This window comes from Rattus norvegicus, chromosome 13 (genome assembly GCF_036323735.1).
Source record: "Rattus norvegicus strain BN/NHsdMcwi chromosome 13, GRCr8, whole genome shotgun sequence".
Classification (NCBI taxonomy): domain Eukaryota; kingdom Metazoa; phylum Chordata; class Mammalia; order Rodentia; family Muridae; genus Rattus; species Rattus norvegicus.
In genome coordinates, this window is record NC_086031.1 from 95,377,984 (window position 1) to 95,438,931 (window position 60,948).

A 60,948-nucleotide genomic window follows, 5' to 3' on the forward strand; every position below is an offset into this window, starting at 1 on the left:
GCTCCCTAGGTGGGGCAGTCTCTGGATGGTCTTTTCTTCAGTCTCTGCTCCACACTCTGTTCCCCTATTCCCTTTAGATAGGAGTGATTCTGGGTTAAAAATTTGGAGATGAGTGGGTGGCCCCATCCTCTAACCCAGGGCCTTGCCTAACCTCTGGATATGGTCTCTATAGGTTCTCTCTCCCTTTGATTGGGCATTTCAGCTCATCGCATCCCTGTTGGGCTTGCGAGCCTCTTCTTGCTTTCCTTTATGTATACATTTTAATTGTTTTATCTGGTTTAATCTTTGATAGTATTTGTCTTGATTAGGGTTTCTATTGTTTCAATTAAAGTCCATGGCCTAAAGCAAGTTGAGGAGGACGTGGCTTATTTGGCTTACACTTCCACAGCACTGTTCATCATCGAAGGAAGCTAGGACGGGAACTCAAGGCTGAAACCTAGAGGAAGGAGCTGATGCAGAGGCCATGGATATGGCTTACTGGCTTGTTCCTCATGAATTGCTCAGTTTGCTTTCCTATAGAACTTGGGACCAGCAGCAAAGGAATGGTAGCATCTATGATGGGCTGAGCCCTTCCCCATCAATCACTAAGAAAATGCCTTACACACAGACCTTATGGAGACAGTTTCTCAGTTGAGGTTCCCTCCTTTCAGGTAACTTGTCTGTGTGTCAAGTTAACATCAGACTAGCCAGCACACTATACAAGTCCTATAATCAGGGCTGGGGATGTGATTCAGATGGTAGGGTGAGTGAACCCCTGGATCCAATCTATAGTACCACCTGAAAACAAGCATGGTAGGGGAGGAAGATAAGGAATTGAAGGTCATCCTCTACTACACAGAAAGTTAGAGGCCGGCATGAACAACCTGAGACCTTTCTCTCAAGAAAATGTCCTAGTCACAGAAGAGAATGCTGAGAGAAAAAAAATAGGGAAGAAGTCATAGTAAAGATAAAAACAAATATATTAGTTAAAAAAGTAAGAGGGGCATGGTAGGCCACACCTTTAATTCCAATACTTGGGAGGCAGAGGTAGACAGATCTCTTGGAGTCTGAAGACAGTCTGGTCTATATCAGGACAATCAGGCTTACATAAAGAGACTCTGTCTAAAATAAAAACAAAACAAAACAAAAAACTAAAAACAAACAAAAACAAAACCCCACAGCAACAGAAGCAAAAACAAATTTTAAAGTATGTGGTTCTCTGTTGCCTATAGATAATGCTTGCCTATGGTAGCACAGTCTTTATTTTGTGTTTCCCTTCTCTGATTATTTTGAGTTGGTGTCGTCTCATGAGAATGAATCCTTTACAGCACTTAAAACTATAGGGTGTAGCTCATGGGCCAGGCAGTGTGCTCTTCCCAGCTCTGGGGACCTTAAAGGACTATTGCCCCAAGGGCACATAGCACCTTTAAGCTTCCTGGCTGCGGCAGAGCACAATAGCTCTAACACTTCACTCCGGGGGCTTCTATTGTTGCTGTTTCTTCTTCCTCCACAGGAACTCTGGTAGTTAGCTTCTCTATTTGGCCCCAAGATGGGGTCATGAGCTCTACTACAGCTTATGGGGAAGACAGGGCTAAACTGTGGAGCTCTCCGTGGTGCTGACTCATATCTTTTCTTAAGGCCAACTCTTCGCGCTTAATCACCTGACACCTGTGCGGGGTTTCCAAAGTAGGTACTGCCAGGAAGGAATCTTTCTTCCTTCCTTCCTTTCTTTTTTCTTCCTTCCTTCCTTCCTTCCTTCCTTCCTTCCTTCCTTCCTTTTTTCTTCCTTCCTTCCTTTCTTTTTCCTTCCTTCCTTCCTTCCTTCCTTCCTTCCTTCCTTCCTTCCTTCCTTTCTTTTTAGATTTATTTACCTATTTTGTATAGGAGTACACTGTAGCTGTCTTCAGACACACCAGAACAGGGCATCAGATCCCATTACAGATGGTTGTGAGCCACCATGTGGTTGCTGGGATTTGAATTCAGGACCTCTGGAAGAACAATCGGCACTCTTTTTTTTTTTTTTTTTTTCCGGAGCTGGGGACCGAACCCAGGGCCTTGTGCTTGCTAGGCAAGCGCTCTACCACTGAGCCAAATCCCCAACCCCACAGTCGGCACTCTTAACCACTGAGCCATCTCTCCAGTCCAGGAAGGCATCTTTCTTAATTAGTGGAACTGCAAGGTGCAGACTCAACAAGGGTTTTTCAAACCGGCTTCCTGAAGCACACTGACCCAGTGCAGAGATAATTTCTCAAATACAAATATATTTGGTTTATAGATTTGATTAGTTTTCTTAGACATGGTCCCATTCCACATCTGAGACTGAGTTGGCACTCAATGTATACATACACCAGGTTAACCTTAAACCCAAGTGTGGGGATTACAGGCATGAATCACTATGCCCAGTCAGCACCTATGTTTTATAAACCCCAGGATCTCTGTCTAGGTTACAGCAAATCTGCTCAGTGAGAAGACCTGTTAGGTTTTCTGGATCTGTTATGAAATTTGGGGGAATGTATAGGCTTCAAAACCCACTTCAATAAGGGTTCTCAAATGCTTTGACCCTCTTTCTAGCCCACTATCCAAAGGTAGGGGAGACAAGATGATAAATAGGACAAGGGAACCTGTTTAGAAATAGTTCTTTGGGGCTATTCCAATCTCCATTTGTCAGGATACCAGCAGTCCAGTTCAATAGTATCAGGATACCAATAGTCAGTCCAGTTCAAAAGTGTCACCAAACACCAATCAGCAATGGTGGCATAATACAGCAGAAACTATCAGGCCTCTGCCAAATTAGCACGAGTCACCCAGTCAGTGGAATGACCAGGACCAGCTGGAATGCCACAAGTTCTCTGTTGTGCTTCTCAAGAAGTGATCAGCTAAGTTGTGAGACCAATGAAGAGTTGCATAGCTAGCTTATGCAAGTGCCCCATCATGCTGAGTCCTACTTATACTCTCCAAACATTACGTGCCCTCTCATGGGTCTTTCTTCAACAAAACACCTGAGTCTGCACCACCTGACACAAAACAGAAAATTTCACTCCTGGAGTTGTTTGTTTGCCAATCCTTTCTGTGTCATGTGGCTTTTGTCCTTTGTACCACCTCTCTTCAGTGCCCTTATTCTCTTAATTTCTGATACTGAAGTACTCATATTTTCTGAGGCTTTCTCCTTGCCTTTTAGTGGTTCTCTCTGCTCTCCTCATCTGGAGTTGAGCATGCCACACGTGGGGTGGAGACTTCAAGAATGAATGTCCTGGGGGTTGGGGATTTAGCTCAGCGGTAGAGCACTTGCCTAGCAAGCGCAAGGCCCTGGGTTTGGTCCCCAGCTCCAAAAAAAAAAAAAAAAAAAAAAAAAAAAAGAATGAATGTCCTTTTCCTACTGTTCTGCTTCCTAAAGCTTTCAGGCCTTCTTCACAGCTATTTCAGTGTCTCCCCATCTCAGGTGACTCACTTATTCTCTTGAGATTCCTGTGCCTTGTGCCTGGGTGTCTTCACCCATCTTTTTAATTCAGAAAAGCTTCTTTTAAAGTTGTGAAACTTCAATGAACTAACTGCACATGGAGCAATGCCTTGCCCCAACTAGTGATGCTGTCTGTGATGGCTATTCCTGGTTGTCAACTTGGCTACATTTGGAATGAACTACAATCCAGAAATGGAAGGCACACCTGTGACCCAGATCTTGCGGCTGAAAGAAACAGGCTTCTGACTGGGATCTTGACATAGGATGACACAGGCTTGTGACCCAGAGGCAGAGTGGCCAGGAAAAGCTTAGGCCCAGGCAAGGTGGTACATGCCTTCAATCCCAGGTGACTGAGGCAAGCAGATCTCTTGAGTTCAAGGCCAGCCTGGGACAGAGCAAGTTCTAAATCCAGGCAAGGTGGTACACACCTTTAATCTGGGCCATACCTTCTGTTGGAGGCCTACTAGATTCTTGGACTTCCTGTAAGTCATTACAATAATTTCATTTATATAGAGAGACATTCCTTAAGTTCTATAACTCTATAGGACTCTAATACATTGTCTAAATCATGTCAGGCTGGGCACACAGTAAGTATGAAAGTGAGTATGTGGACAGTCTTTGCGTAAGATCCTTAGATTCTTAACTACAAGGTGTGCCCTGAGTGGGCAAATCATCAAAATGGCAGTTTCTTAATTGGTTTGGAGGTTAGGCACTCGTAACACAGGATCACATCACTCAAGAACTAAGTTGTTTATTCAAAAGGAACACAGGGCCTCTTTAGCTCCCTTTGTGTATACAGTGGATCAGGTTCTGTGCAGCGAAGACCTTTGCCATGCTACGTTTTTTTCAGCTCTAAGGCCATTTCTTTGGAAAAAATTAAAACCCTCTGTCTTTTCATTCTGCTTTATATCTTTGGGTTTTACTTTTCCTTGTTTTGGGGCAGTCTGTGCAGCCCATGAAGAACCGGAACCCCCTGTAATTCAAGCTAACATTGGACAAATAGATGCTCCAGCCCCAGCCTCACAAGGGCTAGGATGCAGGCCTAGCTAGGTACCACTCTAGACCACCACATGTTTCCTTACCTCATAACCTATAACCCAAACCTTAGGGAGGTTAAGGCTTGTTACCTGGGACTCCCATTACCTTACAATCCCTACATGGTTAAACTCTTTAGGAAATTTTTATTGACTGTGGCGTTCTGCAGGTCAGGTTCCGTGAGATGAATCAGTCTGCAATGGTAACTAGAGCCCTGAATACCCCAACCTGTGTGTTCTGGTGCTCTGGGCTTCTAGCAGCGCAGAGTATGTTATAGTCCAAGCAAGAAAGTTCCAGACCACTGGTATATAAGGCCAAGCAAGCAGTCTTTATTTAAGATAGAGAGCAGGCTCTTGTCACAAAGAAGTTTTGACCCAAAGCTCACAGATGCAGCATTTATAAAGGCGAAAGCTATAAGGATGTCAGTCACAGAAAACCCTGAATGTGCTGCCACACTCAGCGGGCCGGCTTAGGGCCGGCTAAGGACCCTGACAAGATAGTCAGGTAAGTTCACTGGCAGACAGCAGAGCAACCTGAAATTGAGTCTAAGGTGCTATCTTTCCCCATCAGGGCAGTACTTCTGGGCACTCCCACACAGGCACTTTTTTTAAAGATGTTATTTGTGTACGTGAGCACACTATAGCTGTCTTTATGTACAACAAACACCAGGAAGAGGGCACCAGACCCCATGACAGATGGTTGTGAGCCACCATGTTTGCTGGGAACTGAACTCTTAACTGCTGTGCTCTTTCTCCAACCCCTAAGTAAGCTTCTTATCCTTAAGTTGGAAGAACAGGTCCTCAAGGGTTCTTGTACAAAAGGGCACAGGTGAGCCAGTCATGAAAAAATTGGTAAAGAAACATCCCCAACCAAGACGTTAACAGCACTTCCGAGTGCCAATTTATGAAGCCACCAGCCTCCACTCCTCTTGTATTAGCAAACTCTCCATCTTCATTTCTATAAAGTGTGTATGTGAAAAGAGCCTACTGAGCTGGGAACACCACATAAGACACACGAGTGTCAAGCACTCCACAGAGTATGTTCAAAAGGTGCTATTTGAAGAAATGTTGTAATCCATTTTCTGCTCAGTAACTGACTTCTGTTCCACTTGTACCACAGCAGACACAACCTGCATTTTATGTCCAGGTCACCAGGAATACATGCACTTAGACCCAGCATTCAGTTGTCGAGAAGATCCGACATGGCAGACAGCGTTTTCATTTGGCATACAGCAAGTGTGGCATCAGGCTCAACAGCTCAGGCTCACTATTAAAGGTTTTTCTGGCACTTATTTCTAACTCTCCAATCGCCCTCATTCTGGGATCCAGTTGTTTCCTTTACGTTCTTCATTGAACAGTGTCATTCTGTACCTATAAACCTCTGCCAAGTCCCCATGATAAAGGTCATGTTGACCTTTGCAACCATAACTCTAATTTTATTTCAGTTGTATTTTTCCAATTTAATGTGTGTGTTTGCGTGTGTGTGTGTGTGTGTGTGTGTGTGTGTGTGTGTGTGAGAGAGAGAGAGAGAGAGAGAGAGAGAGAGAGAGAGAGAGATCTCGACTGAGATCCACAGGGTCAGAGTACAGCTTTTAGGAGTTAGTTCTTCCCACCACGTGACTCCCCAGGATCAAGATCAGGTTGTAACGCTTGGTAGCAAGTGTTTTTACCTGCTGAATCATTTCACCAACCCATTATCAATTTCATTGGTTTTATAAAAATGTTTAATTTCTAAAAAGTGTTGGGGGTGTGTGTGGGGGGAGGGTGTTATACACATGTGAGCACAGGTAATGTGGAAGCCAGAAATGCAGGACCTCCTGTAGCTAGGAGTACAGGCAGTTTTGAGCTGCCTATGTAGGTGCTGGGAATCAAACTTGGTCCTCTGAAAGAGCAGTATGTACTCTTAATTACTAAGCCATTTCTTCAGCTCCATCATTCTTAAATTCTTAAAAGGAACCTCAAAGACTTTGCAGAAAGAGATAGAATAAAAATTTAGGAAGAGGGGGCTGGGGATTTAGCTCAGTGGTAGAGCGCTTACCTAGGAAGCACAAGGCCCTGGGTTCGGTCCCCAGCTCCGAAAAAAAGAACCAAAAAAAAAAAAAAATTTAGGAAGAGAATGAAATAAGCAGACCTGTTTGTACAGCAACAGCAATGCTTGAATGGCTGGTTGAAATAACCATGACACAGCATAAACTTCCTCATAAAACATTAGCTTAGAGATTCACTAAAGACACAATTCGAGACAATCTGAACATCCAACATGACGATGAATAAAACACTGAAAAACACTCTCCCCTGGATCTGGCGAGGGTGGAACACATGTATGAGAAGGGAAATTATCTTCCCAACACAGGAGTGAATTAAAAAGGAAAAGCAGTGACTGCAGTGTAGGAGCCTCCTAGACCACGTGAATCAAGTGACTGCAGGGACAGTTTGAAGGACCAGAGAGCTGTATTAGCGCCTGAGAGGATGCCGAGACTGGCTTTACTATGTATCTTCAAGGAGATAAAATTAAGCCAATCCAATCACTGACCTAAGAACGGGAGAAAAGCTGGATATGGGGCACACACCTTTAATCGCAGCACTCAGGAAGCAGAGGCACACAGAACTCTGGGAGTCTGAGGCCAGCCTACTCTATACAGTAAGTTCCAGGCCAGACAGGGGTACATACAAACTATCCCCAAACAAAACGCAAAATCCAGCAACAACAAAAACTTGTGGAAACTCTAAGGAAGACTTAACACACTGGAATAGGTAACTTAGACCAGATCCCTCTACTATAAATGACATCAGAAGAGCTGAGTAAGACTGATTGGAGTGAAACTGTAGCAATGTGTCAATGTACTGATGGTTGGTAATGCAGAAAAATGTTCTGATATGAATGTGTAACTGAGATGATGGGATGTAAGGTGATCAATTCTCAAGGAAACTGTTTATGCGTGATCAAGATAGTTCAAAATAAAATTTTATTTGAATAAGGTTTTATCATTTCTTTTTTTCTCTTTCTTAAAAAGGAGGTAGAGAGTTTTTCCACAAAGCTGGTCAGATAGGAAACACCATTTTCTTCGATTTGGCCTCATTAACTTGAAAATGAAATGCTTACAAGAAGACCACCTGTGTCAAGTTGAAAGCAGACCCGTCAGGTGAGTGTGGTTCGTGGTGAGTCCCACGCACTGGGCGTGGACGTCACTGACTGAGGGACCTCTGTAGAGCTTCGTACATCCTTTGATCCTGTGAAGATTAAAAAGCCACACTGTGCTGTGGATCAGTTATGGGATGGAGGCGTGACCTGCAAATTCCTACACTGAAGCCCCAACCCCCAGGACCTCTGAGTGTGGCTGCCTTGGAAACAGGGCTTCTGCAGAGGTGAGAGGTGAAAGTGGGCCTCAGTCCCAAATGACTGGGGTTCAAGAGGAAGCTTGGACACAGTGCATGACTAGAAGGACATGTGAAGACAGAACAGGGAGGGCACCCGCAGGGACAGAGACCACAGAACTCTGACAAGACCACATCTCTATCTTAGACGTCATCTCTGTTGTTTAAGGTGCCCATCTATGGGCCTTGGCTACAGCAGCCCTAACTGCGGGACCCCGAGATTCTGCCCTGCCCTGCACCCTAAGTCTGTGCATGTTCCTGTCTGGGATATGCCATGATTTCCATCAGTGTCCAGGTTAGTCTGCACACAGGTCAAGGGGTGTGTACACCTGTAAGCTACCCTGAGTCCTGATGGAAACAGAAGGCTAAGGAAAAACTCTCAAAGTGTCTTAACATTCCAAGAAACTGCCAAGATGGCTCCCACTCGACTGTTTCACTCTGTACAGCACAATGCATGAAACTTCAAGCATCTCACTCCTCACCTCCCTTGCTGTGGTCAGTCTTTCAGAGTTCTGTCAGTGTAGCAGGTATACAGTGGGAGCTCACTGACACCACATGAACCTTTTCAGTGTCACATGGCAATCCCACCCTTACCTATTTATCCCAAAAGAAAACTTACAATGTGTTTCCACTAGAATCTATCTTAGGGCCAACAGTTCAACCCTTACCCTCTACACAATACAGAGAACTCTCACACGTTACCCTCGGACTTATGCTTACATACTGTGGTACAAGTGTGCTCCCTACCATATACAAACAAACTAAAAATAAAAGTGAATTTATAATTAAAAGCCAATCGTGCTAGGCCTGGTGGCTCAAGCTTACAATCTAACACATTTCCTACGCTGTTTATTTAATAATATATTTGAGAGATACTTATTGTCTTCCATTACGTGAGCATTTCACATTTTGGCCTACTATGATACATGCCGGTGAAGAGGGGTATTGCGGCACATATCTGAAATCCTGAAACGTAGACTGCTGAGGCAGGCGTCTCATGAGTTTGACGCTAGCTTAGGCTGGACAAAGAGACTATCCTTCAATAAAAATAAACAAAGAAAATAAAATGATAAAATTTCCGAGTTCTTATGAATGGGTGTCATTTCATTCTCTTCTCTAGACCCTGAGGAGTGTTTCTCACCTTTACTGATATGGATGGTTTCACTTTCCTGAAAGCTTCTTCAAAGTGCTTATGACTGACCGTCAGCTCAGCTGTGGAGGAAATACACATCTCAGTATGTACATATTTTTTTTCACAAGAAAACGGAGGGGGGTGATCAGATGGAACTTATTCAAGCACATGACCATATGCCCCTCTCCAGATCTGCCTCACTGAGAATCTCTCCATTTCACTCTCCAGCAGGAAACAGGACTGCTGGCAGTCAGTCTGTCTCTCAGCAATGTGGGGATGGAGGAAAACCAGTTGAAGTCGAGCTGTGCAATGTGGTCTCAGGTAGAAATAACTTAAGAGAGTACAGGGAGAGATGATCAACAGAACTAGAATTAACAGAGAACCAGTATTACCACCCAAGGGTGTGTTCTTGAATACACATTTCCACTACTGAGTAACAACGGCTACACACACACACACACACACACACACACACACACACACACACAGAGCTGAGTGAAGACACAAACACATACCAAGTCCTCAAAGACAAAACCACTAAGGGACATACATATGCTTAGCATAGAACTGGTTTTGGAGGGGTATAATTTTTATAAGGCTAGTTGGTAAAATAGCTAAATGCTAAAATATAACTTGGTTTACAATTTAATGTGAGAACTTAAGTGATGACAACTTATACTCAAAATAGTAAACAGATATTAGGATAATATATTTACCTAAAATAAAATAATACATGCTACTGAGCATGTCAGTGAGAAACTGGACAGCTGAGTGGCCTATGATCTGGGTAAGGTATTAGCTGGTGCAAAGTCTCTAAAGGCCAGAGAGCTAAAAATGAAAGCCACAGCCAAGCAGAGATAGCAGCATTTATTATGTGTGTACATAAAAAATAACCAGGAAAGCAAGTAGCAACTCCAACACATGGGAAAGGCCTGTTAACTTTTAGTCACCAAACTTACTCTAAGACAGTGGTCAGATTCAGCTTACAACGTGGCATACATGACTGTGAATTTGACTGTCATGGAGGTGAGGGCAAGAAGGATATGACACACTCATGATGTGACTCAACAACTAAAGACCCTTTTGGTTTCTTAAGCATAAGATTTCAAGTACAGTTTTGTTAGTAAAATGTTCTAAGTTTGCTTATTGTCATTAATGTCCAAAAGGAACAGAACACAGTTTATAATATATATGCATATGTATAAATGTCTGTGTGTGTGTATATATATTTCTGAATCTTAACATTATCCAGAAAAACAAAAAAAAAAGCCCTTTCTAATAAATGTATGCATAGGTGCCAATAAATCTATGCTAATCAGATGTTGGAATAATATTTAGCTTTGAGATCCACAGAAGAGCTGTAGAGATAACTCGGTGTTAAGAGTGCATCCTGCTCTTGCAGAGGATCTGAATTCAGGTCCCAGGATCCATGTCAGCTGGTTCACAACCAGCCCCAGAGGATCTTAATGTCCTCGTGGTCTCTGAAGGCAACTGCATTCGTGTGCACATTTCTCCTCCAACCAACCTACCACAAACACACCCACATGCACATAATTAGTGCACAAGGAGACCAGTGTGCAAGGATTTTTGTCTTTGTCTTTCTGGCTTTGTGGTGCTGGGGAAAGAATCCTGAGCCTTGCACATGCTAAGAAAATGCTCCACCAGTGACCAGTACATATTGCCACCTAATTTTATATTTCAAAAGAACAAAATCTTGATTATAGAAAACTGTGTATTTCTTTAATCTTCTAAAGGGTCTCATCAAAACAAAGTCATCCTCATTGTATACTGCTCTAAAAAAGGCTAGAGAAACACTACTTTAAAGCAGTATTTTTAAATATACAGAATAATAAACTAGAATGGAGAAATCCTAGAGAACCTCATACCTGTTCCAATGCCATTCTTCTGTCCTGTTATTTCTTGTCTCAGGGCACAGAGAGAAGCTTCTCGGACCAAAGCAGAAAGGTCTGCACCCCTATAATAAAAGAAACGTTCTTATGTATTCCTAGGCATTCTAAAAGCCAAGAAGATATTTAATTATAATATACTTAACAATGAAGACAAAGCAATGAGAGAAGGTGGGACCAGGAGCAGTGAGGAACAGCTTTTAGCTTTCACTTAAACCTTTCATTATCAACCTTTAGAAGAAAGGAACTTGAGGAAGGTGCAATACAATGAAAAACAAAATGTCCTTCCTTTTAGCCACAGATACTACTGTTGCTCTAAAACATCCAGTCAGATGCTAGAGTATAACGACTGAATTCAATTCCTAGAAACCACATTAAAAGAGGAGAAGGAGCAGGGGGAGGAGGAGGAAGAGTAAGAGGAGGAAAGGGGGAAAAAAGAATAACCCAGTTCAAGTTATAGGCAGGCAGATCCCTGGAGTTTACTAACAGAGAGTCAGCCTAGTCTAATAGACACGAGCTTCATGATTTAAAAGAACAAAACAAAATATGCAAAACTATTGTCTCAAAACACAAGTAGCTTCTGAGAAACAATACCTTAGCACCTAAGGTAGTATATCCTGACATCTTCAGGGACCTGCACACACACACACACACACACACACACACACACACACACACACACACACACACACAGAGAGAGCTGAGTGAAGACACAAACACATACCAAGCTTAGTCTGTGTGGCTACTTCAAGTAACAGCAGCAGCTGGGTCAGCACAACCCTAAGAGGTTAATGAGGCGTCTGTGCTGACTGGGCTTCCCTATACTGCAGCTTTAACAGGAGCCACACAGACTAAGAAAGTTGAATGGAACTAAAGCCCCATTTTCAGGTATCAGATAATCAAGAGCCCATGTTACTATTCAAGGAGCTTACAGTGCTGAGCTACAGCTCTAAAGCCCTTGATTAAAACCCCTCACTCAGTCATCTCACTGTCTTGTGGATGCCCTGTATTATTGGCCTTGGTCTATAAGCATCCACCAAGCACCAGGGGTATTAGGGACGAACTATGGGGCTTTTAAAATTATAGAGGCTGGGGCATCTCAGCTAAACTACAACAAGAACAAACATTAAAACCCAAGGCAGATGGGGTTGGGGATTTAGCTCAGTGGTAGAGCGCTTGCCTAGCAAGCGCAAGGCCCCGGGTTCAGTCCCCAGCTCCGAAAAAAAACAAAACAAAACAAAACAAACAAAACAAAAAAAACAAAACAAAACAAAAAAAACCCACAAAAACCCAAGGCAGAAATATCAGGTGTCCGGCTGCCCTTGCAGGCTGTCAAGGGCACGTGAACGCAGGGAGCACCCAGCCTTGCAGATTAACCTCTGTTTTGCAGACATAACTAAGAAATCTGACACTTTACAAATTCTAAAAGTGGAACTTAACAGTGCAGTGTAACAACCTGGTTAGGGAAACTTGAGGGACAAAAGGGACAATCTATGCCAGGCAAGCTGTCTGAGAAGAAAGCAGCAACAACCAGCTAGGCACTGGGTAAGGTGCCACATAGGAAACAAATTTAGCCTTTCCAACAATATGAGAAATGGGCTTCTTTTCCTTTCTAGTGACGAAGAAACTGTACTCCAGAGGTTTAAGGGAACAGACTTAAATACTCACGTATAGCAATCACAACGATGGTCATTAGCAATTGCTTCCAAATCTACATCTTCATCCAGGGGAGGTTTGGTGCCATTCTGAATAAGAGGGAAATATGAGATCTGTTTGAGGCTTTAAAGACTTATATGTATCTGTGTTCTTAATGAAAAAGAAAGGCTGACGACTAAGGTATTAGAACCAACTCCAAAAGCAATGTAGAATGCCGGGGTTTCAATCTGGAGAATCAGGGTAAGACCCAGATTTAAGCTGTAAAGGCAAACTCCTGACACTCATGAAGTTGGGGGGATCTGTGTCGTGAAACGGACTGAGGTCTTAAACTCAGCTTGTTGAGCATGAGAGGAGGCTGGCTACTCTGCACAGGACCCAAAATGTTGTTCTCAATCTCTCATCTAAAACCCAACACTGACACTGGAACCAATTCCTCGCAGCTCATAATTACAGACGCTAAAAACGGCAGGGCTCAGAAAAGCCTCAGAATTTCGACACTGAACAAGCACTATGTACAGGAACCATGCTTAGTAATAGTCTAAGTAGATTACATGGCAGAAGCAAACACTACACAGTTTTTTTAAAAATGATTTTACAGAGGCTGCTTAGTGGTTAAGAGCCTCAGCTACTTTTCTAAGAGAACTCAGTTCAGAGTTCTAGTACCCACATGGTGGTTCGCAACCATCTATAACTAATTCTGGGAGGTCTGACACTCTCTTCTGGCCTCCATAGTACAGCATATGTAGTTAATGCATACGCATGAGTATTTAAGACCCCAAAAATAAAATTTTACAGTTAAAGACTACTTATGTGCATATATGGGTATACATATGCCAGACTATGCAAGAGAGGCTGGGGAGAATTTCCAGTTGATTCTTTCCTTCCATCATGAAAGTGTGAGGACTGAACTCAAGGACTTCAGGCTTAGAGGCAGGTGCCTCTATCCTCTGAGCCATCTTACCCGTTTCCAGTATAGCTTTTCATGACTTAAATGTTAGGACGGTTGGATGGTAGGTTCAAGAATATTACTGTCCCAATGCAGGACTTACACATGCATTGTCCTCTTTTCTCTGAAGTATATGCATATACCACATTACGAAATAACTATTCACACGTGAATAAACATGCCAATTAGTTAATCTTAGCATCAAATAGCAACACTGCAGGGTGCTGTCAATATGGGATTAAGCAGACAGCCACTTTGTGCAATTATCTATCACTTTACCCAGATCCATAAAGAAATTCTGCATGTGTCCCAGCAAGGCCTATTCAAAACATGCAGAGACTGTGGACTCTAAGAGCCACTGTCACGATAAATATCAAACCCATGTAACACAGGGCCAAGGAATCAGTTCTGGTGCCTATTTAATACACCTTTATCCAGGGACTAAGTTCTGCATATAGCAGAAACAATCATAAAGCCAGACCTCATGATCATCAAACACCTCTCAGTGCAGCTTGCACAGCTACTAACCCTGGACTGCTGCAGTGGTGAGAAGTCACTGGAAGGGAGTAGGACGGTGACTACTGCAGACATGTATATATTTGTGTGCAGGAGCTGCCAGGAAGGGTTCAACCTCAATGTTAAACAGCACACAGAACCTGCCACATATATTCTATACACTATTAGACTTTTACCTTAAACCTTCTAGTTTCTATATCAAAAGCTCAATCATAAGGAACAAACGCACCGGGGATTACCTGAGGACTCCTGTATAGCACTCAATACCTACATTCTATTCTTGTCAAGCTGGTATTCGCAAGGCCAGGATCTGCCCAGAATGCACTTCTCTGACCTTTCCTAACACTGGGCTTAAGGAACTGAGCTTGAGTTCTGTCCTGCAGCTGACATGAGACAATCTGACTTGCTCTGGCTCATTCCAAGGGGCTTTTTACTGTGATGTTAGTGGGATATTGGTTAAGGCATCATTCAATACATCCTTTGTGTGAAGCAACTATCAATTTTCTATACCTGTCATATCTATAATCTAAGAACGTGTGAGGATGGGGGCAGGAGGACCAGGATTCATAGACACTGGACTACACAGTAAACTATGACACTACAGGCTACATGAGATTGCCAAAAAACCAAACAACAAGTCACACTGCAATTTCTACAAAGACAAGTGGAGAGGCTGCACAACATAGGAAGAATCAGTCCCAGGGAACCTATCATCGAACTATAAAGACAATAAGCAGTAACTCTTAAATTGAAAATAACTCAGGAATAGAGTTGAATAAACTACCAAGGAATAAAATAAACCCAATAATGACATAGATCAACCAAAATAATGAATCTAGAAAATGTATCTGGGAAAAAAAACCCGGCAAAGGTGCTACTTGAGTACTGTATCTACTGAAACACTCTGAACACTGACTATTGAGCAGAGTGCCAGTGTGATAAAACTGGACAAAAATATACAAGGAACAAACAGTGGGCAGAGGAAGGAGACGTACCAAATACTGATTGCTTCATTAATTAAATATGTGTCCAAAATGAAGTATGGCTGGTGTGATGGCTCACATGTGTAATTCCTGCACTTAGAAAGCAGAGGCAGGGGTGTGACAACTTCAAAGACAGCCTGGATTACACTGTGACACCTTTTCAGGCTGGCTTTAAGAAGTCATTACTTCCAGTTGGGCAGTAATGGTGGCACAAGCCTTTATCCCAGCACTCTGGAAGCAGAGGCAGCAGATCTCTGAGTTTGAGGCCAGCCTGGTCTACAGTTTGAGTTCCAGGATAGCTAGGGCTACACAGAAAAACCCTTTCTAGGAAAAAAACAAAACAACAAAAAAATTAGCTGGGAAGTCCAGGCATGGTAGCACATGCCTTTAACCCTAGCACGTAGGAGACAAAGGCAGGCAGATCTCTGTGTGTTCAAGGTAGTCTGAGCTATGTAGCTAGCCCCAGCCAGAACAGGCTACAGTGAAACTTTATCTTAATAATGGTAACAACAACAACAAAGCTAACTGTGGTAACTGAGAAACAGAATTTATTATGAAGACATCAAATCTCAATGTGTTCCTGAATGTTCCTGATGAATCTGTATTGACTTTCTTTACATCCTGTCCTCGATCAGACAGGATGATCTGATGAGCAACATTTAAAGACATAGGGAACATGATTACAAGGAACTCCAATCCTTCGTTTAGTTTACCTTATTGTGAGTAAGAAGAAAGGAGAATGGACCAAGGTTTGGTGCCCATTTTGGAAGACAGAGGCCTGGTAAGCATTTAAGCTCTAGAAGAATAATTAGCTGACGTAAATTACTACCTGGCATAACTTTAAAATGGTGGAGCAGGGCTGGGAGGGCTCGGTGGTGGAGCAGGGCTGGGAGGGCTCGGTGGCTCTTGCAGAGAACCGGGTTAGGCTCCAAGCACCCACAAGAGAAGGCTCACATCCTCGAGTCACTCCAGGATAGAGGATCTGATTGCTTCTCACCTACTGGGCAACTGCATCCATGTAGTGTACATAATTCTTACAGGTGTGCGCGCACACACACACACACACGGACATAGAATAAAGACATTTTTAAACAATATAAACATACACAAAGTCATTTCTCTTACTCACTTTTGTAATAGTCTTTAATATGGCAACACGGTCTGCTGGGGGTGGCAAACCCACAAAGAGTGTTTTGTCCAGCCGGCCGGGGCGCAGAATAGCAGGGTCAATGATATCTAGAGAAGAGAGAAAAACAGATATAAATTAAATTGAATGGCCTTTTTTCTTTAAAAAATGTAAATTAGTAAAAGACAGGAAAAATTCTTTTTGAAAAAACAAAACAAAACAACAACAACAACAAAAACAAACTAAAAACAAAACAAAAAAACAAACTAAAAATTGTGGTCAATTGGGTATTACTGAAGTAAAATGCTCTGGGGCTGGGAATTGGTTTAGGTGGTAAAGTGTTTACAATGCAGCCACTGGGACAAAGTTCAAATCCCCAGAAGTCCCATGAAAAGCAAAGTATGGCAGCAAGTGCCTATGAGACAGATCAGGGCTGCGAGGGCAGAGGTAAGATCCCTAGGGCTTGCTGGTCAGCCAGTCTAGCCAGAGTGAGTTCCTGGTTCAGTGAGGGATCCTGTGTCAAAAAACAAGGTGAAGATTGAGGAAGATGATGCCTGTTGACCTTCACATCCAACACGCACACCCACATGCAGGTCTCACACACACACCCCTCCTACACAAATCAAAGCTACGCTTAGCAAATACATCCGTGTACCGACAACAAAACTCTCATCCCGCCTGTGCTCCGCAGCTGCTCTCCTTCCAGGACCCTCCATCTGAGGTACTACGTCTGCCCCAATAGTGCTTCTCTCAGTGGTGCCTTCCCTGCCCTTTATCCATGAATCTGTTGGAATTTCCCAAGAGCACCTAAGCCCCCCTGAATCTTCTCACAGAAACTATCTTGTGTTCGTTCCTCTGTGTCCCTGGCTTAGGAGCGAGGGCCCCGTGCTGAGCGTCATACTGCCTTAACACCGAGGCTCACTATAAAACTTTCTGACTTCACCAAGAACCCGTTGTAAGCCACACTTTTTCAACAGTTTTTATACCAAGACAGAGATGTGAGAAGTACCAATGACTAACACTGCCATTTACACAGGCAAAGCGTGAAGCACACGTATGCACACACCATTCACATGCACATAAACATACACATTGTGTCCACTTACATTTAAGTCTTTGTTACGGGGCCCTCATGCATGTGCTCTACTACTAAGTAAATATCCCGGCCTTCCTTTAGCTTCCATTCACAGCCCGGCTCATGGCAGGTTTTCTCAGTTCCTCACCTGAGAATATTCTGAAATGCATGTCTGATGGAGAGTCTTTTCAGCTTTTGAGAAGTATTATACCATTTCTCTCTGGCCTTTATTGTCTTTTGATAAAAATCTGCTATCATTTCACTTTCTTAGTGCAGATATATACATACAGGTAAAAACTAACACATTAAAACCACACGTGTGTGTGTGTGTGTGTGTGTGTGTGTGTGTGTGTTGGGCTTTGTAGCTCAGTTATTGATACAGTGCTTATTTAGTATGTTTGAGACCCTGGTTCAACTCCCAGCACTGCAAAAAAATTCTTAGTTAAAAAATAAACTAGGCAGAAAATTATTATAGACAGCAACACAAGTCACATGATATAATGAAATACAACAGCCCAAGAGTCATGAGTCCAACTGAAGAAGACCCAGACAATGTGTCTGTAAACATGTGCAGTAAACTGACACTGCAGGCTAAGTTATAAGGGGATGAGTGAGATTCAAGAGAGCAGAGGACAAAGCACAAGTGCACGAGTGGCCAAGCACAGGTAAACTAAGGTTCAACATCACTCAACACAGGCCATACTCAGTGCAGAACGTTAAACAAAACACTATGCTTTACAACCGAGAACAAAAACCTGGAGAACAGAGAACTTTAAGACGACTGACATTCGAGGGTAAGAAAGCTCTCAGGAAGGGTAGTGTGGGTATGGATGAAATAGTAGGTATCATGGCGGTGGGCAGTTCTATAGTAACACCAGCCAGACAACTGAGAAATCCACTCGAGGAGCCAAGGGAGGACTCCATCTCTGTAATCACAGTACTTAAAGAGGCCAAGGCAGAAATATGTACATACCAGGCCTTCCAGGGTTACTGTGTGATTCTATCTCAAAAAGAGAAAACAAACCCAAAACATGCTAAGATACCATAGTGACAGAGCTGGGGAGATGACTCCATGGTTAAAAGCTCTTGATGCTCTTCCAAAGCACTCAGTTTGTATCCCAATATCCATGTTAGGTGACTGACTGACAAGCGCCTATTACTCTGGCTCCTAAGAACTTGATGTCTCTTGGCTAGCAGACAGTTATCAAATATCATGATACTCTATCTTAGAAAGTTTGGGTTGCGGGGAGGGCAAAGGATTAAAGATATGAACAAAAACTAGAGTAAAACAGAGAAGCTAGCGTGAGCACCTGTGAAGTCCGTCGGCTTTTATGCAAATCCAGCACAGAAAGCTTCAGCTCGAAGGCAATTTTTAAACCGTAGGCCAGTAACAGGACATGGCACAAAATCTTTTAAAATTTCTGGAATGACGAGGAGAGTTCCTTGTTTCCATGAACTTTAGAGAAATCATACTACATAATTTCTGAGACTACTTTTATGGTCAGAAGTATATATTAAGCCAGGCATGGTGGACCATGGCTAGAATACCAGTACTCAGGAAGCTGAGTAGGAAGACAGACATCTCAAGGCCAATGTATCTAACAATATCCTGTGTCTAAAAAGAGACAAGCCAGAAACAAAGATGAGTGTGGTACACGTATTCTCTGACAAGAAGACAACTTTATTAGAATTGTTCTAATTTGCTCTCTATTGCTGTGGTAAACGTCAATACTAAAAAAATCAGCAAATGCGACGTGGGGGAGAAAAGTATTTACTAGGCTTACATGTAATACCCTAATGGCTTGCTCACCGGCTCATATCCAACCAGCTTTCTCTTCTTTTAAAGATTTATTGATTTTTATCTTGTGTGACATATGAGGGTTTTGCCTGCATGTACAGGTGTCTACTGTTTAGCTACGTTGCCTAGAGACCAAAAGAGGTCAAACAATCCCTGGAACTGGAGTTAAAGATGGTGGTGAGCAGAAGTGGGCACTGGGAACTGACCTTGAGTCTTCTGCAAGAGCATCAAATACCTTTAACCTCTATCACCTCTCCAGCCCTCGGCTAGCTTTCTCATGCAGCCTTTAGTGAGTTGGGCCCTCTCATATCACTTAACACTCAAGGTTCTCTCTTAAGGACACAGCCAAAGGCTGTCTGAACCGAGCAGCTAATTATTCAAATGAAGTTCCAACCTCCTGGGTGAGTATAGGTTGTGCCAAACTGACGACAAACCAACCACCAGAAAAGTCAATAGAGAGACACCATTTCATGAAATATGTTAGAAGATTTATTATTTTATGTGTACAGTGTTTTGTCTAGCAGTATGTCTGTGCATCACATGCTTGCAGTGGATTCCCTGGAACAAACAGTTGTGTGCTGCCTTGTGGGTTCTGTGAATTGAACACGGGTCCTATGGGAGAGCAGCGAGTGTACTTAGCTGCTGAGCCATCTTTCAAACCTCAACAGTTTAGATGCAGCATTAATGAGACCCGTCTTAGGTTTAAATTCACTTTATAAATGCATTTGTGTAATGTTCTTCTTCCTTACCTGGTCTATTAGTGGCAGCCAAAATAAAAACTTGCTGGCGTGTTTCTAAACCATCCATTTCTGTCAGCAGCTGATTCACCACACGGACACTAGCACCTGTCTAAAGAAAGAAAATCGAGTTCCTTCACCTTCAACATAAGGAAAGCGTCCATTTTTCCTCTACACAACTAAACACATTTCCTCTCTTGAATGAAAGCCTCTGTCCAAGAAAGATCACAGTGACTGAGCTGCAGCATGAACCCAGAAGTCCCAGGGTCCCAGAGGCTGGGGCAAGAATACCAGTATAGGGTCAATTTGAGCAACAAGGGGGGAGTGCGGAGGTGGCGAGGGGGGACAAGCTTGGAAGTGGAAGAGATGGGGAAAAGGAAAGCGGGCAGGTAGCAGATGGGCACCAATGACTACTTGTTAAAGAGTCACTGTCACTATAGACAGACACTGTGCAAATGTGATCCTCAGTCATTCCCCAGTCAGAATGAGAAAAACTGAAGCTTAGCAGAGAGGTTATCTGTATAAATTATATGGTTCTGAATTATTTAACAGCTACCATGAACCTAGTTGCCATTTGGGCAACTCTAGATTCAGCTTCCAAGCTCTAGATTTCTGCCACGGTCGAGTATCCAATATCTCTCAATGCAATACATAAAGGGACATTGAGTCCCTAAGTTTATCTTTTCTTGAAGCAAATGGTACAAGTATGGCTATTCAGAACTAAACCTAAGTGAACGGGTTAGGAAGAAGGTACAGGGATACAGAGATATGGAAACATGGAAATAAAACACAGACAATGAAGGAAATGAGAAAGTGCTGCTATGGGCTTTTTACTATAAATTGACTTTCTTTGTTTACTATAAATCTATATAAAGCTACAGCAATGTGCTTTAACCCACGGAATCTTTTAATGGATGCACTTGCAGAGCCCGGTTATCACTCTTGGGTGACACAGCACTAATAATTAAGGACAACAACAAACTCATAATCCAGACTCAGGAACATTATGAGTTATTGGATTTAGTCAGGTACTGGCTGTGCACACCTTTACTCCCAGTACTTGGGAAGCAGAGATAGGTGGATCTCTGTGAGTTCAAGATCAGTCTGGTCTACACAGTGAGTTCCAGGAAAGGGAAGGCTACACAAAGAAACCCTGTCTTGAAAAGAAAGAAAAAGAAAAAGATTACTAGTTTCAGAAAGAAACTGAGAGGCTAGAGGGATGACTCACTTGCTGCACAAAATAAATTTTGTTAATGAAATTGACAAAAAAAAAAAAGTTGGCATTATCCTTGCAATGGTGACTTGTTTACACAGCTAGAAATAAAGTCCTCAGGATAGCATAGCCATCCTTGTAAGTACAGCAAAAGGCTAAGCTATCCGAGATTATGAGTGATTAAAATGGTAACATGATGGGGCACACAGTGGTGTTAGTGTCAGCAACTTGCAAGCAGGGTCACCAGGAGAAAGGGATTTTAACTTTTCCATAAATGTGACTTATACAAACTTTATAAGCATGCATTCGTATGTAACTAGAAAAAAAGCTCTGATACTTACTTCTCGGTCTGATCTCCGGGGGCATAAGGCATCCACCTCATCAAAGAATATCACGCAGGGCGCCGAGTTCTTGGCTCGCTGAAAAACCTGTCGCACAGCGCGCTCACTCTCCCCGACATACTAAACACACAGAGAGCAGACAGAATGCAGACAATGTTCAATCTTGGGTAGAATACACAGTGACCGTCAAAATAGTTTTACACCATGCAGGTCCTATGCATTTATATACTCAGGAACGTTAAGCAATAATTTTTAGAGGTCATAAGTTTGAGAGAGCGCAAGTGAATGGTTAGATGGAGAAAAATAAAGGGAACAAATGTTGCAATCACAATTTAATTAAAAGAGTAATGAAAAATTGAAGTCATATAGATGTCAGGATTTCTGAAAGTGCTAAACCGTATGCAACTGCTAATAATGCTAAATCATTTTGACCTATAGAAATAACCAATTGTACTGGACACGGTGGTATACTCCTAATATCTCAGTATTTGGGAGGTTTTGAGACAGAATAATCACCAGTTTCAAGTACATAGCAAAGCCCTGTCTTAAAAAAACACAGACAGCCAATTAAATATTTAATCAAATCAGCTGTTTTTGATTTTGTTTTCTGACAAAATGAATTAGTTTAAAAAAAATTCTGGGGTTGGAGAGATGGCTCAGTGGTTAAGAGCACACTGACTGCTCTTCCAGAGGTCCTGAGTTCAAATCTCAGGAACCACATGGTGGCTCACAACCATCTGTAATGGGATCTGATGCCCTCTTCTGGTGTGGCTGAAGACAGCTACGGTGAACTTATAAATAGTAAATCAATTAATCTTAAAGAAAAAAAAAATCCCATAATTCTATCGTAGTCTAAACCCAATTTCCTATTTCTCAAGTAATAAAATAACCAGGAGAAATTGGTACACATCCAACAGTATTATTAAAATATACAAATCAAATTGATATCTACTCCCATGCATAAACAAACAAACACTCTTGCTAAAATGGGAAAAAACATTTTTACACAGCAACAGCGGAGTCCGGGTGAATGTGTAAGGCATCTCATAGTCATAATGGCTTATTCCATGCAAAACTCTAAATTTAAATAAAAACATTAAGTTCAGGCAATCCATACATAGCTATCCATAAGTGGCAATAGATCAGACTGAGTAATTAGGCACTTTATAGGTAAGGACAAGGTCTTCCTCTTTGGCCACACATAAAATAGCTTGAGTAGTGCAGCAATGTCCAGCATACACAAGGCCAAGAGTCATTATAAAAAAGAAAAGGTTTTACAACTAACACTTTTGGGATGGGGAGATAAACAGCTTGCTGTGCAAGCATGAGGATCTGAGTTCAATTCCCAGGACCCACATAAAAAAGACAAAAACCAAATATGTAGTGGCTAGAATTTATAACCCCAACCGTGAGAGAGAGATAAAGGAAGATCCTTGGGGTTTGCTGATCAGCCAATCCTGACCAATCAGCAAGCTCCAGTCTACTCAGAGGCCCTGTTGCAATAAAACAAGGTAGACAGAACCCGAGGATCATCACCAAAGGTATTTTTCTGGTCTCCCCCCACACCTATGCACCCTCCAATACATACAACACAAACATACTCTACTACTATTAGATATTCACTCTTCTCATTTATTTATCTTGTGTATGTCCAGGGAGGCACGCCAGAGCTGAGACAGCTCAGATGATAAGTGCCTGCACACAAGCATGAGAGCTCAAGTTCAATTCCTGGAACCCACTGACAGAGCTGGGCACTAGGGAAGCAGAGCAGGCATGTTCCTAGAGTTCACTGTCCAGCAGTGCAGTCTCACAAGACCTAGGTCACAGTAAGAGACCCTATCTCAAAACACAAGGTGGACAGGTTCTGAAGAATACCCTGCAAGGTAGACCCCTAACTTCCATACACAAGTGCATCTGTGCACATGCATTAGTGTACACACGTACACACACGTACACACACACACACACACAAATCATACTTCACACGCTGTTCAATACATTTGAAGTGTCTGACAAATAGCAGAGAACACAGTTCAATAACTGTAAGAAATCATTTCTATTTTAAAGCACAAGTTCATAGTTTAATAGATTTCCTCAAGAAAGCATTACAAACCCTGTATGTCATAGCAAGCTCAATCTTCAACTCTATAACAGAGGTTTTGTCAAAATGTCACAACTGTCCAAAGATGTGAGAGCAGAGTCCTATAATTAGAATCGGCACATTTTATTTTAATTAAAATAATGGCTTATGCCACGTAACTTACCATATTTAATAATTCAGGGCCTTTGACAGATATAAAATTTAGTCCAGACTCATTTGCCACAGCCTAGTCAGAAGAAATAAAAAGACGTAAAACAAATAGGAAAAAACCCTTTTGTACTACACACACACTTACGTTGGATGGTCATACATTAAAAGAAACGTGGCAGGTATACACCTTTACTCATAGCAATCAGAGGCAGAAGCAGGCACACCTCTGAGAGTTCAAGGTCATTCTGCTCTAACACAAGCTCTAGTCAACTGAACTGAGGTCCCACCTAAATAAAGAAAAGCACTTTAGATGGTGATTGCAAGTTTAAGTTGTGAGATGAATGCTCACACTCTACTAATGGCACAAACCTTTAGAAAGCCACCTTAATATCCTTTTAAAATGTGCATTCTATTTATGGAAAAATGATTTAGGACTATTCTAATAAAATTACTGGTAAATATGAGACTATATAATGTAATTGGATTTTTGTTTGTTTACTTGGTTGGTTTGAGACAAAGGTTTCATGTGGTCTAGGCTAGCATCAAATTCATTGTGTAGCAGAGGATAACCTTAAACTATTGATCCTCCTGCCTCTAGCTCCCAAAGTACTGGGGTTATAGGCATGTACGACCATATCTATATCACCATATAAACTATAAAACAGCTCTATGGCAAACTACAATTACACTCCATTAAAAATGTGAAAACTTTTCTTACCTCTACCTATGTGTGCATGTGTAGGTGTGCACGTGCATTACAGCACTCTTGTGGAGGAGTTTGTTCTTTTCTTCCACAGTGTGGGTCCTGGGAGTGAACTCAGGCCATGAGGCTTGGTGGTAAATGCCTTACCCTGCTCACTGGCCATCTCTTTAGCCCAACGTATCAAAAATATTGTATTCGGGGCTGGAGAGAAGGCTCAGTGGTAAAAGCACTGCTGCTTTTCCAGAGGACCTGGGTTTCCCAGCACCCAAATGACAGTTGGTACAACACTCTGCAAAACTCCCGTTCCAGGGATTTTGTTGCTGTCTTTTTGGCTCTCTGGGCCCCAGGAATGCATATTGTACAACTGATGTTGAAAATAAAAATATTATATTCAGGAACTAATGCTAAGCAAGAAAAGTGTGTTTAAAGACCTTTTATTTGAAGCCAGGTATAATAATACACACTTATAATCCCAGCACTCAGGAGGCTAAGATAGAAGGATGATCTGAAAGCGTCTGAGGTCAGCCTGCATACATGAGTTCCAGATCAACCTAGAATACAGAGGAGGACACTATTCCCTGAAATTAAAATAAAGTTTTACATTTCTGGAATGTATACATATTATTATTGTTATGATTTAGATTATGAAACATGTCCCAGAGGTTTGTATGGTTAAAGGTCTGAGTTTCTGCTGACAGTTTTGAGAAGAAATTGGATCCTAAGAGATTTGACCTAAACGACAGATTAATTGACACATTAACAATTTGATCTCCTACGATGTGCCTAGTCCTCCTGGAACTTGATATGCCAAGGTGGGTTGATATCCATGGGAGGCCTCCCTTTTTCTCAGAAGAAAGGGAGGGCAGGAGGAAGGGAAGGAAGAGGGAAGGATTGTGAGGACAGAAGAAAAGGAAGCTATGACTGGAATATAAAGTAAATAAATTAAATTAATAAAAATAATAATTCAATCTCCTGGAGTGGTAGTAGTACATGCCTTTAATCTGGGAGGCAAAGGCAGGCAGATCTCTGTATGAGAACAGCTTGCTTCCAGAAGGGAGTTCCAGGATAGCCAAGGTTACACAGAGAAACCTTGTCTGGTGGGATTCGATCTCATGACTGAGAGGTAGTGGGATGTTTGAGAATGAAAGTCATTAGGGGCACATTCTGGAAAGACTTACCTTGTCCCCACTCTCTTTCTAGCTATTCCTCTCTCTGCTTCCTAAGTGCCACATGGTGAGCTACTTTTCTCTGTTACCCTTCTGACATGGTACCCTCCCCACAGGCATAGAAACACAGTTCTATGCCTGTTTCTGGACTAAAGTCTCAGAAATCATGAGCCTTCACATGTCTGTATTTGAACACACCACCAAAGCTCATTAACAAGTTACCTTGCATATATTATATCTTGATATGCATAAAAGAAAGACATCTGGGACTGATTACCAAACACAACAGTGGTAGCACAAAGCAGTAGCAGAATAGAAATGGTTTTCCCTTTTGCTCATCTATATTTTCTATTACAGAAAGTTTCTTTCATGTATCATAAAGAACATAGGAGAGAATACTCAATAATAAAACAAAAGCAACGAAGGAGATCAGCTGCAAGCTAAAGTGAGATAACAATACTCGGACAACGGGAAGGTCAGAACGACTGAGCCAGAGCACTGTAATTCACAAATGTTGCAGCTCTGAGAAACACAAGAGGCTTTTTGTCTTTGGGGGACAGGACCCTTTGATTCCTTCTTTCTAAGGAATGAGAGTGACACAATCAATTAAAACCATTTTGTTCTAAAGGACAATGTAGAAAATTTTATTGCAAAAATCCATTTTGCTAAAATGGATTTCTAACCAAGTGTATACCAGGATCTACTTCGTGATGTTACTTAGACCTTCACGATCCTACTGAAGGCAAGAACTGCAGCCCGTACCTTTGCCAGCAGCGTTTTCCCACACCCAGGAGGTCCGGCTAGGAGGACACCAGCTGGGGCCACCAAACCAAGAGCCCTGAACTGCTCTGGGTTTCGAACAGGTGCCTAGAAGAAACAATGGCAGCTGTGATCACTGCAGACGCTCACTTTACGCTGAATGTGCAAACGTATTCATCTCTACAGTCAGCCTTGACCACAAAGCCTAAATGACGGTGGCTGGTCAATTCCTGCTTTAGACTCAGGTAACACAGTACATGGCGACAAACAGGAAAGGCTCTCTCTTTTCTTTTACCTTTCTTTTTTGGAGACATGGTCACACTATAGATTCTAGTTAGGCTTCATCTCAATGTGTAGACCAGGCTGGCCTCAAGTCAAAGATCTGCCTCTGTCTCCTAAGAACGAAGGTTAGAGGTATGTACTACCACATCAAGCCAGACACCGTTCTTGAGGAACTTATACATACATGTAAATTATGAGAACATTTATCATTAAAATGTGCATGCCAATGTATAGCCAGATAGAGGACAATCTCCGGCCCTTGCCTTCCACCTTCCATGAGGTAGGGTCTCTTGCTTTTTCTGTTGTGTATACCAAGCAGGCTGGCCCACAAGCTTCCGGGGACCCTTGCTGTCTCTGCCTCCCGTCACCAGCTTGGGAGTGTTGTAGTTACAGACATTCACTACTGCATCTGGTTTAACATGGCTTCTGGGGACACAAACTCCATTGAACTATTCTCTTCCCAGGACAAGATAAACTATTTCAATATATTAAAGTCAAGTTTTATAAAATCAACCAAATTTCTAAGTTATGAAAGTCCAGGTGACAACTTTCTCAGGGAAACCAATTAGGGACAACAGAAGCAACAAGCCCTAGACATGGTTAAAAGCCACACGTGCTTGCTCTCTGCAACCCTAGTGTGCTTTTCACATTTGGTAGTGCATACCTCCTAAATGGAGCACAACTCAATTAAAATGGTCAGTAAGCAGAAAAGTCAAAGTAAACTAAAATCAATCCAAAGTTTCACAGGCATAGAAACTGCCTTCACCCTGTTGACTATGACCAAGAAGGTGGTTTTCACATATACTGGCCTTGAATGAAACCTGAATTTGTTTTTCTTGAACTCACGACGTAGTAACCAAACACAACCATAATGAGGAGTAGGAGACATCTCAATGGAGTGACACCTCACTGCTGAGACAGGTTAAGACTTAAAAAGATGACAAACTGAAGCTGAATCTCCTATTACAATATTTGAACTGGATCTCAGTAACGTTATATTTTAAATCATACATTTGGGGGCTGTAGAGATGGCCCAATGGTTGAATACTTACTGCTCTTGCAGAGAACCTAGATTCATTTCCCAGCACCCACAAAAAGTGGTTCTCAATAATCTACAATACCAATTTCAAAGGAGTGATGCCTTCAGACCTCTGCCAGTACCAGACATGCACATGGTACACACACATACATGCAGGAAAAACACCATACACATAAATAAAAAGTCTAAATCTTTTAATGACATAAAAAATTAGACACGCATGAGATTTTCTCTTCGATGTTAACTCACGAGCGATGCCAATGGCCCTGAGAGCTGGTACACTTACCAATATTGCCATGGTGAGCTCCTCTCTGATATCTTCCAGGGCACCGACATCAGCCCATGTCACATTAGGGACAGTTACAAAGCCTTCCCTTTTGGCAGAAGGCTGGACTTCTGATAGAGCAACAATGAAATCATTTAATTCAAGGCACAGTCCTTGCATCTGCTCCTCTGAGATGGGATCTTGGTCTCTTAGCAACCCCAACAGCCTTTGCAATTCATCCTTTAAAGATAACAGTTAAAGGAAAACAATGTGAACCACAAAGTTACATGTAATTTAAATAAGTATTCCAAGATTCCCTAAATTATAGTGAATTTAATGAACTAAGCATTATAATAATTTGAGTCTACACAAGATATATTTCTTTCTGAGAAGATCGTATATTTGGTGAAATAAAGAAAAATCAATTATAATCAAGACATATAAAAATAATTTCTAGTCGGTATTAGTGGCCAATGCCACTCAGTCACCTACAGCTAACATATAAGTTTGAGGCCAGCATGGTCAGAGACAGAGAGGGGTGGTGAGGAGGACAGATTGATTTGATACAAAATATATCTCTAAATTTTAAAGCTAGGGTTAGATAATGCAGACATAGGCAGTTGGCCAATATCCACTTCATCAATTCCATTTCATTTCTAAAAACTCATAAGCAGCTGACTTAAGATGAAGGTATTCTGGCAACAATGTAAATTTATTTTAAGTTTTTGTAATACTTTATCAACCAAATCCACAGTGGGGAACCTTCCTAGTTCAATGAATAGTGAAATTAAAAAGCAGAGTTCTTGCTTTGTGAAGAACATGAAGGTACAGAAACACACACACACACACACACACACACACACACACACTCACTCACACACACACTCACTCACACACACACTCCCTCCCGCCCCTCCCCAAGTCAGGGTTTCTCCACGTATCCCTGGCTGTCCTGTCCTCAATCTGTAGACCAAGCTGGCTCTGAGCTTACAGAGACGCACCTGCCTCTGCCTCCTGAGGATCAGAGGCTCGCACCACCACCTGGCAACATTTCCTTAATTCATGTGGATATGTGTTCTGCCTACATGTATGTGTGTGTTCCATACGTGTGTCTGATGCCTGAAGAAGCTAGAATAGGATGTTGAATCGTCAAGGACTAAAGTTATAGACAGTTGAGAATTGCCATGTGGGATGCTGGAATTTGTACCCAGATCCTCTGGAATTACCAGCAGCCAATGCTCTTACCAGTGAGCCATTTCTCCAGTCCATTTTATATCTTTAATCATTCTGAAACCAACATGTATATCTATAGACAGATATTTGCTTTCTGCTAGGAAAGTTAATACTAGTAACAAATATTAAAAATGAAATAACCTGTACTGGACTCAGACAAATTATGAAGCTAGGTAAGATTATGCAGCAAACTGCTGCCATTAAAACTGCCATAACAAAACCAAAGAGATGGTTAGCACTGCCTGTGATTCCAGAGGACCCAGGTTCAATTCCCAGCACCCACATGGCAACTCACAACTGTGTGTAACTCCAATTCCAACAGATCTATCTAATTCTGGCTTCCTCAGACAGCAGGCATGCATGTAGAGCACAGACATACACTCAGGCAAACACTAATACACATAAAATAAATCTAACAATCAAAAACAATAGCATACCTGTGAATGTATTATTATTTGAGAAATTCTGATATTTATAGAGCTCTCTTTTATTTCTCCTTACGGTCTCTCTCTAAGATGTTTAAATGCAGAGCCTGGTTTTTCATTGTATCTAGCACTTAGAAGAATTCCTAATAGATATTTATTAATAAAAACAAGCCAAACTTGGATTAATGCAAGCCCCATATTTAAGCTCAGTTCATATAAAAGTTAAATTGAATAAATAAGTTTTAAAACACAGCTCTAGGGCTAGAGAATTGGTTCAGTGTTTGAGAGTTCTTACTGCTCTCATGGAGGACCTGGGATTGATTCCTAGCACACACAAGTAACTCACAACCAGCTGTAAATCCAGTCCCAGGGAACAGAAGCTCCCTTCTGACTTCCATGGGCAATGGAACACATGCCTGCACATATACATGTAAAGGTAAAACACTCAAACATATAAAATAATAAAATCTAAGAGAAAAAGGAGATACAGCTCTGCTTAGTAGACTCAGGTGAATCTCATAATGCATCACGCACTCACATGAAGTTTATACCACTTGCCAGTCTGTGCATGAAGATACAGTCATCTAACTGAAAATTGGGAAATTTAAGTATTTCTAGGAATCCTGTAAGACTATATCTTTACAGATTAAAAAATTTGAGATTGAATTTTTGAATCAACCAATCATCAACTCAGGTCAAAATTCTGCATCATTGCCATGACGGCTCATGCCCATAATATGTTAGAAGTTGAAGCTTTAAGTTAGTCAAAGCTATGGTTAAAAAACAAACAAAACAAAGAAAAAACCCTCTACCTCAAAATAAACAAAAAGAGAAAAAGAAAATTAATGACAGATTCAAATAAGGAAAAAAACCCAACTGATTTAGAACAAAAGACCTGGATTTGGTACTGGCTTTGCAAGGCAGACAGCAGGCAGGTGTGGGAAAGTACAACTTAAGTGTCTCTGACCACACAAGGAAACCTCCGACCCAGATCACATAAAGCTCTTACGACTTACCAGCTTCCCCAGAGTCACATGAGTGCCAATGCCTTGGCAGGAGCTGCGGACGCTCTGTGGAAGGACTAAATGTGCCTGTGTTCCTGGCATGAGCACAAGGTAAGAGAGAAAGAACTGAGGAGCACCTACCTGTGTTTCAGAAGGGGGCTCTGCTCCCAGGCTTCTCCCCTGCTCTCCGTCAGAGGGCAAACCCCCAGTCTCAGGCTCTGTCCTCTGCTGCTCCTGCCGTCTCATCAAGACCCTGTGCACCGCACACACGGCTGCCTCTCGACAAAGAGCCATCAGGTCAGCACCAACAAAGCCTGGTGTCAGGTGTGCTAAATGAGAAAAATTAAAGGTTTCTGGAAGTCTCAGTTTTCGGCACAAAGTTTGGAGAATTCTGCAGAAAAGACAGTTTAAAAAAAATTCAGACTCTATGACTGTTAGTAAAAGTAAATTCCTACCTATATTTACTGAAAGCTTATACATTAATCCATACTGATGGTATCATAATGAATGCTACATAAGATGAAACAAATCACTCAATAAATGCTCATTACTACAACTCCATGCCCAACTCTCTTTATTCCAGAAAAGCTTATACTAACAATCTGTTTATTGGGAACCATGCTATGCACTATAAAGACTATAAGCACAGGTCTGTTTGTTTCTTTTATCCACTTTTAAGTGTTTTGCACTATCATAGAGGAAAGAGCTTATGGGGATATACTTACAGAGCAAATAAAATATGCAGGTACCAGAAAGAGAAACCACACTCAACCCATACTTCATACTATGTAGCACTAAAAGCTTGCCCTCCCCCTCAAGACCACCGCAACGGGGTCTTAGTATGTAGTCCTTGCTGGCCTGCAACTTGGTATGTAGAGCAGGCTGACCTTGAACTCAGACTGCCTCGGCCATCCAAAAACTGGAATCGATGTCATGTCCCATCATGTCCAGCTCCACAGGTTATCTTTACAAGTATATTACTCCTTATACAAAAGGAAGGTTTCACAGTGATATTTATCTTAGTACTTCAAACATCCAACATTGGATTTTGAGGCAGGGTCTCATGCAACTCAAGGTGGTTTCAAACTCTCTATGCAGTGGAGGATGGCCTGGAACTCTTGATCTTCCTGCCTCTACCTACCAAGCACTAGGATTACAGATCTGTGTCCTCATCTTACATTAGGATAGCTACTGTTCCAATTTTCATCATTTCCTGTAAAATGTACATTCTGGCCTAGAACTAGCTCAGACTAGGCTCAAACTTACAGGTGTCTGCCTGCTCCCTTCCGATTGCTATACTCTTAACCATTCATTTACTGAAGCATTCATGTCTACAGTATAAATTAATAAGTATGTGATTATCTGTGATTGTATCACAATTTATGAAGAAAGAGGATGAATGGAAAGTATAAACAACCCAGTAGAAGACACAAAATAAAAACAACTCTTCTTCCCAAAGAGCTATAATTATGAGAAGCAAAGTCATTTGCTTGCTGGAACACCAAAGAAGCAAAGGCTGGGAACAGGAGTATTAAAGTGTGGGGCCAGAAGCACAGCACAGAACCTAAAGCAGAAACGTCGGCTGGAAACCTGAATAATACAGTAAGAGCACGTGGGCATGTGCTCCACTCTTTCAACCAGAACACCACGAGTGTACTCTCTGAAGAAACCAAGTCAGGAAGCAAAGCTCGACGTCTGGCTCAATGTCTGTGCATGTGTGCACAGTTTTCTTCAGCCTCCTTATTAGCCTGTCAGACAGACTTATACTATAGCACCACAGTACTGTCTGGAGATCCGTGACTGAAACTCCAAATAGACTCAACACAGACACATACTCGAATTTGATCTATGAAAAAAGTGAAAAGAAGGGACAGAAGAAGGAAAGGGAGGGGGAAGAAATGACAACAAGCCTAACCTTAGCTCAGTCAGACTGAACTACGTGTAAATACTGTTATTTTGCATTTGCCTTCCAGTTTCTCAGGGACATAACATAACACAGACCAAAACAAACAAACACACATACACACAGAAGGAGAAAAACAAACCTTCAGGAAATAAAAAAAATGTAGTTCAATGGTAAAGCACTTGCCTAGCATGTGGGAGGACCCGGGCTCTTATGCTAAGAACTACAATAAAATCCTGTAACAAAGTTAACAAAGAAAACACAAAGTTTAACAAGAGTGAAAAGTCCAGAAATAAGTCACCCGAGCTAGAGTTCGTGCGGACAGTGGGGCTGACAGTGGGCTGTGCCTTCACTTTTAACTGTGGCAGCCCCAGATGTCAGAAGGGCACGGTGTCCACAGCACCAGTCGCTTCCTCTCTTGAGAGTGCCTCTTTCCTGTCTAATAAACTGTCCCTACATTATCACAATTTATAGTCGTTGTTGCTGTTTTGTTTCTTAAAGAATGGCATAGAGATAAAGAGGGCTTTTGGGCACCAAAGAGCTTTCCTTTTACCCTTATACATCATTTCTCACTGCTGAAAAATAGATCTGGACAAATGAGCCAGAAAAAAAAAAAGATTCTATTAAAAGGAGAGTCTAAAAGGACAATACTACACTTCAGAGCTGGCAAGACAAACCTTCTCAGTGGACACAGAGGGAAAAAATGGAGCCTAGAGTGTGTTAGCCAGCCTTCTATCACTAGAGTGTGCTAGCCAGCCTTCTTCCACTCTGGTGAGACCTAAGACAAACAGCTAATAAAGAAAAAGGTGGATTTGGGCTCGGTTTTGCAGGCTCTGGAACATAACCAGATATTTACTTTTTTTTTTTTTTTTCCGGAGCTGGGGACTGAACCCAGGGCCTTGCGCTTCCTAGGTAAGCGCTCTACCACTGAGCTAAATCCCCAGCCCCAGATATTTACATTTTTTTTAGGCCTCTCACAGGGAGGGAGAGCTGCATATCATATGTGGTCCGGCAAACTTGCTCTCTTCACAACTAGAGAGTAAAAGACGGCAAAAAAGGAGGTGAGGCCACCAGGGTCCCTTCATCCCATTAGAGGCCATTACCCCAAAGACTGGGAGACTTATCTCTAGGCCACATCTCCATAAGGTTCCACAAAACCTTCACCATAAGGTATTTTTGGGTGGTGTTTTGAAACAGCAACTACAACAAAAAAAGAAAATGTTTTTGAAATGTAACACTACCTTTAATCCAACAACCCTGCTTATATGCTTATATAAAGAAGTTCAAAGCTAGACAAGAAAAAGGAGAGGGAAATGATTTTATACACACACACACACACACACACACACACACACAGAGAGAGAGAGAGAGAGAGAGAGAGAGAGAGGGAGGGAGAGAGAGAGAGAGAACACAATGAAGAGGCAAGAGACAGAGAGAGAGATATCAAGTACATGGTATTTCTTAGCACTTATTTTCAATACTAACTCAAATACTGGTACACGAACAACATCGTTCTATAAGAACAAACCTTTCTCTGGATGCCTCATCTGGGATACCCAAGCAGACTTCTCGATCAAACCTTCCCGCACGTCTCAGAGCAGGATCCAATGAGTCTGGCCGGTTAGTAGCTCCAACAACTAGGACTCGGGCTGTAGCTGCCACGTTATTCAGATCTAAGAACAAGATGTAGAATGCAGAGAAGACATCTGGTATTTGAAGATAACAATGTGTACACAGTGATTTGAAAGGTGGAGAGAATTTGTGTAATCTTATATATATTTACAGGCATTTATTGTTGACATAATAAGTGTAACGATAAAGACTGCCTTTCTTATCGGTAATTCACAATCTACTGAGGAATATAAAGTGTATAAGGAAACACAGTGAAAGACACGGTTCAAAAAGTTTAATGACAATTAGGATAAACTATAATAGAGCAAGAGAGAAGACAGTGGCGGCTTCATGGGAGAAAGCACTCAGGAAAGTCTAAATGGCTTGTTAGCATGGTTTCTGCCAGCAGATGCAGAAGTTAGCCAAGTCCTACAGAGAGCAGCAGCATGAGTGAGAGGAGGCCCAGACAATGGCCTAGCAGTGGGGCCTGGGAAGACAGCAATGATGTTCTGCAGGCAAACCGGGAGGGGGTAAAGAACAGCCCAAATGCTGCAGAGATGGCTCCCAATTAATAGCACTGACTGCTCTTCCAGAGGTCCTGAGTTTAATTCCCAGCAATCACAAGGTGGCTCACAACTACCTGTAAAGGCAGCCAATGAACTCTTCTTGTTTCAAAAAAAAGTAAGAATTAAAAAAAAAAAAAAAAAAAAAGGAACAGCCAAGCCACTCTGGCTTTCTTTAGAAATAGATTTTTAGAAATGAATATTTCTAAATTTTTAAATTTAAATTTAAATTTTGTCTTTTCACAAATATTCTGTCAGCCTTATCTTTTGTAAATGTTCTGTCAGCTGAACTAGGGGACAGTCTAGGTTATACTGCCTCATAGTTTAACACAATATTCAAATGCTAAGTACAATGTAAATAATGGAGATACACACACACACACACAAACATACACACATGTATATTTATTTATTATCTGATTAGGAAGAACCTATGAAAAGCTTTTCTAGAATATAGGCCTCAAAAACATGTCAGAAAAAAGATAAAAACAAAGTAGCACAAGGCACTAGGGGAGAAATTCAGTAATAGCTAGCTTGCAGAGCTCGCACCAGGACTCAGGTTCAATCCCCTGCACAAAAGGTTAAATACAAGTAATTTACAACTGGGAGCCATAAGAATGGGGGGTAATGTTTTAAGACAGGCTTACTGTGTGACCAGGCAGGGCCTGAAATTCACTACATAACCCAGTGTAGCTACAACTCATGTCATTACCCTGTCCCAGCCTATGCATTTGGATAATTCATTACAGGAATATGACAGTACGACACGTGTGTGTGTGTGTGTGTGTGTGTGTGTGTGTGTGTGTCTTTCTCTCTGTCTCCCCCCCCCCCCCCCCGTTGTTGTTGCTGTTTTTGGTTTCCATGACATATTCTGGCTGGCCTCAAACTCTACTGGTAGGATTGTTTCCATATAATGGAAATGCTAAGTGTTAAATTTGCATAGTAAATTTAAAAAATATCATTAACAGTGAAAAAGAAGTAACCCAGCAGTTAAGAGCTCATATTATTAGTACAGAGGACCCTTCTTTGGTTTCAAATACCTAGGCCTAAAGGCTCAAAATGACCTGTAAACATGAGGGTCTTTGAAGGCCCTGTATTCACACACACACATATATACTTAAAATAACTTTTTTGTGGAAGGGAGATAGAGACAGGGATTCATTTTATAGCTCTGGCTGGCCTGGAGTTCACTATGTAGATCAGGCTAGACTTGAACTCACAGAGATCTGTCTACTTCTGCCTCCTGAGTGCTGGGATAAAAGGCATCAACTAGGCACAAGTAAAAATATTTTCTTAAAAGGTAAATATAAATGCACTAAAATGTCAACATTTCTTACACAAACATATCCTTAAAGGTCATCAGTAGGTACTATGCAACCCTGAAAAACATACACAGCAAAAGCAAATATGAGTACACACATTTAATTACTACAGAGTAGGGACACAGCTCAGGTAGAAAAGTGCTTGATATGCAAGTGTGAGGTCCTGAGTTTTAATCCCAGAACCCACATTAAAAAACAAACAAACAAACAAACAAACAAACAATGCATTCAGCATGGCAGATTTGTAAGCCCAGTGCTGGGGAAGTGCAGACAGGCAGATCCCTGGGGTTCACTGCTCAGCTAGCCTAGCCTATTTAGTATGTAAGCACCAAATCAATTCGATTAAGGGTGGCTTCTAAAGAATGCTATCTGAGATTGATCTCTGGCCTCCCTTCCCACATACACATGTATACACTCACACACAGGTACACCCACATACATACATACATACATACCTACAGTTCAATACAATTTGAAACGGATGGAAAATCTTTTACAGAACGATCCTATTTCATGAGAGTCACTGTTTAAGTGGCTTGCTCTCTCACGCGCGCGCACGCGCGCGCGCACACACACACACACACACACACGCACACGGCTCATTCTAAGAACTACATTATGTTAAAATGAGATCATTAGTTACCGTCCATGCAGGTTAGAAGCTGGGCCACGATCCTTCGTTCCATATCTTTTGAAGCAACTTCTCTTTTGGGGGTGATTGCATCAATTTCATCAATGAACACAATACATGGTGCGTTTGACTAGAAATAAAAATACCAAAACAATGTTATTGAAATATTAAAAAAACTATACAATAAATTCCCTATATTGGTGTATAACATTTATGTATTCTCTTTATTTTTAAAACTAAAAGGTTTAGTCACCAAAAGAATAACCATGAACGTGGCAGTTCACAATAATGCCTCTGATTGTTATCCGAGAACCAGATCCTTAAACAGAATTGATTGTGGTTCACGAAATAATCTTCTGAAGTTGTCCTGTAGTTAGACATATTTGCATGCACAGAAAATAAGCAGTAAATTTAAAAGTTCTCAACTCAGCACAGTAGCACACACTAAGAATTCTGGCCTTGGAGAGATCGCTGACTTCAAGGGTATCCTAGGCATTTCTAGTTCCAGATCAGACTGACAAGACAAGATCACCCTTCACAACACCAAATGAAAAAGTGTCAAACTAGAAAAACCCAAGTATGCTCAAATAGAAAAGTTTTTCTTTAACACAAAATCGTCTAAATATTTCATTCAGCTGTAAGGAGATCTTAAGCACCACAAGTTTTTTTGCATTTTGTTTTTTAAAATCTCTACAAAACTTACCATTTTGTCCGGTTTTAAGTATAATTCAGCGCCATTCCACGTTTTACACTACTGTGTAATCACCACCACCCACTTCCACAACTGTTCCCTTATTTTATACTGAAACTAGCAGTGACTTGTGTGTGTGTGTGTGCGCACGCGCACGCACACAAGTTTCACTGTATTAGTTAACACATAATCGGATCTTTGTGGGTGTTTTTCTGTTGTATCAGGTTTTAAAAATTCATGTTATTTAAAAAAATTTTAAAGTGTTTGAGTGTTTTGTCTATGTGTTTGCACAAAGTGGACACCTGGTACTAGCAAAGGAGAGAAAATTATGTGTGCCCCAGAACTGGAGCTAAAGACGGTTGTGACAATTGAGTGGATGCTGGATCCACACCTAGGGCTCCCCGAGAGCAATAGACGCCCCTGACCCCGAATTCTCTCTCCAGTCTCCAGACTCTTTTAATGTAAAAATAAACTACACACTAGAGTTTAGACAGAATATGTTAAAAAAAAAACAAAACTAAAGATTAATTAGCTACTTATAGTTAAGCTCACTGAGTCATAGAGAATAACGGTTGCTAGTGACCGGAGGAGGGTGGAATGGAGAATTCCTGTCTGTCAGCTACAGAGTTCATCTGGAGAAGATGCAAGAGGCCTAGAGGTGGGTGGTGGTAAGTGTAGGGCTGTTGAGATGTCTCGGCGGGTAAGGAGGGTGCTTGCTACTCAGGATGACCAGAGTGTGATCCCTGCTGTCCATGTGGTAGGAGAGAACAGATTCCCAGAAGTTGTACTCCCAACTTCTACATACACATGTGTTTACCTCTCCTCACACACATCATAAATAAATGCAGTAAATTTTTTTAAAAGTATTTAATGCTACTGAATGGTACTCCTTAAAATGGATAAAATGGGCAAAATAGTAGTTTGTGCTGGCAATTCCAGCACTAAGGCAGGAGGATTACTAGGAGTTTAAGGGCAACCTGGAATACAGACTGAGACTCTAACTCAAATTAACAAATGGCAACGAAGAGGCTAATATGCTTGCATGAGCATGCATGGGGAGACACACACAGACATAGACACAGACACAGACACAGACAGACAGACAGACAGACAGACAGACAGACAGACACACACACACACACACACGATAAAGTAAAAAACAAAAACCTAGGCTTACACTCTCAATCTTTCTTAGTTACTCCACAGTCAAAATAGTGACATTTATTGTGCACAGTCAGTTCAAAATGCCACCAAGTAACAGATACTTGGCCCAGCACTACCATCTTTCTCTGCCGATCTTCCTAATGACAATGCTTGCAAAGAACACCTATGACTGCTAGGTCAGTCACAAAATTAAAAGTGCAGAGCAATGGTCTCAGAAATAACCCCATTATTTTCTGTCAGTGACCTAGAAAACTCAGTGGGAAAGAGTAAGCGATGACAATCAGAACTTAGCAAAGGGACGGGTACCTATAGAAACATCTACCTTGCTGACACGGTCCCCTCGTCCACTTGGACTAGGGAGTGAGTGGCAGAAAACGCAGGTGTAAAACCACGTGCTTACCCACACCTGCATCAGGCACTGTTGTTACTCAGTACTGCATTACAGGGAGATGTGACACGAACTCATGACATAAATATGCCACTTTTCTTTGCATCCATGTTTGCCACTGTGTTTACCATGGATACAAACATTTCCACAGTGGTGTCCCCGCACCCAACCCCCCACAAACACACTCAGGCGCATACATGTGAGTGCTTGGCGCCCTGTTGGTGGAACTGTTGGAGGATTAGGAAGTGTTAAGTATTAAGGCCGTATTAGAGGAGGTGTGTCAACTGTGGCAAATTCTCAAGTATCAAAAGCCTGAGTCATTGTTAGCTCTCTCTACCTCATGCTTGCAGACTAAGATGAAGCTCTTGGCTCTGGCTCCAGAGCCAGGCTCATCTACCTGCTGCATGACGGGCATGAACTCTAACCCTCTGAAATTTTAAGCCCCAAGTAACCTGTTTTCTGTAAGCTGCCTTGGTCATGATGTCCTCTCACAGCCAGAGAAGAGTAACTAAGACACGGTAACTATCTGTACCACTTACATCCGTCTCTCAACCGTCCCGGTACCATCCGTGCCTTTCACTGTCAGCGTATATAACAAACCTAGATGCTAGCTGGCCTCTACTTCTCCCCATCTTAAAAGTACTCTTCTTTTTTTTTTTTTTTTTTTTTTTTTGGTTCTTTTTTTCGGAGCTGGGGACCGAACCCAGGGCCTTGCGCTTCCTAGGCAAGCGCTCTACCACTGAGCTAAATCCCCAACCCCAAAAGTACTCTTCTTGCTGGGCACAGTGACACAACACAGCATAGCATGCAGACTCATAAGCTTCAGGCCAGACTGATCCACAGTGTGTTCTAGACTAGCAATGGCTAAACAGAGACTTTCTTTCAAAACTTAATCAATGCTCTTATAATTTATATTATATGTGTATAGTTACTTACATTAATATTGCTGCTAAAATACATTTCAGCTTCAGGTAGTTACAATGGTTAGGCTTATGAGCAATTATATGCTTTAGATGCAAATAAAGACATAAAATTAAACCCAGTGTGGTGGTACACAACTGCAATTTCAACACTTGGGTAGAAAAGGAGGATCAGCAGTTCAAAGTCATCCTCAGTGACACGAGGAGTTTGAGTCCAGACGAGGTTACATAAAGCCCTGTCTGAAAGGAGTAAGGAAGGAAGGAAATGTGACACAAAAACTTTTCATCGCTTTTTAGTTTTAGTCACAGTGATGATTCGTGTCTGCTCAGGTGCAAACATCATGATTAACAGGATTCTTGCTATATACTAGACACAATGTTGAAGGTTTTAAAAGTTTTTTTTTTTTTTAAAGATTACACTGTAGCTGTCTTCAGATACACCAGAAGAGGGCATCGGATCTCTTTACAGATGGTTGTGAGCCACCATGTGGTTGCTGGGAATTGAACTCATGACCTCTGAAAGAGCAGTCGGGTGCTCTTAACCACTGAGCCATCTCTCCAGCTCCCATGTTGAAGGTTTTAAAGTAATTCCTTCAACTGGGCATGGTGACATATACCTATAATCACGACACTTGAAAGAGTGAGGTTAGAAGGTTGGTTGTCAGGAATTTAAGGCAGACTAGACGACATAGCAGCATACCATCTGAAAAAAAAAAATGAATCTTCTGATTTAAATGCTCAGTGACCCTATGAGAACTGGGTATTTTATCATCCCAGGTTACTGTTAAGAAATAGAAGGGAAAAGTTTCTTCTGATCACGTTATGTGCCGACATTTAACTGGTCCTCAACTTTCTCAATGAGAAGTTAGACATTTAACCACCATACTCTGCTGAAGATATAATTTTAATTGGATCCAAATATCCAGTTAAGGGCTGGAGAGATGGCTCAGTGGTTAAGAGCACTGACCGCTCTTCCAGAGGTCCTGAGTTCAATTCCCAGCAACCACATGGTGGCTCACAACCATCTGTAATAGGATCCAATGCCCTCTTCTGATATGTCTGAAGACAGCTACAGTGTACTCATATAAAATAAATAAATAATAAATAAATAAACCTTTAAAAAAATCCAGTTAAATTTTTTTTATAAATTTTGTAACAGAACCTACAGTCAGGTATAATTGCTCTCTCTCCGGTAAGAGAATTTTACTTTCACCCCTCTAATCATATAAACAGCATTTATCCTGAGTCTTACAGTGCTTGCATAATCCTAAGTATAATAATTCTTATGGTGTTTGCAAGTTGTTCAGTCAGACCTAAGCTGCAGAAACCAAGTAAATGAAGTATCTTCAGGGCAGTATGTTCTGACCTCTTAACTCTGGGGCAGCAGCCCACAGCTTGCCAGTACATGCCCGTCACCTGTACATTTGATTTCACACGAATCATTACATGGCCAAGAGTCTACACCATTAACTTCACTTTGAGTTTGTAGCACTTAGCATTTTTACAAAAGGAAGGTCAGTGAGCAGGATAAAGAACTCTACATCAGAAAAGCAGACTCTACTGAAAGCTTGCAGCGGGTGACAAGCTGGCATAAGCAATGGCTGACTCACCACGGCCTGGTCAAATAAATCCCTGAGCTTTTGCTCAGACTCTCCAGACACTCCCGACACGATCTCTGGGGCAGCCACTTTCAGAATCGGCAAGTCAAGCTCCTGTGCACAGAACAGAACAGAACAGACAAAGGCTACATGAGACGTACCTGCCCCGCACCCTTCCTACCCAATCCTCCCACCAAAATTAGGGAGGCTCTTTTTAAAGTTTTTAAAAAACATTTATTATTTACTGTGCATCCATTCATGTATGTGTGCAGGAATGTTTGTGCCACTGTTTACACACGGAGGTCAGAGGGCAACAGAAGTTGGTTCTCTCCTTCCACCTTGTCTGTTTCCTTTTTCAACAGCGGGTCACCAAGCACGGTGGGAAGCAACTGTACCCACTGAGCCATCTTTCTGGCCTCTACAATTTCCTAAGAAATTTCATCTCTGTACGTGAGCCCAATGACAAACACTACTCATAGTATGGAGAGATGGCTTAGCAGCTAAGAAGCACCTATGCAGAAGCTTAGGATGGTCCACAACGTCTGCGCCAGGGAATCCATGCTCTCTTCTGACTCAGTGGACACCAGACATGCACATGGCACATAGACATACACGAAGGCAAAATACTCACAAATATAATAATCTTTTTTAAAAAGCAAAGAAAAGGGGCTGGGGATTTAGCTCAGTGGTAGAGCGCTTACCTAGGAAGCACAAGGCCCTGGGTTCGGTCTCCAAAAAAAAAAAAAAAAAAAAGCAAAGAAAATCAGCTGAGTAGTAGTGGTGCACAACTTTGATCCCTCTCCACACTCGGGAGGCAGAGGCAGGCGGATCTGAGTCTGAGGCTAGCATAGTCTAAAGACTGAGTTTGATGACAGCCAGAGTTACAGAGTAACCCTGCCTCAAACAAATATACAAACATGTATGGATTTAGTCACCAATTGTAGTGGCTTACACCTGCAATATCAGCACTTTAGAGAATAAAGCTTTGAGTTCAAGGCTGGCTGGGCAAACAGTCTGAGACTGTGTCTTTAAAAGAAACCTAAAATGCAAATGTTGCCTTTATGGACTGTTATGTAGTGATCATAAAACAAATTTATTTTTAAAAAGACGAATCAAGGGCTGGAGAGATGGCTCAGTGGTTAAGAGCACTGACTGCTCTTCCAGAGGTCCTGAGTTCAATTCCCAGCAACCACATGGTGGCTCACAACCATCTGTAAAGAGATCCGATGCCCTCTTCTGGTGTGTCTAAAGACAGCTACAGTGTACTTATATACAATAAATGAATAAATCTTAAAAAAAAAAAAAAGAAAGAAAGAATGACCAGGATAAAAGAGAAGTAACTGCAATGTAAACTAAATGTTTATTTCTACAGTTAAGCTGTTTTGCTTTCCACCCAATTTTTGTCACAGACAAAATAACTGCAATTCATTAAACAACAGAACAAAGGCAGCACAAGCAGCAGCATGAGAAGGTGAATGGAGGAAAGTTGGGGCTGGAATGGCTCAGTCTGTACAATGAGCTTGGCCATGTGAGGGCCCAACTACGGGACTGATGTAAAAGCAAGCAGTGAGCTCCACATCTGTAGCCCTAGTCTGGGCAGGGTGAAGGATGGCCCCTGGAGTTTGCTAGATAGCAGGTCTAGCAAAATCAAGTGTGATATAGGTTCAAACAGAAACCCTGTCTCAAAATACAAAGATAATGAGGAAGATGATGGGGGAGGAAGAGAGGAAGAGGCAATCTCTTACTGATTAAATTTGCTTCCTAAAGAGACTAGGTCTAATTGATACAGACCAAAGAGAAAAACAAACAAACAAACAAATAAAAATGCAGCAGCAACTAGTCTCACCCCTGCTATCGCATGTGCAAGTAATGTCTTCCCACAGCCTGGTGGTCCATGCAGAAGAACTCCACGAGGGGGCACGACACCAAGGTGCTGGTACACCTCTGGATGACGCATGTGAATCAGCATCTTGCAGACTTCCTGTCAAGGAATAAGCAGAAAAGATGTCTTCCTCAGACCAAGAAACAAAGAGTCAAAGTAGAATGAAATGCCCCTACTTTTTGGAACACCAAAATATACTAGACCTAGACAGAGACTGACAGGCTTAGGCTTCGACTTGAGATGAACCCTAGCGTTGTATACTATGTAAACAACTTCTGTGACATCGCCATGCTTCTTTCCTAAGCTACAAAAATATCTCTCATAAAATACTACAAAAAGTAACATGCAACTGTAAGAGAAGACACGAGGAAGCTGCCATGGTCATTGTGAACGTCATTATGGTTAGTACCATCAGAACACTGTAACTTACAAGCACGTACTTTGAATACACTGGAACTAAAGGTGTGAAGACAGGAAGCTTCATTTTTCCCTCGATACCGTAAAGGTCAGGTTTGCTCCCCTCATCTCCCCACTCTTTTTTCCTATACTTTCTTCACATTAAAAACCAGAGGACTGGAGAGTGGCCCAGGGGTGCAGAGGACTGGCTGCTCTTGCAGAGAATCTGGGTTCATTTCCTAACATCTACATGGTGGCTCACAACCATCTGCTAAGACCAATTCCAGGGAACCTAACAACCCTTTTTAACCTCTGAGGGTAGCAGGCAACGGGCACACAAACATACATGCAAGCAGAGCACCTATAGACAGAATATTTGCTTTGCTAGTGTAAATGTTTAACAATATATGCATTCCGTGGAATGAGCTGGCACTAACTTTTAATGTCGCATCATTGCCTCCGACATCTTCAAACTTCACACTGGAAATCTGCAACTCTGTACTCTTCGCTTTAGCTGTTAAAGAACAAGAGGTAAAAAGATTAGTGTTTCCATGCAAACACAGAACTAAAACACCATCAGGTAAAACAAGTTTTTCAACGCACAGACTTCTCAGACAAAACAACTCAAAATAGTGACCCTGCTCTCGAAGCAAACACGCGTCTGCTACCCACAGCTCACCTCTCTTTTGCAGAATAGCTTCTATCTCTCCATCCGCTTCTTGAAGACCCTCTGTCTTTCTTTTGTTTCCTTTGCCTTTTGCCCTACTTTTCCTTTTCTTGTCACTTTCCAGAAGAGAAGAATCTTTTAAATTCTGGGGAGAAAATACAAAACAGTGCTAGCAGAGGGTTTTCAAAGGCAGCTCCATCCAGCTGTGCTATAGCCCTGCTCACTGGTCAGTCTCCTTCTCAAGGAAGCTGCCTTCCTTAGAAACCTGAAGCTTCAGTTGTCTGAGAACTTCTTCCTCAGCTCTAGCAGTCAATCTCGTCTAAGAGACTCAGGGCACACAAACATCAGGTTCTTACCAGTTGTGATGCTCTTGATACTTGAATCCTTACAGCTTAAAGCAAAGTGGGAATGGCCCACTAATAATGTAAAAGGAAAACCTGTAACCCCAACACTTTGGAGTTAAAACAGAACAATCAGAAGTTAAGGGCATTTTAGCTACATGACAATTTCAAAGTTAGATTATGCTACAAAAGACCCTATTTCAAAACCCAAAATTAAAACAAATAGGGCTCAGTCTGTAAGGTATCACAGCATTATGAGGTCTGAATTCAGACCCTCCCCACCCACATGTAAAGGCTGTGTGCCATGGGGCGGGTCTGTATGCCAGTGTGAAGAGAGGGGTCCTACAGCGTGCTGGTCAGCCAGCACGGCGGGCGCAGAAAACCCCACATAGTGAGATATTTTGAGATCCCAGACATCCCTTTCTCCATGTGTTTTAGGTTTATTCTGCTGCTGCTGCCGCGGTTGTTCTTACAGGGCTTCTCTGGGCAGCCCTGGCTATCCTGTAATTCACTCTGAAACCAGGGTAGCCTTGAAACTCATGCATGAGTCACCACTGACCAGCTGACTTTTCTTTCTCAAAAAAAAAGCAGAGAGCAATTGAGAAAGACATGACATTGATCTCTGGCATGGTACCCACACATGCATTTGCAAATGGAACATGCTTGCACTCACGCACTTAGTAAAGAATTTGCCAAATCAAGCCTTGGCGCTTAGAAACTAATTATAGCAGCACTATTCAGGGGAAATACATCACAGGCCATGGGTATTTTATATATTCTAAATATATTTTAATATGTACACCCCACTGCACACTAGTAATATACACACTGAAGTGCAGAGAATAAAAATGCCTTGTATAATCTCTTTGCTTGGGTGTGAACTGCTGAACCAGAGCCTTATATATTCTAAGCACTAAATGAACCACTGAGCCACAGTCATCAACAAATAAATATATTTTAATTAACACATCCCAAACACTCTCCTTTCAACACAGTTAATAAATAAAGTTGCTAATGAGCAGAGGTATGATCTCAGCTCATCAGGAGGCAGAAGTAGGACTGCCTCAAATATAAGGCCAGGAGCTTAGTCTACAGGACAAGTTCCAAGGCAACCAGCAGCGTGTCTACAAACAAGGTGCTAATAAGATTTTTTTTTTTTGAGACAAGGTTGTAGCTGACAATTTTGGATTTTTGTTTTCTTTGAAGAACAGAAATATTACGGCAATCTGTTTTTGTTTTAATGCTAGGTGTGGAACACTGGACTGCCTCAGTTTGTCCAGAGCAGCTGACTATGACTTGCCTCATGCTCTAACAGGGGTGTGGTTCTGCCAGCAGCAGTGTTTGAGATAGTGTGACATTTGGAATTCTGGGTACTTTCCAGAGATCATATAAATCCTGGGGCCCCTGAGAGGCGCTGGGGTTGCTGGCTGTTTGCTGTTGGTTGTGGTGTGTTAAGTAGTTCTGTGCAAAGAAGAAATTAAGTATCCTGATAGCAAAGATCAGACTTGCCCCAAGAAACAGCTGCCCCTAATCTGCAAAAAACAGTCTAATGATAAAGCCCCCTTTCCTTTCTATCCCTTTTCCTTCTATCTAGTGTTAGGAGATTGAAAGGGTGGAAGAAAGAAGAACCCACGAAGTAGCCAAAAAAAAAAAAAAAGAGAGAGAGAGAGAAAAGACAGCTACAAGGCTTCTCTGTGCAGCCTGTGCAGCTGTAGACTAGGTTGGCCTCGAACTCTGACAGATCTGGCTGCCTCACTTCCAAGTGCTGGGATTAAAGGTATTTACCACCACTGCTTTTAATTTTTAATTTGTGCTTTTAACTAAATCTTCACATGCCAAAATAAACTAAAAACTTAAAGCACATTCCAATTTGGACACAAAATTATCAGGAGTAATAAATACTTAAATTTTGCAAATTTTATACTTGAAAAAGTTGATTCCCTACATCTAATTGTTTCAAATATATTTTGAGGATTTCCAAAAACCAAGTATTGAACTTACATTTCAATGAAAAAGTCAGTTCCTTAGTTGCACTAGCCATAGTCCAAGTGCTATGAAACCACAGGAGAGCCCTAAAGGACACCCGATGTACAGTTAGGTTACATTAGTATAAAGCCTCATTTGCATGGGTATGAATTTATTTTAAAATAATCAGCTAAGAGAGATAACTAATGTGTTCATTTTGTGATACCATACTACGCTATACACACTGCATATGTATGTGTTTAGGACTGTATTCATGTTCTTATGTATATGTATGGGTGTAGAGACCAAAGGTCAACATCCAGTGTCTTCTTCAGTTGTTTCCCACCTTTTTACTTTATTTTTTGAGGCAGGATCTCTCTATGTAGACCTGACTGTCTGGCAACTCTCTACATGGGCCATGTTAGCCTTGACCTCACAGAAACCCACCGGCTTCTGCCTCCTCAGGGCAGAAATTAAAGACAGACATGTGCCAACTACTGAACCTCACCCTACCTTATTTTCTGATACAGGATCTCTCAATAAGCCTGTAGTTGGCCCATCTGGTTAGATCAGCTGGCCAACAAACCCAAGAATCCTTCCTGTCTCTATTCCCCAGCGCTGGGTATACAGACATGTGGTATTGTGCCAAGCTTTTATATGGATGGTAGGAATTGAACTCAGGTCTCTATGCTTGCACGATAAGCACTTTACTAACTGAGCCATTTCCCAAGTTCCATTTTTTAACCTGAGACAGGGTCTCATATAGCTCAAGACAGCTGTAGACTTGTTATACAGAAGTAGGTAACCTTGAGCCCACTAAGCCTTTGCCTCTATACTGTAATCTCACGTATAGAGATTACAGTTTTGCAGGAAACACCTACCTTCAATTTTAAAAGGATTTTAAAAACAAAACTGTCTTTAAAGGTATTTGTATATTCTACACATTTTACTTCTTTTTTTAATAAGTTTTTTTTAAAAGATTTATTTATCATATATAGGTACACTGTAGCTGTCTTCAGACACACCAGCAGAGGGAATCAGATCCCATTACAGATGGTTGTGAGTCATCATGTGGTTGCTGAGATTTGAACTCAGGACCTCTAGAAGAGCAGTCAGTGCTCTTAACTGCTGAGCCATCTCTCCAGCACCCACATTTATTATTCTGAACTGGACACAAACTATCTTGCTGTTTTAGCAGTTTCCTTCTTCAAGAACTGAATCTATTAATTCTATCCCCAAAGAGGACAGTTCTTCACGAGGACAGTTCTTAAAGAGGACAGTTCTTAAGTCACTGTGTCCACAAGTTCATCCGCACTACACATTCAGCACTGTGCTGGGCAACTTCATGCAGGAACACATTACTCAACAAAACACAGTCCTCGCTCTCCTGGAGCTCACACTCTAGTGAAGGAAAACAGTGAGCTGTGAGATAGAGAAACAACCCAAGAAGCTGGGTGGCCAAGAGAACATGAAGGTGAGAGAAGACCTAGGAAAGCAGCAGGCACACCAACCACACTGCAACTTCCCAAGGTGTGAAACGGTCTCTAAAAGGATTACACAAGAAAGGGATGTAAAGGAGTCTGGAGAAAGTGTTCTAGCTAGAAAGCTCAGGCCGTAAGATCCTGTTGGGGGGTCCGGGGTTGGGGGGCAAGCAGAGATAGACTAGCTGGCTTGCTTAGTGTTGTAGATGTAGCAAGAACTTGCTGTCAGTGAGAGAGAGAGAGAGAGAGAGAGAGAGAGAGAGAGAGAGAGAGAGAGAGAGTGTGTGTGTGTGTGTGTGTGTGTGTGTGTGTGTGTGTGTGTGTGTGTGTGTGTGTAGAAAATGACACCAAGAAACAGGATAACAAAATCATACAGGGCTTTGCGGACTTTTGATGTGAAACTGAATGAAGCCACTAAAGGGTTGAAGTATTTGAATGGTATTGTGGTTTGGGTATGAAGTACCCCGCAGCTCATATGCGGAAGACTGGTCCCCAGGTGAGAACTGGATTGTGAGGGTATAGCTTCGTCAATGGACTGATCCACTTATGAGTTCATAGCTAAGTTATTAGGAGGTGAATCAAACTAGCAGAAAAGGGTCACTGCAGAGTGGTAGATGTCACTGAAACAAATCCTGGAACTGTGGTCCCTTCTTATCACTGCCTCCTGGTTTGTTGAGGTGAGTAGCTCTGCTCTACAATGCTCTTTTCACCATGCTGTTACACCTCTCAGGGCAAGAAGCAACACTAAGTCAGCCAAATAGGTCTTTAAACTTTCTCAGGCATGTCCCACTGCCTGTCAAGTCTGACACAAATGGAGTGATCCAACAAGTCAGGAAAAGTATCCACATGTGAAAAATGCAGTATAGGAACAAGATGCAGAGCACACTTGGAAATCTATCAACAGGAAGGCCATAAAGATGCGGGACTACAGTGATAACGACAGAAGTAGTCAAGAGTGATGACGTTGTCTGTATTTCCAAGTATTTGTGATGCTTTAAAAACAGAGTACAGCACCCACTTGATACTACATTCAGTGAAAAGACTGCACTCTACTCCAACTACACGGAACTCTCACTAAAAATACCTGAATCCCAGGATCCTGCTTTTTACAGTTGCTTTGGTCATCTGACAGGTCCAAGGGAAGACTTTCTTTCTGTCCACCTGGGGTTTTGTCAATAAACCATCCTCCCTCAGGTTCTCGGGCAGGGGTCTTCAATGGCATGGAGTCTGTTTTAGAAGACAGCAATGGTGATGAAGTGGCGTCTTCTCTCTGTTCCAACTTTGGAGTGGTTGAAACAGAATCAGAGTTTCCTTTCCGATACAAAGAGAGCAGGGAACTGTTCATGTGATTTGCTGACTGACAGAAACATGATTTCAGTAAGTTACTCAAGTATTAAAGCTCCAGTACCTAAACCAAAAGGCTTTGTGTATTTTGCTTGAAACAACTTCTCTCACAACATTTATATTCAGAATACACAGGTTGCCGGCTAGATAACTCCCTAACAAACGCTTACTATCGGAAACTACTATAACCACTCTTGGCTAACAGAGAACCAAACCAACCAACAATTGGTGGTCAAATAAAACAAAGAGGTATGGAAATGAACTGGCACTGGATCAAATATAATGGAGTACTGTAATCACTTTGTCAGTAACTCAGGATCTCATTTACCCGGGAGGAAGACTAAGAAGCTACCTGTAAGTAACCTGGTGCATCTCTGATGTACCTGTTAGTTAGGCCTGCCATTAGTAACACTGCCTCGCTGGCAGGAAGTATGGCCATTCCTCCTTTTCTGTCTTTGAAACAGAGACTCATTACACAGGACTGGCTGGCCTAGAACTCAGACATCTGCCTGCTTCTGCCTCCCAAGTGCTGATCTGAGGTTTGTTATTATTATCTCCCTTAACATTCTAATCTGCCTTTCGCTTTGGCCATTTGCTTCATATAGCTGATTTATAACTACTGGAAGAAGATTAAATCATCAATGGTGTGTACAGGAAGCATTCAACTATGTACTGATATAGACAGACACAATCCTTTATTCTATTTTTGGCTTTTTTTTTCCCCTAAAAGAGGATCTTAAAGAGTAAGAAAAAAATTGGGGCTGGGGAGATGGCTCAGCAGTTAAGAACACTGGCTTCTCTTACAGAAAACTGAAGCTCAATTCCTAGGCCCCACATGGTAGCTCCCAACCCCAGTTCAAGGGTATGCCCTCATCTGCCCTCAGGCACCAGATGTGCATACTGCACATATATACACGCACGTAAAATAGTGATACACATAAAATAAAGATAAATAAATATTTTAAACAGCAAGGAATTGGGGAGGTCCTGAGTTCAATTCCCAGCAACCACATGGTGGCTCACAACCATTTGTAATGGGATCTGATGCCCTCTTCTGGTGTGTCTGAAGACAGCGACAGTGTATTCACATACATAAAATAAATAAAAAAGAAAGAAATCAAAGTGGCCTCACTGGATGTTTGTCTTACCTGTGGATCTGGGTAATCTTCCATGTTTGAATCATCATCAGAATAGCTTTCAGTGTACCTCAGAAAGAGAGAGACAAAAGAATGAAAAAAAAGTTTTGAAGTTCTTTCTCTAATAACCTGAAAAATTACTATACCAAGAAGTCAATATATTAAGGTAAAACGCTAGCTAGGAGCCCAAGGTCTGAGAGCTGGAGAGACACCGCAACAGTTACTACAACTCACTGCTCTTACAGAAGAGCGTATTTGGTTCCTATCACATGACCTCTAACTCCAGCTCTCTAGGTATTTGATGACCTCTTCTTGCCTCCTTGAGGACCCACACTCATACAGTATTCACTATCACAGGCACACTCACTCCTATAAATAATTAAAACAAAAAAAGGTAAAGCCCTCAGGTAGTGGATTGCTCAACCATCATCAGAGACTCGCCTTCCTACGTGAGATGGGAATCTGTGCGCTTCGAGGCTTTGGAGCACTCAGTTTCGAACGCACTGTCTTCAGCAAATCCTCCCTCAAGACTCAGCAACGAAGACAGAAGAGGAGGCAGAGACTCAGGAGCCAGAGGCAGTGGATGGCTCCAAAGAAACAGTGTCTTCCAGACACAACAGACTGATGCACACATGCACTCAGAGGCTGTGGCAGCATGCACAAGACCAGACCAAACCCCAGCACTAAAATGGGGAAGTGAACAAGAGCCATTAATTCCAAAGGGTAACTACTAGGAAAGAGAAAACCACTTCTCCCTTTGGAAAAAAAATGTTCTCCACTGGTCTGCCACTGGGTAGATTAACACACTCCAGAGAAAGCCCCATGTCTGGGACTAGTCAGGTGGCTAACAACACAAAAGGAACTCCAAGGGTTCTTTGTAGTTTTTTTTTTTTTTTTGGTCTGATTAGTTTTTTGTTTTGATTTTCATTTTATGTTTGGGAGGGAGGAAGAAAAGGAACATAAAGCGGTGGTAAAGTAGGAGGTGCCCACTTCAGCAGCACATACACTAAAGCTGGAACGATACAGAGAAGATCAGCATGGCCCCGTACAAGGATGACACGCAAATTCGTGAAGCTTTCCATATTAAAAACAAAAACAAAAAACAAGAAGTAGGGAGAATCTAGGAAAAACTGGAGAAGGGAAAAAACATGATCAAAATATATTGCATTAAAGTTTTTTAAATTAAAAAACAAAACAAATAGTAAAAATGAGAAAAAAAGGGGGTATTATCATCAAAGAATTTAGAATTTAAAAATCTATTTTAAACAGCCATGCATGGTTGTGTAAGCCTTTGTTCCTAGCACTTAGAAAGCAGAGGAAGGCTGATCTCTGCAGGTTGACGCCACCCTGATCTACATAGAGTTCAAGGATAGCCAGAACTACACAGTGAGACACAGAGAGATGCTGCCTCAAAACTAAACTAGGAATCCATTTTAACCAGCTAGAACCTGTGCTTAATGCCTCTAAGTGTCAGCTTTCTTACCTACCAAATAAAAAGGAATATCTCACTGAATATTTTGTGGTTTTTTAAAGTGTATATGTGTTCTGCCTAAATGCATGCATGAGTACCATGTGTGTGCGGAGTACCAAGAGGCCATGTGGGTGTGGATACCTTGGAACTAAAGTTACAGACAGCTGAAGGCCCCATGTAAGTTCTGGGATCAAATCTGCTTCCTCTGGAAGGACTGAGCTATCACTCCAGCTCTAGAAATGTTTTCTTCTCTTTTTTCTTTTTTTAAAGATTTATTTATTTTGTGTATATACGTACACTGTTCTTCAGACACAGCAGAAGAGGGCATCAGATTTCATTACAGGTGGTTGTGAGCCACCATGTGGTTGCTGGGAATTGAACTCAGGACCTCTGGAAGAGCAGCCAGTGCTCTTAACCACTGAGCCATCTCTCCAGCCCCATGTTTTCACTTAACACGAGTGTTTCACCATAACATATTTAAACATTTAATATACATGGTATCATATAAAAGCAAAGGATGAGAAAGGTGAGACAACTGCATTTGGCAACACAACACAGCACAGAAGGTCAGCACCACATGACATAAAGCTCACAGTAAAGCTCTACACCATACTAAGGGACCTAAGGAGGAGCGAGAAAGACTGACATCTTCGGGGTTGGGGATTTAGCTCAGTGGTAGAGCGCTTGCCTAGCAAGCGCAAGGCCCTGGGTTCGGTCCCCAACTCCGAAAAAAAAGAAAAAAAAGAAAAAAAAAAAAAAAAAAAAAAAAGACTGACATCTTCACTCACTTCCTCACATGCCCGATGGGGTTTGTGAAACAGAAATGACCACTCAAGTTACTGACGGCACAGTCAAAATGCTTTAGGGAATACAGAGCCATCAACATGGAGGAAACAATGTAAGGCAAGAAATGCTCAGCACAGCTGCACAGCTGGCCAAGAAGAACCACCGACCTCTCTGAGTGTTCGTGAGTGTGCGTGAGTGTGCGTGCGTGAGACCTCAGGAGCGGCACTCTGCAATACTTACTCATCATCTTCATCTTGTCTTGCTCTTTTTGCCAGATGTCCATCTTCTAGTTCTTTAAGATTCTTATGTTCTTTCTCACTACTAATTATGTTAAACACTGAAACAAGGAAACAATACCATGCCAAGAGTTAAAATAATTGTTTCTCTGTCTGTTGACAATTATGCTCAAACAGTGAAAGACTCACCTTTTTCCACCTGGATTCTAAAAGCATTTCTTTTTCTTCGACCATAATCTACACTGGGGAAAGAAAAAATTTTAGCAGTTTTTACAAATATTTTTTCACTAAATATTATTAGTTATATTGGCAAACTGTCATGTGCTACTCTGAGACCAAAATGGGGCACTTTGTCTCAGACTCAAGACAGGGTCTTCTAACACTGGCTGGTTTTGTCTTTGCTAAGGAATCCATCTGCTTCCAGAATGCTGGGATTAACTGGTTCTACAGTCCAATTACACTGACTTTTTTTGTTTTGTTTTCGATATTTGAGACAATGGTGCTTAGTAGTTCAGGCTGAAGAAATAAGTTTCATAGATGCAAGAAACAAAGCTGTAAGAACGAAGTTCTGGTAATACAGGAGAAAGGTCTTGGTGAGACCTTGGTCAGAGTGACCAGGCTTAATGGAAACTAGCCAAAACAAAAACAACTGTTTCCTCTATCCCTCCCTGAGGTAGATTCCAAGAACAACGGCAAGATGTCATCCTGACCCTGCCGGACCACCCAGTTCATGCCCCCTCTAAGGGACATGCCAACTTAACCCTTTCCCAGTGATTCTCCAAGGCCAGGTACAGGGCTGGATGAGGAAAGTGACTAACTGAGCCAAGAACAGCCCATTGAGCAGGCCAGCCAATACCTGACCAGATCCTTTGTCCTGTGCACCACCAATAAGAAAAGGCCAGCTAACCCTGTTGCTGAAGTCTGCCCTCTGTAAGGAATAAAAGTTGTGTGCTTTTTAGGTTTGGGGTTGCCTCTCCCTGCATGGATGAGCAACCCCACGTACATGGATTAAAAACCTTATACCCTCTTGCTATTGCAGTGGTCACATTGTCAATCTGTGCTCTGTGGGTTGCGCTCCTGAGCTACTATGGGGTCTTACAACAAGGCTAGACTCAATCTCAAGATTCCAAGGAAGTACTGAGATTATAAGTATAGGCCACTAGGTCCAGCTGAAACTGATATTTTAGAAGAAAATGGGTCAGCTAATTTCTTAAATATTCCTTATCTAGATTTAGCTCACATTTCTTCATTATTAAATTCAAGTTTAAACGTTTATTTGTATGCTAAAGATAAGATACTTGGGACTAAGAAGATGGCTCAGTAGGTAAGAGTGCTTGCTGTACAAGTGTGAGGACCTGAGTCAGACTCTCAAAGACAGATACACGGAGACAAAGTAGTGACTGAATTCCCAGAAACTGGCAGGCCAGGTAGTGTTGGAAAGATGCCTCAGGTTGACAGCACTGTCTGCTCTTCCACAGGGCCTGGGTTCAAATTCTAGCATCCAAATGGCAGTTCACAACTATCTATCCAGTTCCAGGAGATCTGACATCACACATGTAGTACAAAGACATGCACTAAATATACACAAGTACACATAAACACATAAGATACCCTTAAAAGACAAAACCAAGGCCACATGTGGTGGTGTACACTTTTAATCCTATCACTCAGGAGGCAGAGGGCAGATGGCAGATGGCTGAGTTTGAGGACAGCCTGATCTACAGAGTGTTCCAGGACAGTAAGAACTACACAGAGAAACTGTGTGTGTGTGTGTGTGTGTGTGTGTGTGTATGTGTTTGGGGGTGCTGGGGGTGGGATAGACACAGTATGGGATAGGATAAGACGTGGGGGGGGGGGCTGACACAAGACAAATAAACCAAAAAAAAAGCTCGACTCAAACAAGGCAGAGGAGTGCCAAGATGTGTGCAGACAACACATGTGAACATGGACACAGAGAAAAAAAAAACAAAACAGGTACTTAGTTATTTTAAATGGAGACCATGAAGCTGTGACACCATTATTAAGCAGTCATACTCAAGTGGAAAAAAACACAACATTCAAGACAAGTAAGTAAAGGTAAGAATAATTTACAGCTGGCAAGGCCCACCAGCGTGAAGTCACACTCCGAGTCACTCCCCTACCTCTCTTAAAAGGCAAGCTTATTCAGCCAAGATTGGCCTCTGACTTGCTATCAACCTGAATTCCTGCTGTCAGCCCCTGGACACTGGAATTAGGGGCATTCACCATCAGCCTCATCTTTTTTTATAGCTGGGATGTTGTAGAGAGGACCTAGGGCTTTGTTTATCCTGAACAATCACTTCCCCAACTAAACGACATTACCAGCCCAAGAATAGTTCTTTCCTAGAGTGTGCTTAGTTAACTCAGTCAAGCCTGACAGAACACACCTGCAATCCCTGCAGTCTGGAAGCTGAGGCAGGAGAACTGAGTTTGAAGACCTTGCCTTACAAAGAAAAGATGAACTAGAAATGACTAAATAAAACATAAAACAGTGACAAGTATAACAAACAGAAGGCAGTGAGATGGTGCAGCAGATACAGCTGTTTGCCATGTAAGCCCAACCACCTGAATCTGATCTCTGAAACCCATGTAAAGGCGGAAGGAGACAACTCCAAAGTTGTCCTCTGACTTCCACATGCATGATTCGGTAGATGTACACGTGCACACTTGTATGCATACACAGAGTACACTCGTGGTTTACAAAGCTGTCTTGGCTTAGAGGTTTTGAGACTCTGTAACTGGATCCACATTATTAACTAAGAGTATGATAAAAAGTATCAGACTTCTACTGAGAACAATCATCACTCAAGAAGTGTCTGTCCAAACGCCAAGGATACATAATCATTCTCAGGCCCCTAGCCTTAGGGTTTTACTGCTGTGAACAGACACCATGACCAAAGGCAAGTCTTATAAGGGACAACATTTAATTGGGGCTGGCTTACAGGTTCAGAGGTTCAGTCTATTATCATCAAGGCAGGAGTATGGCAGCATCCAGTCAGATGTGGGGCTGGAGGAGCTGAGAGTTCTACATCTTGCTCTGAAGGCTGCTAGCAGAATACTAAACTCCAGGCAGTTGATATGAGGGTCTTAAAGCCCACACCCACAGTGACACACCTACTCCAACAAGGCCACACCTCCAAATAGTGCCACTCCCTGAGCCAAACATATACAAACCATCACACCCTACAAGGCTAAAACACAAAAATGGTGTTTTTAAACCTATAATCACTTTTGATTCTAGGAATGGCAAAGGCTGGGTATAGCACAAACTATACCCCAAATAAGAATAATTATTTATGATGGTTCACACTACATTCTGAAGAGTAATCGTTTTACAGGGTCAGATTAATTCCTTCAAAGGCTGACAAAGACAATTTCAGACCCTTATGGAGGAAGAATTTAAATAATGATCAACTACTGACACCTTGATCGAAATTGTTTAATTAATCATATCTCTTACTCCACTGTCCTAAGGCTCCATTCAGTATCCTGAAGACAAACAGGGGCACTGGACCCTTCTGTCTGTTCCTCTTCCCAGTGTGCCAATTAAATCTCCTTTCTTTATTTCTCTCATTCCCCATCTTTATCTGGTGGACTAAGAAGAACCTAGCCTGCTGGGCTGCTAAAGCCAGGTTTTTGCCCTAAAACTCCAATTAAACAACTGTCAAAGTAAGACTAAACACAATGTCAAATCTAATTTTTTAAAGACCTAAGAATATATAGAGCATTAAAAATAAAACAAAACAAAAAAACAAAAACAAAAACATAGCATTTTGGGGCTAGTGCTCCATTTTGAATAATTTTAAAAGAATTGAACTTTTTAAGAATACCTTACAAATTGAGAGATTTTACTTGTTTTTATTCAACCTGAAATCTCCCTTCCTCAGTTTTCTAGGTGATAGGATAAGAGATGGCTACCAGGCTTGACTTACATTCATTCCTTGACCGAGTCTGAAAGTTGAACAAATGCTTGATTGCTTTAATTTTCTGATGAAACAGAAAAGTATTACAGCAGTAGCTCTACCTCCTGGCCAATCAAAAAGGTATTAAAGGATAAAAAGAAGCCATTTCTTGGGCTGGAGAGATGGCTCAGTGGTTAAGAGCACTGACTGCTCTTCCAGAGGTTCTGAGTTCAAATCTCAGCAACCACATGGTGGCTCACAGCCATCTGTAATGGGATCTGATGCCCTCTTCTGGTGTGTCTGAAGAAAGCAACAGAGTACTAATTAATATACATAAAATAAATCCTTAAAAAAAAAAAAAGAAGCCATTTTCTCTGCTAAAAGGAATCAACACTGTATATAATAAGTGAGAATAGATGTTTATATAACTGACTTAAGATCCACCATAAGATAATGCCAGCCACCACTGATATCAATTAAAAATTAAGGAAGATGGAATATTTATAAAGGTAAGCTTAAAAAAAAGTTAAAAAAAAAAGTAAAAAAAAGCAAGGATTTAAGAGTATACTTCTTTACCTGTACATTCTTTGCAAGTCGGATGCTAAGATTCCAGTGTCCACATATTTGCCACATCTATTACTACTGAGGTACTAAAAAATAAAATGACAATTAACTTAGACATTTCAACCAAGAAACCAGGAAACAAGAGGTTGTGTTACTCCAACACATACTTCAATATAAATTCTCCAGCAATAAAGTGTACCACAAAATAAAGAAGCCTATCATGAACAGAATTTTTTTTTTTTAATGCCACATCAGCCAGACCTGGGTAGCGCACACCTTTCATCCAAGCACTCGGGAGGCAAAGCAGTCAGATCTCTGTGAGTTTGAGGCAAGTTTGGTCTACAAAAAGAGTTTCAGGATAGCCAGAATCACGTGCAATAAACCATCTCTATCTAACTGAGAGGGGTGTTTGTGTAGTCTGTGAAGTGACTACTGGACCCCCAACACAATTGAACTTTTACGTTTTAATGACTGGATGGAAGGTGGTGTCAATTCCCAGCAACCACATGGCAGCTCACAACTGTCTATAACTCTAGTCCTAGAGGATCTGACACCCTCATGCAGACATACGTGCAGGCAAAACATCAAAGCATATAAAATAAAACGCTAATAAAATAAAAATACTGGGCTTGGGGATTTAGCTCAGTGGTAGAGCGCTTGCCTAGGAATCGCAAGGCCCTGGGTTCGGTCCCCAGCTCCGAAAAAAAAAGAACCAAAAAAATAAAATAAAATAAAATAAAATACTGTCAGTGTCAGAGCCTCCTGGGCCTCTGCAGTGTTTCACCCTCCTTGGCAGACCCTTCTGGGTCCCTTGCAGGGTTTGACCCCTGCTGAGCCCTGCTAATCCAAGTGGAAACCTTTTTTTCCTAACAGAGGAACAGTCTGGCTCGGTAAGGACACACCTGGGCGATGGTCAATTTGTTCAGGTCTTTTGTCTTCCCCGTCTTTTGTTTTTGGGACTTAGGCTGGTCTTCCTGGACTTCTCCCCAGTAAATTGGGGGCACAAATTCGGTCTTTTGTTACCGAAGACTTGAGCCGGGATTTCCCACCGTGCTTCCTAGATTTTTCCACCAGGTCAACTTGGGGTATATATTCGAAAAATAAAGCCAGAGTGGGCATTCTTTCTTAACACGAATAACCCGCGTGTGTGTTTTTTAATCCCGCAGGCTTACGCCCGGTTCTCGGTGCTGTATCGGTGTGGACATCGACAAAATACTTATTTTTTTTTTTAAGGCAAAATCTGGGGCTGGAGACAGCTACCAGTCACTGAGGAGCGGTAACTAGGAAGCTGGCTATAAAGAATTCAAGAGACCTTGTCTCAAAACAGTAACAAAAAGTAGGTGAGTACACCCTTTGGGTAAAGAACTCTACGGCTGGTTGGTGGTGGACCGTGACACCTTCATTCCCGAAACTAAGAAGGCCGAAGCCAGCCTGATCTACAGAGTGAGTTCCAGAACAGCCTGGGCAACACAGAGAAACCCTGACTCGTAAAGCAAAAAGAAAACAAAACCAAACAAATTTGGGTCACAAAGTACATATCTCATATTTAAAGGTGTTAGGTTGAATGAGGTCCAGTAGACAATATCGGAATAAGAAGAGTACGAAGGAAAAAAGGGAGACAGGAAGCACAAGGGATTGAGAACTTAAGAGAACTTTCGGACCCCAAAAGACCCAAGAGCGGCAGGTAAAGGAAAAACATGTGAAGTTGTTGAAACTCCAATTTGAAAAACTCTGCAACTCCACCAGTGAAAAATGGGAAACAAATACAAATGCCTTGCGGGGCGTGGTTGGTGAAGCCTGTAACCCAGCACTGAAGCAGAGGCAGATGGGTCTCTATGAATTCAAAACTAGTCTGGTCCACAGAGCGAGTTCCAGGCTAGGCAGGGCTACACAGGACGACGACGGAACAGAATCCAAGTCTCTCCTTCCCTTTAATTCGTATTGCTGACTGCTCCACTGAAGGCATCCATCACACAGTGCTCCCTAGTTATAAAAATAAGAAAAACACCGGCAAAGTATCCAGGCTCCTGGGCCTGTTTTACTGTTCCCTACGGTACCCGCAAACTCTGGAGAACGGCAATTAATGTTTGAATTATGGCACTGGAAGAAACCCCCCGTCCTCATGAAGAGGTCCGAATCCTGCTCTCGAAGGGGAAGATAGGCCGTTGTGGACCTCCACTGTGGAAACATCCACAGACCATGCGGGAACCTAGCGGCGGCCTGAGGCGCCAGGCCACTCAGCCACGCGAAAATGGAGTTGCAGTGTCCTCAGATACACACGCACCTGAATGACTCGTTGCTTCAGTTTCCTGTCTACGAAAACCGCGGGTCTGGGCTTCATGCTCCCACTGCCTGGCGCTGGTGTCTCACTTTACCGGGGAAGACTGCAGCAGCCTCCCTCTCCGCCGCACCGGAAGCTCCGCCCACGCGTGGTCCCGCGGCATCGGAAGTTCCTCCCGCAACTTCTGCTCAACACGAAAGCTCCGCGAGTAGGGAGGACCGCGCTGCTAAGGAATTCGGGAAGACCTGGAAGTGCGCGCGAGTTTCCAGTCTGGCTCCTTTTCAGGACTGCCCAGCAGTGCCTAAGTTGCTAGGCCCGCTTTGAAGACATTCAACTTTATTGGTTCCCAACTGAGCAAACGGACACGGACTTCATTCTTTGCGGCTGCGCAGACTCTCACAAGCAAGCAAACTTGATGCCAACCCAGGAAAAGCAGGAAAAAACTTATACTTTTAAGTATTCGGGAAACCGAGACAGGGATGATTGAGGAAGAGTTCAAAGGCAGCAGGTCCAACCAGTAAGATGCTGTCTCAAAACAAGAAAGTTTGGGAACCGCAGTGTGTTCGCGGTTTTTGTTTGTTTGTGTGTTCTGTTCTGAGAGAGAGTCTCACACTGTAAGCCCAGGATAGTGTAAAACTCAGTCTGCAGCCTAAGAACTTTTCCCCATAGGAACGTCTTCCCAGGAATATACAAGATTCATGACTTTGTTGCAGAAAATAATTTCAGGACAAACGTATATGAAGCAGAATTGGAATTTATTAAAAGATCGTTTTAACACTCTTAAGCACAGCAGTTAATAGAGAGGTGCTCAGAGAAAGAAGATAAAACCCAAATGTGAGTATGGGCTTCTTGGCCTTTTCAAGGGAGAATTGTGTGTAGGAGTTTTTTGCAACGGCTATACGTAGGAGCCTCTGGTTATTGGTGTTTGTTTTTAAGGGAAATTATTCAAAGAGTAATTTACAAGCTTTAAATGGTTGTTCAGAAAGTTGGATTTGGGTGGATGCGATGACGCACACTTTTAATCCCAGTGCTTAGGAGACAGAGGCAGAAAGATCTCTGAGTTTGAGGCCAGCATGGTCCACAGAGAAAGTTCTAAGAGATTTATGAGGGAGACATGCCGAAGATACTGTCAGTTACTTTCCTATGATAAAACGCATGACCAAGGCACATGTAGAAGGGTTTATTTGGGTCTCACGGTTCCAGAGGGATAGCTGTCCATTATGATGGTGTGAAGGTAGCAAGCAGCTAGGGCAGCAGCTGAGAGCATATATCTCTGAGCACAAAC

The 60,948-nt window shown here is 42.0% G+C and overlaps 1 protein-coding gene and 1 non-coding gene across 9 annotated transcripts; one reads left to right on the top strand and one right to left on the bottom strand.

The window, feature by feature from the left end:
- Window positions 1–7,405: 7,405 nt before the first annotated feature.
- Window positions 7,406–60,507, bottom strand: Nvl (nuclear VCP-like). 8 transcript variants are annotated; one of them, NM_001105980.1, is made up of 23 exons: window positions 59,667–59,805; window positions 57,395–57,468; window positions 53,088–53,140; window positions 52,903–52,999; window positions 50,418–50,475; window positions 49,010–49,282; window positions 44,151–44,283; window positions 43,909–43,985; window positions 43,040–43,174; window positions 41,206–41,307; window positions 36,445–36,562; window positions 33,834–33,978; window positions 30,544–30,793; window positions 27,762–27,980; window positions 26,158–26,262; window positions 23,540–23,602; window positions 21,276–21,395; window positions 19,734–19,833; window positions 16,115–16,221; window positions 12,553–12,629; window positions 10,864–10,952; window positions 8,987–9,057; window positions 7,406–7,701 (listed from the first exon to the last, which is right to left on the bottom strand). In NM_001105980.1, exons 1-23 carry the CDS (start codon window positions 59,721–59,723, stop codon window positions 7,657–7,659), a joined length of 2,568 nt encoding a protein of 855 aa, NP_001099450.1. In that variant the 5' UTR covers window positions 59,724–59,805; the 3' UTR covers window positions 7,406–7,656. The 8 variants fall into 8 exon arrangements, with proteins under 8 accessions (NP_001099450.1, XP_006250429.1, XP_006250432.1 ...); XM_006250367.5 differs by having other exon boundaries at window positions 7,414–7,701; window positions 49,010–49,204; window positions 59,667–60,503; XM_006250370.4 differs by having other exon boundaries at window positions 7,414–7,701; window positions 49,010–49,278; window positions 53,088–53,135; window positions 59,667–59,706.
- Window positions 51,388–51,493, top strand: LOC120096457 (U6 spliceosomal RNA). Its single transcript, XR_005492863.1, has one exon. It is a non-coding gene; the product is annotated as a U6 spliceosomal RNA (small nuclear RNA).
- Window positions 60,508–60,948: the final 441 nt, after the last annotated feature.

Coding starts and splice junctions, on each gene's coding strand:
- Nvl (NM_001105980.1), bottom strand. CDS start 59,723: ATGAAGCCCAGACCCGCGGTTTTCGTAGACAGGAAACTGAAGCAACGA. Junction 53,141..57,394: donor GACTTGCAAAGAATGTACAG/GTAAAGAAGTAT, acceptor TTCTTTCCCCAG/TGTAGATTATGGTCGAAGAA. Junction 27,981..30,543: donor AGCCCCCTTCTGAAACACAG/GTAGGTGCTCCT, acceptor TTATCTTTAAAG/GATGAATTGCAAAGGCTGTT.